Source organism: Aythya fuligula, chromosome 6 (genome assembly GCF_009819795.1).
Source record: "Aythya fuligula isolate bAytFul2 chromosome 6, bAytFul2.pri, whole genome shotgun sequence".
NCBI lineage: Eukaryota > Metazoa > Chordata > Aves > Anseriformes > Anatidae > Aythya > Aythya fuligula.
The window spans coordinates 17,368,075-17,422,043 of record NC_045564.1 but is presented as its reverse complement, the minus strand read 5'-3'; the positions used below and the strand labels follow the sequence as shown (position 1 = coordinate 17,422,043).

Below are 53,969 nucleotides of genomic sequence, written 5' to 3'. Positions count from 1 at the left end.
TATTTAAGAAGTAGTTCACTTACAGAAATACATGCTTCCTGAATCACAAGTTGAGTTTCCTTTAACAAACTCTGAACATGAATCACTGTGACCTCTTCTCCCAGCGGCTGGTGCAGGAAGTCATAACAGACATAACATGTGCTTTTCTTACAAAAATATTGAGCAGAAATTACTGTCACATGGTACAAAATTTATTCCCTTTTTATTTACTTCATTGAATCAAACAAAAATGAACATCTGTGGCCATTGTCATTCAATGCAAGTCTTAATGATGACACAAAAAGATAGTTTTCAGGTGTGAATGTTCACAAGACAATGCCATTAAAACAAAACCAGTAAATCTCATATGTAAGCAGTGAATCAAATTCAGTCCTTTAATAACCTCTGCAACCACGCTGAAGGCAGCTGGGCTGTACAGACAGCGGTGTGAGACACTGGTTTTGGGAGAGGGGTAGGTTTCCAGAGCAATACCAACAATGGATTGTGTATTGTGTAACCAGTACCCACTTACATCTCACCTAAGGACTGATCTAATAGTCTCTCCCCACATTTAGCTCAATCAGGAGTTAGCAGACTGAGCGCATTACAACAGCAGGACTTGGCTCAAACTCTGTGTAATGCTACTATCAGCACTATTTACATCAGGACGTGGAAGAACAACAACGCCTATTAATTTTTCTAGTGAGACAGAAAAGTTGACTAAAAGTCATAAGGCACCACTGGATCAACCTGTTTTGTATTCTTCTCTTTTTAAGACTTCATAGTGAAATAAATACTTTAATACTGATCATATGGTAAGTAGCTACTGATATGTGAAGCAATACATTGCAGGTAAAATGCTGCATTGTTCTGGAATATATCTAGGGAATTTTACAGCAAAATATATAAATAGTCATGTTGTTGTTCAGTGAAAAAATACCTCTTTCTGCATTTTTAAGGCATTTTACCTACAAGACAAACAGCCATTCTGAAGAGGTTTCTATAGAGCAATGAAGTGCTAAAAAAAATCAGCTCAGGTTTCTTGACTTGTTGACTGAGGGCTTTTACGTAACATATTTTAAAGTGAGATTGAAGCTGATTTGCCAGGTCTTTGGTAATGGTCCAGAACTTCTGGTCAGCAAATCTTGCCAAGAAGATCAAATACAGGATATTCTGAATGATGCAGAGGGCTGGCAGAACAATTGCAGCATTTTCTTTGACTTGAAGTAAAATAGTCATGCTGGAAGCAGGTAAGTTACAAAAAATGGTAGAGCTTTTGGATTTATTTTTTTTTTTGACTGCGTAGCTGTTTGGATATTAATAAGGATTTGGCAGGTCAATGTATTGAAAATATTGTATTCTTAAACTCAGAATGTCGCTCCTCATAGTTATAAGTGCTTCAGTTTAATAACATGAATACAATAATTTATTCTTTAAGTTATTATTCTAAAAATTTTACTTGGACTTCTATTCACACAATAATATGCCAAAGAGACGGGCACTTTGCATAGTGCATATGTTTAAGTGACATCTATAAAATACATACAAATTCAGTACTGAGCTAGCCTTGATCCCAAGGTGCACCTGTCACATGGAGGTCCCATTAAGATCTGTTTAAGAAACTCTTACAGCCACGACCCTGCAATTAGATGTAGATACATCCCTGCGCCTGCGCATTGAATTGCAGGTTCAAGACCATAAATAGTAACTTAAAATATGTCACTAGATACAAAAATGTAAAAAACTGGTATGTAATCAAATGCTATCACAGCTAACAAGATTTTGTAAACAAATACCAAAAAGGCCAAATTAATGTTGATCTGGCCAAATCCAGCTCTGCCTCATGCTCTTCATGGTGACTGTCCAGGTGGTGGTGCAGGGAGGGTCTCCCCGCCCTGTGCCCACTGACAGGGCAAAAAGCCCCATGTGCAAACACTTCAGTGGGGTTCAAACTCTCTTCAGCTACATTCCCTGGATTTTCTAGGACTGACCTCATTCTAGCATCAGTGTATACTTCAGATCATATCTCCCACACTAGAGAAACACTTTCTTAACCCACATGACTAGTTTTTCTTTTTTTTTTTTTTTTTTTTTTTTTTTTAGCTATACCCTGTGAAACATGGCTGCTGATCCAGGCTTGGTAGGGGTCCCAAGGAGTATGCTGGAAAAAAAACCGTGGAGGAGACAGAGGAGTTTTTCAGGGCTAACCTTCAGAAGTCCAATTAAAAAAGAGATATTATTTGACAATAGTTCAAATTCAGAATTATAATCTTCCTCTAATTTCCAAAGGCATTTTACATGCATTTAGATCCATTTATAAAACACGCTCACTCAATGAACTCTTTTCCCAAACACAGAATTCAAAAGCCATTAAACATCTTAACCAATTGTCACAACGTTAGAATACTTTACACTTTTTTCTATTAGCGTAAGCCTTGTAGCTCTCTGCTGAGACTTGTTTCAGCAAAGGTTGAAAGGACAGGCTTCATGGTAAACTCAGAAGGCCAAATCTTCGCATTCCTCTTGAACCAGTGCAGACAGCAAATTTTGGAGCTGATGCTCCCACTTGCGTGCACAAACCCCAGACCTCCTTCACTACATCACAGGGCTTTCACTTATGCACATTTTTGACCTCAGCTGCTCTGCTGTAATGCAAGTCAAATACAATTTCTCTGAGACTTGTGACCTAAGCCCCAGGAAGCTTTTAAAGTCAAAAACCCATCATTTAATTGTACCAAAGAAACAACTGGAAAGCAGTCTGTGCAGCGCTGGTGTTAGCGATGCTGTACAGAGAGAAGAAACAACTACAATAACTGTTGCATTTGCACTAAGGCTACTTCCTGAGGACTCTTTGCGGGTAGTCTCAGGTAGAGGGTATTACAATAATCCAGGACACGGATGACTGTGGGTTGGTCCACATCAAAGCAGGAAAGAATTAAGTGACTAAAAACGTAACGCTATTACAAAAGGAGGAAAAAGTTGTAAAGAAGATATTTTCATGCTGATGAATTCTTCATTTGTGCTTTTCTTTGGAAGATTCTCTGCAGGTAAAAAATATGGCCAAACACAGTCCATCCCTGGGGCAGGATGTGCCATCTATTGTATAAAACATGATTTGCTCGGCTAAGCTGAGGCGAAAAAGACTTAGGATGAGCTCTCGGTCCTCACGTAGTAGGAATATGGCTTGCAGAAGCAGTTGGACCAGGTCAGGCACACAAAGCAGGATCCAGGGGACTCTCAGCTACATGGTATTCCCTGGCAATTGGTTTTTAAACAGCAAACAGATTGTACTTGATGATTCAAATAATACAGCCACTGTCCCCCAAATGAATGAAACAGCTTTGTTCCAGCTCTTGTTAAATTCAAAGCCAGACCTTCTATGAAACTCTCAAGGGGACAGGGCTGGACGCGGTAAGCACGATGCACGAATGTTGCGCGTGGTCCACAAAATGCCTTTCCTGACAGCCTGCAGCATAAGCAAACAAAATTCATAGCTCTGAGCAACTATAGTTCATAAGCTGTGTCTATTACAACTGTAATAGACAGTGAAGTTTATTCCAGCTGACAAGCCAAAAGTGGAAATAAAGCAAAACAGACAACTTTCCAATGATGTGGACAGGAAAGCTGACTTGAAGGAAACCTTGTAAAACAGATGTTGCCCGAAGATGAGCCAGAACCCACTTCACCTTGGTATAGGTGGAAGTGGGGGAGCACCTCTTTCTTTTCGGCCAGAGCCACCTAAAAGAGAAAGAAAGATTTTTGCGTTACTCCTGGCTTCTTTTAATATTGGGAGTTCACATCCAAGCCATTAATTCAGGTGAAGATCTACTCATTTCTTTGTCTAACCATTTTAGAAAATACCTTTGTAGAGTTCTCAGTTAGTTTACTAAACAACGTAAGAACCTTGAACAGTGCAAAATAAAGTATCTCCTTCAATGTCTGAAAAGGACACATATTTCAGTTCTTAGGCCCCTTCTCAAAATAGATCAATCACTCTTACTAGCCTTATTGTTTTATGTGAACACATACAGTATCAGTGCTACTTGAAACACATGCAAATTTCAATGAAAGTGGCAAGCGCTAAACTCAGTAGCATTTCAAAGCTCTTCATATGTTTCCCGATATGAAGATTTTCATTCCAAACTTCTGAAAGTAAATATAAAAGTGTGCTTACATTTCTTTGCCTCTCCTTGTGGAGTAATAGGAATGGGCAGAAAGCTAAGTGCACAAAGCGAAGGGTCAGAGACCAACAGGAATTTCTGCTCCAAACCAAAACCTCAACATTTGGAAACAGGAGACAGAAAGATCTGAGTGTACAGATGATTACAGGATGACTATGAGCCACTGATGTGACCAGTTGTGAAAGAAGTAAATTGATCCTTGGGTGTACCTGGCGAAATACCACTAATGGTGATAACTAATGGAAACTTTTATGCTGCTATAGAAGACCCAGCCGAGACCTCAACTGGAACAGCATGTAACACTGAAATGTATACTGAAACAACACCGACGATCAGAGAAATGGAGAACTTCGCTTGGAAGAAGAGTGTAGTACATCCTGATTTAATCAACTCGGCAAGCCAGAAGCTAAGAGGAAAGTAAGACTGTTGTCTTAAAAAATAGTAGGGGTTTAACATATCAAGTAGGGAGGATAACTGAACTCAAGGATGATGTTTGCACACACACAAAAAAACACGTCATAGGTGGATTTAGATGGGGAATGAGAAAAGTCCTAGAACAGCATTCCAAGAGGAATAACAGGGACAAAAACAGTCAAAAGTCACTGGTGAGGCACTGAGATTTTGCAGTTCTGTCTGCCTGTAGCAAAAGGGAGCTCAATATAATAGCAGAAGTGGTCTCTTATAATACACATTACAACTTAGAAACCTAACAATCCCTCACCCAACCTATCCCAAAATACAAGCCTAAGAGGGCTTACACCTGTGAACCTCTAAGCTTTTTCTGTGCAGTGAGGAAGGGTGAAAAGGCCGTTGGAGAAGTTTTCATTCAGGAGAATACACTGAAATTCTAATACCAGAGGTGGCACAAACTTACCTCTGCTTTCGTTTCTTGCTAATTTACTGGGATAACTTCTGTTCACGGGTACATATGGCTCTGGAGGTGGTAAATCGGATATAGGATGAAAAGAAAATCTGCTTTCCCACTCATCTGAAAAACAAACAAACATGCATTTTACTGGTTAGTGTTTTGATACAGCTTCAGAAAATTCAACTGATATTAATATAATGTTTAATAGATGTTTTATACTGCAAAATGCTTAGATAGCTGAGTATTGAACCAGCATCCTACTGGAAAGTCAGGGAAGATGATGCTTTAGATTAGTTTAAGAATTAAAATTCTTAATTAACTTTAACAGATCACTTAGACAATTTAATGCAAAATCACAGATCAGGAAAATGGCCATAGTTCTACTGGCTTTTGTTTTTGTTTTTTTAAACACATATGTGTGTATATATATGTGTGTGTATGTTATAGGAAATGCACAACACCTCCTACTCCAGAACAATATTTTGTTTCTGGGTGTAGAATTTTCCGATATTCAGACTTTGTTGATAAACATAGGTCAAAAGCATAAATAAAAGCATTCTAACTTGCAAGGAGTGTTTTTTTGTTTCTTATTTTTTGTTGTTTTTTTTTGTTTCTTATTTTTTGTACATGAAAAATAAAATTTTGGGGCCGCTATAATAGAACGTATAATGACAGAAAAGTAGTGTCAAAAATGGCAAAATACATCAGTATCTCTTGAAACTACTAGGATGCTATTGACATATTTATTGACTGTATAGGACTGTAAAGAATATATAAAGCTGCTAAGTTTCTTCATTGAAATGAAAGGAAAAGTATTTTTATGTAGCTCTATTCTGCACTTGAATTTGGATGCCCAAGTGTGGGCCATCTTAAACTTTGTCATTTCTTCACTTGGTTGCTTCAGGACTTCGCAACTACAACTTTCTTGCGATATTATTTAATTTTATTGCATAATGTAATGAAGAGCTGAGTAAGTTTTTTCCCAGCGGTCGAACATGTGGTTATTTGCTGGGATCCAGTTTTTCCTATGTTTACTCCCAATGGTTGCAATTAGAAACCAGTGTGTAAAGGAGCTGCAGGTTCTGAATCCTGCAAATGACTTAGGCAGGAAAAAATGTGTTTGAGACCCACCTGCCTTATCTGATGTGCAAAGATGGTTCAATAGTGTGGGTTACAGTTTTATTTTCTGCTTGCTTTTTCTAACTTCATAAATGTCAGAAATACAAATTCTGGCCTTCCATAATTAGCTGAAGGATGTATCTGTCCTTTGCGAACAGAAAACAATTAAAAAGAAAAACAGGATGAATCTTTAAAACCCATCTGTCTTGGACCTCACCTTTTCAACAAACACCAGCAAGAAGAGAGAAACTTGACATTTTCAGCAGTGTTCTGACAATCTCTTCCATTCTGTTTTTCAGCTTTCAGTTTTTGAGTCATCATCTAACTTGTTCTGCCTTACAAAGAGTCTCAGTGTAGCTATAGCGTGAATTCATGTTACAGTCAGAACAATCCCCTTTGGCCTTCTTTATGTATTGTAGGAAAGTCGAGCATGGTGAATGCTTTTTTTTTTTCAGGCTATTTTTCAAAGGGTTACTTCTGAGCATATATTGACAAGTTTGCAGTTCTGTCTTATACATAGAATATTTATTCCATTCATACTTAGCAGGATTAATCCAGACTCACATGATACCTCTGTGGACCAGAAATTCAAAGCTTGCTGTAGAAACAAAGCCTCTCCCACAAATATTTTTTTTCTGTTAAGGCCAAAAGCTGCTATACATAATTCTACCAAAAGCAAGTAACATGGCTTACCATCGCCCGGATCCTGGAAGCCATTTCGGAGTGCTGATGAAGGCGGTGGTGGTGGCGGCGGCGCTCCCGATCCCGGCCGGTCAGGGGGAAGTGGTGGTCGGGTTCCACCTCTCTGGTTCTCCAGCCCAGCCCGGGAAGGCAGCTGGGGAGCAGCGGGCAAAGCCCTTGAGGTGCTCCCATTCCTGCTGATGGGAGGAGGTGGAGGGAGGGGGCCTGGGGAGAGCAGAGAGGCAAGCACACAAACAATGTTTACATGGAGAATTGTTCTGTCAGTGGTAAGCTGCTGCCCATGACCCAGGGCCTCTTGCTAACAGACAGGAGAGGGCAGGCTGGTAGGGCCCCCAGAGTGAGTGTCCCCCAGACCCACCTCCCAGCTCTGCAGGTCTCTCTGGGGAGCTGACACTGGCTTGTAGAGGAGCACGGTATATCTAACAAACACACCTCAGTGCCCATACTCCCCTTTCTCTCAGGTACAGTAACCTCCATAGCGGGGCTGCTCCTTTCGAACCCCTCTGAATGACAGTGGCCACGATGGCCAGCAGTTACAGCTGGAGCCCAGGGTAATGCAGGAGCCCAGGCCACACTGCATTGCCTCTCCACGTGCCCTCACGAGGCAAGGCAGCATGGAACAGAGGCTCCTTCCCCATGGGGGTGGTCCCCTGGGGGTGTCACAAGCAGTGCTCTCGGTGGCATACAGGGGATTCAGCCTGGGGGCGGCAGTGTTAGGCAGTGTGGTGGCATCAGCGCTCTCCTTTATAGATGCTTGTGCTGTGTGCCAGCTTATTCCTGTAGCTGGAGCACATCCACCTCCCGCTAGGCTGGAAACAGACCTCACACGTAGACTTGCATTTCCAGCGTCTGTGCACTGGGGCGGCTGGCATGGCGACATCAAGGCAGAGCCCACATAGGCAGGGGAAAGGTGCTTCTCCCAGAGGCACCAGTAAATGAGTGCAGGAGAGGTGCTGCTGCCAGCCAGAGAGGAATCCCTGCCTAGGGCAGGAGGAGACTAAGTGGAGGGTGTGGAGGGCTGTGAACGTCCAAAGGTCTCGCTGCCTCTCTGATCGGTGCAGTTGGGCAATTGGCGATTATGTTCATTTAATGAAACGCTTCCTTGTTCTGATGAAATCTAGTTACAGATGTGCATTTTGAAAAACTTCCAGAACAGTTTTGCTTGCTCTCTCTCTAAATGTACCTAAACCCCATGATATACCTCAAACTGTTGCAAAATAGTATTTACATTTCGAGTTACAGCTACAGCTTCCTTCTAATTATGAAATCAGCAGAAAAGTAGCGCAGATTTACCAAAATATTCTGCATTAGGAAAGAGCCAAACAGGAGCCTCCTGTGGAAGCAGAGACCATCCCAAGAAAAGTTCCTGAACCATCTGAATAATCACAGCTGCCCCCTGCAGCTTTGATCCGCCCTCCCCAGCCATAGGTGACAAAGTTCCTCCTATTTGTCTGGGGCCCGGCAGGCTGTGCTGGCATGGTGCCCCCCTTTGGCTCAATGGGCTGACGTGCTGCTCCTCTTAATCCAGAGGATGGAATGGAAGGTAACTCCATGGAGCTTCCCTGGGCTGCCTTCCATGCAAAGCTTCTCCCTTCCTGATGCTACAGGGCCTGGCTCTCTGTGCCTCAATTCACTCATCTCCAAAGAGAAAGCCATCGAGTACTAAGGGTCATGATGCACAGTTCTTGAAAGTTACGAATGATAATTATCAGAGGACAAAATAAGTGATGAAATAACTCGACGGAGACAACTCTTATTTTCAGTCTCGTTTGAAATCTGCGTACAACAAGTAATGACAGTTAGTCATGCTGTAGCAACTCCCACTTAACACCTGTCAGATCGGTCTTTTAATAAAATAATTTGTATTTTCCTGTAAGCGTGCGTGTCTCCCAACACGTAGAAGGTCAGGCTCTGCAAACCTCATCTCGTGACAGCACCACCATTGCCTTACACAGGTTGACTCAGTAGGGTGAATGCTGTCACTGAACAGAGGCTGGGCTATACAGGTGCCCTGCGTTACAGCATGTAATGGGCAGCCCCCTGCTTGCAACCCCTTCCTTATCGCAGAAATTGTAACAGAAACTGCCAGGATCTGCCCAAGTGCACGTGAGTTGGCAGGTGTGGCACAACGGCTTCCCTTGAGCCACCATGACGCCCACAAACCCTCATTTTCCATTAGAGAGTCTCCTGTGAGCATCGTTTCTGACACCTGCGAGTCAGAGCTGGCTGGAACGGCGCTGCCTCACCTCACATGGCCTGAAACCCACATGGGCTGGGGCTCTGGATGCTGGCTCACAGTGTATTTGATGCGAGCACTGACGCCGCCAGCTGCGAGGCCAAGCCAGGCCACGACGGCCAAAGTTTGGGGTCACCTCCCGCTGCGCAGGGCCAACACCCGGTGCCACCGCTCGCACCTGCCACTCGGCAGGGCGCTGCCACCCACGGGTGCCAGGCAGAGCACCCCGCCACCTACCTGTCCGGCTCGGGGGGTCCCTGACGGGCGGCGGGGGCCTCTCGCTGGGCGGCGGCGGCAGGGGTCCAGAGCGGCCGCCCACGGTGCCGGGGGCGGCGGGGGGCACCAGGGACAGGTTCCGCTGGGGCAGCCGGGGCATTTCGTCGCCGCCGGCGGGGCCGGGCGGCACGGGGGGCGGCCCCGGCCTGCTGGGGGGCGGCGGGGGCGCGGGGGCGCCGAGGGGCGGCCGCGGCGAGGCGGGCACGGGCGGCTTGCTGTTCTGCGGCGGCGGCGGCGGCAGGGCGGGCTCCCGGGCGGCGGGCGGCCGGTGGCCGGCGGGGGGCGGCGGGGGCGGCGGCGGCTTGTCCTCCGCCGGCCGGCCGGGCGTGGGCGGCAGCGGCGGCCGGCCCGAGAAGGGGGGCGCCGGGCCGGGCTGCCGCAGGGAGCCGGCGGGCCCCGCGCCGCGGCTGCCCGGGAAGGGCGGCGGGCAGGGCCCGAGGCTGGGCTGGCGGCTGACGGCCGGCACCGGCGGCGAGCCGCGGCTGTGCGGGCCGGAGGAGCCGGGACGCGGCGTGCTGGGCACCGGCGGCGGCGCGGTCTCGGGCTTGGAGCCGGCGTCGGGCCGGGGCGGCGGCAGGCGGCTCCTCGGAGGGTCGGCGGCCGGGCTCCGCTGCCCCGACGGCGGCCCCGGGAAGCGCGGCGGGCCGGCCGGCCCCGGGAAGGGCTTGGCGGCGGCAGAGCGGGCGCCGGGCGGCAGCGCGGGCGGGCGGGCGGCCCCGGGGTCTGCACGGAGAGACAGAGAGAGACAGGACCTCAGCATCCGCGGAGCGGGTGGTTTAAGGGGTGTTTGACAAGTACCGTCCAGCCACAGGCACCTCTCGGCCCTTCCCGGGGGGTGTTAGCTAAGGACGCGGTTGTGTATGGTGGGGAGAAGGTGGCTGGGCTTGCGCTTGAAGAAACGCTCTTTGGTTGTGCCAGGAACTTTTACATTAATACAAGCTCCCAAAATAGACTGTGACACAATAGAGAATACCAGCTCCGAGAGCCTCTTTTGTACAAATGTGCTGAAAAATTATGTTGGTCTATAAAACATGCAAGACTCATAACACTCTATGGCCCCTGTTGCCCAGTGCTCCTTCAACAGCTGTGAAGTGCTGCATCCTTAGCTCTAGGAAACTCACTGCTCCCAGGTCTCTGTCGCCTCAAAGGGCACGGGGCTTTGGGCAGCTGTTTTGCCAGCTCGAAGAATACAGCACATGCCCTAGCCAAGCCTCCAACTGCAGCGTGCGCACCAGCCAGCCAGGGTGCCTTGTGCACTCCCAGAGTGGTAAATCATGCTGGTGCGGAGCTGGCACAGATGTACTTTCCAAATGGAAATCAGACCCTTTTTGCTGGTGCACAAGGCAGAATTAATCAGGAATGCTCTTGTGCTCCCCTCTAGTCCTGCACACCCCCAGCCAAGGCAGAACCTAGTCTGACTGACTGCTTTGCAGGCAGCCACTTGACATTGTCAAGACCTTTAGTTTTTATCAATAAGTAGGAGGAAGGGTGGAAGAGGAATCTCACTTCTTCATACAATCTACTATATAAGAATAAAACAAGATTCAAGGTCAAAATTTCATTTCCTAAGAGCCTCACATATCTGAAGACATACTTAATCCCAGCAGGTAATTTACTGCTATCGTATGAAGGTTTTAATAAGTAATCTGCCATTTACTTATTTGTGCTGAAACCGCAAGGTCTTTCTTACCAGCATCTCGACTCGCAGCAGATCTGAGCTTTGGCATTCCCGCTTGGAAAAGGCCTCCAAGGCCAGGTGGTCCACCACCACCGAAACTGCCACCACCACCGCCGCCACCACCAAAACCCCCGCCGCCGCCAGCACCGCCTCCACCAAAGCCACCACCACCTCCACCAGGTCCTTTGGGTTCTGTTGGGAAAAAAAAGTCCCCATGTTATGCAGGGAAGCAAGGCTGATCCTGCAAAGTACTCTGAATAGAGCAACTCTTGTAACTGGGGAAAAAAGAACAAGCTTTCAAAATACACAAGCAAGCCTTTGTACAGGTTGGATCATCACAGCTGCCACTACCACCACTATTGCACCATGGAAGAGGTGGCGCAATAAACATAGCTACTGAATTTTATTAAGCCACCACTTTCCTTTAGTCTATTCTGGACTGGAAAGCAGAGAAACAGTCACTCTGGAGAATTTGGAACTGAAAATGGATAGGGCCTCTGAGAATATCACGTTCTCTTTCTTAACATCAATGTAGCTGCTTTCCATTTTTTCATACCTTTGCTCTCATCCTTCACCTCCATTTCTCCATAAGCAAACTGAAAGACATGGCAAATGAGGAAAATGAGAAATGAGAAAGGAGGGAGAAGGCAAAGGCATTCTTCCTCTTGGAGGTATCTCTGGTGATCACTTCTGGGAATACATAGACTTCTGTCACTATTGATTTCATTGCAACATATCTACTTATTTAAATAAAGCCTAGTGGGGAAAGAGATTTCCTTTTTGATTACTTTCCTGCAGGTCCAGAAATGCAGTGGTATGATCATAAGCTGCCAATTTTCCCAATAGGATGGAACTACTTTAATCAGTTCCCTCCTTCGTCTTCTGTTTTTCCTCTAATATCAATATTTCTGCTGTGGCAACACTGGAGCACTACAGGTAAAGTTAAAGCATTTCCACAATTACAAATACAGGGAAGAGCCCTACTTGGAACATCAGTGCAAAATGATCAGGCCCACAGGTTGGGATATCTGTGGAGATCAGGTCCCCGATGACAAGGCTGCATGGCTGAGGATCAATTGCTTAATTTCTCGGCATCTCGATTTCCACAACTTTGGGTGGGTAAAAATTTCACTGACTTTAAAGTAATTAAAACCTGTAGATGAAAAGCACTCCTAATAATCCCACCCAGAAAAAAAGGAGGAAGAATGCGTTCATGGGGGAATGTTTCACATGATCCTTCTCTTTTCTTAAGCATGTTAATTCAATTCGGTTCTGACTCATATAGGGTGTGAACCTCTGAAGAAATGCTGCTACTATGTTTTAGTCTTTCATCATGATTTGTTAATTCATGTAAACAAGATAATAGGCCACATAATTTTAATCTTACTGTTTAGCCCTCCTTTAAACCCCTTAACCGCTTTTCTCCAGCTCATTAGAGTAGCTAGAACATGTAAATTTGATTGCAAAAATGATATTCAGAAGTTTAAAGCTAGGTACATGGCTGGCTGCTGAACTGTGCCTATTTTTTTTTTAATTCTTATTTGGTCATATTCCTGTTGGTGTTTCCTTCTTTCCTCATCATCTTCCCATCACAGTCTAGCCTATAATTGCATGGCTGGACCTGGACTGAGTTGTATCACATTTGCTAATCAGTCTGTGGAAACGTCTCCTCTCCCTGGGCAATAAATGCTGTGCTACCACCACAGCAGGCCTCTGTCCCTTGCCCGTCTCCCGTTTTCATTCCATCTTCCCAATGCTTTTGCTACGTGGCGTTTTCCAGGCTCCTCTCGGCATGCACCAAGGTGCGCAGTGAGGCCCAGCAGCAGTTCAGCTGGACGGAGGCCTCTCCTGCACCGGGGCCCGCTGAGGTGCCGCGCCGTGCCAAGCTGAGCAACCAGGCCCAGCCACAACGATACCAGCCCTGAGTCACCCCAGCCCAGCGGCACCCAGGTGGGACTTTGCTTGACCAGTACCGGGCCCTTAAACAGGCCAATGGTGCCATACCAAGGCTGCCTTTACTTTTGTGCACTTTCTCTGTGCTGTCCTCAGTCCTGAGGAGGGTTTGCCTGCCTGAGCCACTGCAGCTTCTTGGCAGGTCTCCTAGCAGGGTTGGCATGGTGTTCTGGTTTAAGTGACTGTGAGAAAAATTGCTGTATGAGAGTAAGCAAACAAACTGACACTCACACTTCATTAGCACAACTTGATTTCTCAGGTGGCTTAACCCATGAAGAACAGAATTTATGCCAATCCTGGGCATTCTGTTTTATTTGCTTCTCCCACATCAGTTAATCTGATGACAGCTAAAAAAATTTTCTGCATTCAGATACGTAGAACCATTAAAGAATACATAAACTCAGACATGTAGGATCATACTCACTGTCTAGAATTGGAGCACTTCTGTCATTAGTAACAGTCTTCTTTAGCTTTTTTCCTTTGGTAATATCAGATAGCAGAGCATTTCGCCCTGCTTGTTCTGACCTGCTTAGGGTTGGCTTTTCAGTATTTGCCTGCAAAATAAAATGAAAAATGAGGAGGTAAAATAAACCTCAAGTTCCAGCTACAAAGTTCTGCTCAAATACAGTAGTTACCTGAGACCTCAGTTTCTGCTTTAACAGCACAAGACTGGGTAACCTGCCTTATCTGGTTTTGTGAATGACGTTATAAGTAGCTGGCCTCTCACTGACTAGAGGCTCCAAACAGTGCTGCTACTCTAACTCACGCAATTCAGTGGAAACACTTTTTTTTTTTTTTATATATATATTTTTGAATTCAAGAATCTAATTTTTGAAAGCCGAAGTACATCTACAGAAAATTGCCATTTTGTAAACTGAGTAGTCTGTCCCTGTTCAATCCGATTGCACCAAAAGATTGACATTCTTGAAAGTTGTAGTGAAACTCAAACTATACAAATTCTGGATAACTCAGAAGAAAGATGGAGTTTTAGCTATACACACATGCATGTATATGTGATTTCTTTTACAAAACGGTGATTCCTGAAAAGTTTTCTAACTTAGCAGATCAGCGTCATGGAAAAGTCCTGACATGTGGTGAGAGCTGCCATGGAGGGACCAAGCACAGAGTCGGTATCTGCTGATGGTGGGCAGTGAGGGAAACACTCTTCCGCAGCAGGGCACAGCCCAGCTTATCTGTGTAACCATCTAGGGCTTTGGTATCAAAACACTTGAGTACTTTACAATAGCATTTCCAGAAGCCTTTCTTTCTTGTCTGCCTGTCAGAACAAACAGCCCAGGGCAGGCTCCATTCCAGTTTAGGCTGGTTTAAGCCAGGCCCAATGTAGTCTCATCCACCATGTTGTGCCAGCAGCGGGTCTTGTACCTTCATACCACAGGCTGGCTGAGGGAGCTATGCCGGTTAAGAGCTATCCTGAAAAAAAAATTAGGATTTTAGGGATTGTAATTTGCCAGCTCAGGATCTCTGAACCAGTTCACCACTAGGTCATGTAAGTATTAAAGTGTAACAAGGGAGAAGGTGAGAGCACATGGCTGGAAAAAAGCAAGGGGAGAGCAAGACTTCAGTTCCTCTGACTCAGACGAGCTGTGCCTCTCCACCCAGGATCCCTGCACCAGATCAAACCACCAATGTGGGAGGAAGAGGAAGATGGAGAGTGAATGTGGCTAGTGACATGCGCAGGGGCACTGACAGGGAACGGAAGTAACAGTCCCTCTTGCAGGATCAATCAGCTGTAAACAAGATGTAGGAAAGGTTTCCCCAGATATCATACCCACCCTTGTCATCTTGCTGCATGTCTCTTCCAACATGACAAGCAGCAAGAGAGGACAGTGCATGCTGTACATCCACCCCCCGTAAAACTTACCAAGGCCAGTGTTGGGGGTGGAGGGGGAGCGGGAGGAGGAGGCACAGGCATGGTGGAAGGCTGAACTCCAGCTGATCTTGCTAAGAAACCTGCACAACAAAATACAGAAATGCAAAGACCCAGAGATTATTAAATCTGTCACCTTTGGAGGTGCTTTCTACTAAACCAACCCTGCATCAAACAGGATTATCTACTCAATTTTCTAGGACTAAGTAGTCTGTAAAAAGCACTTCATGTTTCATTGTATGGAAAACAGCTACATCCTTCAACAGGCACTCCCTGCATGATCTCTATAGCCATGCAGACTCACAGACACGTCTAGTTTTGCATTTTTGTGCTCTGCTAAAGCAAAGAGTATGCAAGGATTGTGTGCGTGTGTGCAATATGGTTGCATGCAACAATAAACAACAAAACTGAACTCTGTTTAACCCAACAATCCTGTTCCCATGGTAGTATAGCAGGTAATCCCACTGCTATACCACCAAACCTTACTTCAAAAAGGCATCATCTCTTTAAGATCATACTCAAAAAGAGATGCTGACCTTTCAAAGCTCTTAAATAGCTGGAAGATAACACCCCCCACTATTATGGGTGGGGTTGAACTGCAGACCTCTAGGAAAGACCCATGCTTCTTCCCCTCTCCCTGTTTGCTCTGAAGGAGCCAGGCTCTGTCACCACCTCTGAATGCACCTTCCTCCTTCTCAGGAGCAGCAAAGCCAGCCATGCTCAGTGCACTTTCCCTGGGGAGGAGGAGCAAGCAGGCAGCCAGTCTGCAGCCGCCAGCTGCTGCAGAGGGGAAAAGCCTGGTGGCCGGAGACCAGCCTTCCCCAACTTCCCTGTCCGACACCAGGCTCCTGCTCTTCCCCACCCCAAACAGAACTACCTTGGGTAATCTGAGGACAAGCATACGTGAGAGAAACTCAGTGGAACAAAATATAGGAGGAAAAAAAAAAAAAAAGCACTAAAGCACTGAGGATTTTTTTTTTCCAGTCAAAAGGGCTTTTTTGTGGCATTCTGGCACACTGCTAGTTGGAACCATGCCTAGTGGAGGGTCCAAGGTTCTCCTAATGGTGCTGTGACATTTCAGCAATTTGGTGTGCTGTCTGCCCCTAAAAATGCTTTTGCTTCAAGAGACCTGCTGACAGGCTCGGCCATGTGCTTGTGCAGGAGGTGTGCAGAGCATCCTGCCACCAGAGGCGAGGGCTCAGCGGTAATTACCACTGTGTGTACTGTTTACACAGGGCAGGTCAGCGTGACAGCAATGGGGGCTACTCTCCAGATAACCCCGCACTGATGTCCCCATTCAGTTACTTACAGTAATGCACATCTCTCACTTTCTGAAGTCACTTAATGGGTTTCGATAAAACTAAGGAGACCTGCAGTAATGCATTCTCTGCCAAATCAGCTTTGTGGTAGGTACAGCATACTTCAGAGGTTGAATGAACACCAGGGAAATGTTCAGAATGAAACAAAATGGCACTTGCAGTTACCATTTGAGGTGGGCCCCCACCTACAAAGTCTGCGATACCTCTGAGATGATCTGTGATAGGTGTGTAGAAAAAAAAATGGTTAGCAGCACAGCTGTATCCTGTCAGATGCTCAGGCTTTGGCAGAATTAGAATATAGATAATAAAGCCACAAGAAAAACTGCTGAGCTGCCTTCCTGAGATGAGAACACTTTCTAAAAGGAGACTTTAATGGATTTTGTCTAAAATCTTTAGGGAGAAAGGGGCTTGGAAAGGAAACGAGCACATCACCCCTAAGTCGAGATGACTAGTGAGAAAAAAACAGGAGTTCAGAGTGGCGTGAGGCACTACTGCTATCTCTCGCGTGGGGAGGTTTTATTTTCCTCTGCTGCAGAAGCTGTTGCTCTTTCCTGTTACTGAGAAAGCACAAGCAGAGCAGAGGGGAAGCTGACAGACGGCCGGACTGACAAAGAGGAAACTGTGCGAAGCCAAGTCTGCGCAGCACTGTGCAAACACACGCACTCACAAAATCCTGCAAACCCACACACGTTTTCTCATCCACCCTGTGGACAGTTACCTCTCCTACGAACGCATGGCCAGAGTAGCACAAGGTTCAGATTTGCAGGACCCTCCTGAATCCGCTTGTCCTTCGCACCTCCACATTCCTGGCTTTCAGTCCTTACATAAAACTCTGTGCAAAGCCCCAGCCTTTCCTGATCTTAGTATCCTAAATTCAGTATTTAAAATCTGAACTCTATTAAAAGAACTAAGACTAATGCTGCTTTGTTCTTCAACTTCCTGTTTAAAAAAATAGTCAACAGGAAAATTATTTCTTGCAGCAGACCACAACCATCCTGTTTCTTAACGCAGCCTTTTCGCAGCTGCAGTTGTCTCTAACTGTGCCAGTAAGCTACTTCACCAAGCTTTTAACTCCTTCAACTGCTTAAAATGAGAAAGAGAAACTGCTCCCTGCACTGCTTTGGTAAGAGACTGAAACAGTCCTGACAATGGACCCTGAATCTACTTGGGGCTCCACGTGCCAAGGGAAAAGCTCCTTGAGCAGGGAGGATAAAGTTTGGTTTGTAATCAGATTTTTAATGAATTCCTCAAGGCAACTCAAACCTGCACACAGCAGGCAAGCTAGCTGGCCTAGGAAGAACCTTCTCCAAACAGCAGCATTTTTAACCTCTTGCCATCTACATGCTGTTCTTTTATCCTTTCTTTCCTTTTCACTGGCTTGTTTTAGGTCAGTTTTGTAAGGAATTGATGACAATGGAGGGGAAGCAAGGTAGCACCTGAAGCCTGAGCTCTCTAATGGGAAGCTGCTATCCACGGACTCACCTTGCCCCTCCAAAACCCTCCCTGCACACATTGCTTGCAGGGGGGCAAGAAGGGAACAGCACCAGGGGCCTCCTGCTTGCCTATGCCTTCTTCCAGAGACCTACACTAGATAGATACATAGATATCCATGTATACACAGAGAGAGAGAGAGATGTGTATAAATAGACATATTTCCATACAGATGTATAGTTGTCTCTCTCTAGATGCATATACACCCAAATACAGAGATATACACCCAAATACAGAGATGTGCTTATATAGAAATATGTATAGACGTATATATAGATCTATACTAGCTATGTATCTAGTTTCCACTCTTGTCCTGTCAAGAAAGGATGCTTCTCCAATGTGCCCACAGTGATCAGCTGCACACTACCTAACACCTCTTCTGGTATCGAAGGGTTTTCTTGGCAGGGCAGGGGTGGAAGCCAGATCTGCACCTGCATGCTGGTCAGCTTCGAGTCTATCTGCTACTCAACAAGCCCTGTGGCCCCAATACAGCTGCTAGAGGGTCTGGAAAATGGCATTTTGCAGGGCAAGCTTCTGCAACAGGCCAAACTTGGGAAGCACTGGCCTCAAGTTTAGTGCAAGTATTCTGCAGAATTGTTTGCATGTGGTGTTCTTGCTTTGACAATTTTCAATTAAATTTTCCTAAAAAAAGATCTGCTGAAATGGATGTGATGATTTTGAGTAATTTTGGGTGGACAAATCAAGCTAACAGTGGTAAGCAAACACAAGTTATTAAATAGGCCTGGGAGCTGCAATATGCCTTTTAGATGACTACATTTGGTCACCCAGTAAAGGCACTGACATTCCTCCCTGGTTGTTTAGAAACGCAGTGTGTATCGCTAAATACTTGGCTGAGTCAGAAGTATTCCGGAGCCTACTGAAAGGACAGCTTTCCCCTGCGCAAGTCTGAAATGTGACTCCTAGGCCTCCGATATGTCCTGGAGCATCTACTTCCCTCAGGAGCCATCAGGAAAAAGATAATACAGCATTAGTCAGAAACCTGCATGCCCCCACACAGAAGTATAACGCATGTGCTTACAGAGTGAGTAAAACACATCAGTTTGTAAAATTTTAGCTAAAAACATAAGTCATGCCACGACCTCACCCATACTTCTGCCCCTCCCTGACTTTGCTTCTGCCGCTGAGCAAAAGAGCATCAGAAACTCAAACCGAAACTGCAGTAAGAAACGGCACCACTGCCTTTGAAACTCCAACTCACCCAGGCTGTAGGGCTGCTAGTTTTTTTTTAATGATCTATTTCTTTGATTGACATTGTAAGCAAAAAAAAAAAAAAAAAAATCTCTCTCTGGATTCACCACTCTGAGCAGGGTAAGCCTGCAGGAAGACCAATAAAGCACTGTACAGGGACAGTGACCTGGGGCTTGTGGACACAGTGCAGTGCTGAGGCTGGCCCTAAGGACTCGCAGCACCTCCTGGGCTCGAGCCTGCATGGTGCTGGACTTGAATCCTGACGCTGCTTCACTCACTGCTGCTTTGCGGGGTCTGCGTTTTGCACAGAGATGTCCCGGGATGCTAAGTGCAGCTCTGCAGCTAGAGGGAAGTTTTGGCTATCGTCCTGTAGGTCAGCAATGGACTTGTGGTTCATTATTTGCTCTTGGTCAGTGGGAAACAGCCTATTTTAAGGAACGGATGTTACGTCCAATTGCTAACAGCTGACACCGTAAAATATCTGCAACAGCAACCAATCCGCCCAGTAATAAATTTTACCTTACTGCTAACAACCAAGCTGCTTGTAACATTCAGCGCTGCAGGGTATTGAAAAAGAACTGATTTCCTAAGAAAAGTCAAGAGGACCAGTACTTTGGAACCCAGTGCGCCTGTCCTTGGCACAATTGCCAAGAAAACGTGCAATTACCACCGTTTTTGAAAAGCTATTTGGGAAGTACTAGGTTTAAAGGAAACCTGATGCTACAGCAGCAAGGATTAAAAAATGCCAGCCTCTGGGCTCCAAACAGAGGCCTATAGGACCAGAAGCAGAATTTCCCCAGCTGGCAAACTCAGCATGGCTCCTGCCCCACTGCGCGGAGGTCCAGCAGTGGTAGGGACCCCACTGTGGCTGGAGACCCCACCATGGCCATCAGACAGGCTGCCAGCCTCCTTGCATGCGCTCTACACTACCTCAACAGAGCCTCTGCTGTGAGGGCAGGCTCCCTGCAGGCTACCACCAGCCCAGGGAGTACCTTCATCCAGCTCAGAAAGCCACCCCGGCCAGTAGCCAGCGAGATGCCCACCTCGCCCCAGGTGAGCCAGACCAGTAGAGCTGCACCAGCAAGCTCTGCTTTCTGCAAGCTACCAGGTGCAGAAGTGGTATGAAGATGCTGTGATATGCTACACGTCATGACAAGGGCTAATTTCATGGAAAAAACAAAGAACAGGAGAGACACCGTGTACATTGCACTCTGCAAGCAGCCCCTTGCTCTGCCAAGCCATCCATAAGCAGCACTAAACTGAAACAAGTTTGGGGCATTTGGAATTTAATTTGGTACCTCAGGAGTGTTACAAGTGCTGAACAGAGTGACATTTGACGTGGGATGGACAGCGTGAACTGCAGTGCAAGTGCAGTTTGCATGCAGCCATTTCAAGCCGCTTCGAGGCTCCCCTCTTACACGCGTTGAGTCAGAGGCAGACAGACAGCTCTCTGTGGTTAATCATTTCCTGCATGATTAATTTCCAAGCAGAAAAAAGAGGAAGGAACAAACAACTGCAGAAATAAAATAGAATTGATAGAACTCAAGGGGAAAGAATATGAAGTCACCAATTAAAATGCTGAATGTCCCTCTATGCAAAAGTGCCCAGCTTCCAAAAAGGTATTGATTTGGTTCATTCAGAATGCAGTGCTTCCTGCTAATGAAAGAAAGGAAAAATTAAAAAATCTGAATTTGAGAAGATTAGGCTAGATTACCACGTACATTGGTATGGTAGCTCTCAAAACAAAACAGACAACTAACTAAACATGTTACAAAATAGTTGGGAAATGGTTAAAAACTTTCTTCCCCACATTAAAAAAAAAAAAAAAAAAGTTCCATACAGACTACAATATTTTTTCATGTTCAACAGAGTAGAGAACTGGAACCATTCTGAAAAAATAAAAGTTACCACGATGCCTTGTGAAACCTGCTCACACCCCTGCAGGCCCCCCTTCCCCTCAGTGTGCCCGTGCCACCAGTACACGCCTCTGTCCTCTCCAGGCTGTCAGGGATGCGTGCACCAAGGGGATCAGTGCAGGGTGCGGACAGGTGTGAAGGAGAGCTTTAGGGGATGCTGAAGACACCCCATCTGCACAACCCATCTGCACAACACCGTGTCAGTTAATCCCACCTGGAAAACATCAGATATTTTTCTTCTCTTTTTACTAAAGCAAGGGGTTAGTTTCTAAACAAATAGAAACTTATAAATACCTATAAATAGACAGATGGTTTTAACACCCCTAAAGGGTTCATCAAGGACACCAAGGCCAACCCATTGCAGCATGAAGCTACCTGAACACACTCAAGAGGAATTCCCCTAGATGGTGAAGAAAGAGCGCTTAGGAGCCTCTCTGGGCTCAGCCACACACCCGCACAGGAAGGCAAAGCCTCTGACAGGCGCTGCAGTGGCCCCACAGACGCAGCTGAGGCACGGGAGGGATGCTGTCTATCTGCCCCTTGCTCAGCTCTAGCAGGAGAGCCTGGGTTTCCCTCCTCTTAACTGGGATAAAGAAGGAAAGTGATGCCCAAAAAGCCACTCCCAGTATTTCTGTGCCCTTTAACATCAATGACTGGTCTTTTCAGAATGGTTTCAGGCTGAAACTACATTCCTTTTGGTGCGGGGATCACAAGACTGCATTGCCCAGGAGAGGACATCCCAGTGGTGTGAGATGGCAGGTTTTCTCACTCTGCCCAGAGGAAGCTGTGGTAGTTAGAGGAGGCACCACTGTTTCACCCTTAAGGTCACTCGCAGAGAACTGGAGGCCCAAAAGTGAGACAGACAGAGGAGAAGTTACCATGGATGCATGAGGCCCAGGGAAATTCTGGGGAGATGCCGCTGCCAGAGAGAGGAAGCCCATTTTATCCGGGACTTTTTCGCATTTCAGAGAAACTCAGCAGTACCTGAAATACGCAGTATGAGCACAACTTTCCACCCGGACTGAGAAGTGCCACCCCCTGTGCAAAAATAAAAAGCTGGGGCAGAGAATACCAGCCTGCAAGGACCGACTTGGGCATGAGAGCCCAGAGGTGTCCAGCGGGTGGGCATGGGGCTGCAGCTCACACTGGGCAATTCCCCTGGGTCTTAAAATCCCCTCGGTGTTTTTGATCTACTTCTTACCATCACAGGAAAACATCAAAGATGTATATTACTGGCGTCAGTGGCAAGTGAAATGCCAGCACACAACCGCAGGATGCCAAGGGCAGGAGCAGCCCCGTGCGCTCGTGGCCCACAGCAAGCTGGGTCCAGCAAGCCTCCTCTGTCAGAGGCAACCAGAGTTATACTGCAGAAATCCAGCGGTGCTGTATCCATGGAAAATTACAGCTAAGAACTAGGCCACTGTGGTGTCAGAATGCTGTTTTAATCCAAGTATTTTAAGAAGTTTTTTCCTTCTCAGTGACATATTTTTCAAGATATGTGGAAGATCACTGGCAGTGGCTAACTGTGGAGGATGGCCCCAGTCACCGCTGTAGCCGGTGCTTGGAAGAAAAAACAGAGCTTTTGGTCATTTTGAGCATTTGGATGTTGGCTTGAGTAAAGCTGACAATTTCGGTGAATACACTATAGCAGACAGCACATCTCTGAAAACAGAAATTGCTTCCACCCCATCCATGCCGCTCTAACTTCCTTCAGGCAGTGCTTACAGAAATACTTCTGCCTGCTGGGATTCTGAGGGTCGGTTTCCACCCCAATGAGGGGACCCTGCCTGCGAAGCAGGACCTCAGCAAAGCCGCCTGTGCTTGGAGGAACCCTCAGGGCTAACCTCCAGCAAGCACACGTGCCCATGTGCCATCCCCAGCAGGAGATCAAGCCAAATAAAGTGAGCACATCCCCAACTATGGGATGTGTCCCAGTGGGACACCACCTGCAACCCTACAGCCTCCTGCTGCTCACTCCCTGCCAAAAGGGAAGCCTTTCCCTTCAGACCCCCAAAAAGAAAAGCTAACAGCAGAAAGCTTCTGTTCTGGGCAAAAGTGATGGCTAAGGACTGAGCTGCTGGTGCCTGAGCTCTTACTTCAGCTGTCCAGAGCACAGTTGTCTGCAGTGTTCAACCACCTACCATCCAAAGCAGCTTTTGGTCATCCCAAATGTTTGAAACAATGCAGAAGACTGTATTATCCTCGGGACGCTGCCCAACACAGCAAATGCAGGATTCACCCAGGCTCAAGGCAAGCCTCAGCACAGCCTTGAACAAAGGGCCCCTTGTTTTGGTGCTGCTGAGGGGCTATAGGGACAGCTTCTCCACTTTGGCACAACATACCCAGGGGACCAAGGATCTGACATCTCTCTCCAACATATTCCCTCACCTGTCCTTCCTCATGGGGATTTTCTGGTCACAAAACACGGTTCCTGTAAGAAAGTTTAAGAGCTTCTCTCCGATGGGACTGCTTTTTCCAATGCCTCATTCCTATGGAGGTGACCGCTCCGTCCCACAGAGCAGTTCAGCAGCACACACTGTGCTCCACAGCTTTCTCTCAAAAGCTTTAGCAGCCTCAGACTTGAAGAGCTGTTGGTGGGGTGGACAACCTGATTCAGAAATTAAGATTTTCCCAGAATTGCCTCCAGCTTCACTCAGCCCTGAATCAGAAGAAAGCATGGCAATCCACCTGAGGAACAGGACTTCTGCCAGCACCAGATTTGGGCATGTCCTCACCAGGCAGTGCTGCTCAGCTTTCCGACGTGGGAAAGTACCTTCCTCTCACATTGGCTTCTCTGCTTTTCCATCTGAGCGTATATAGCATATCGAGCTCTCTCTCTCTATTTTTTAGGACGCTGCAGGTCTGACCAGTTGTTTACTTTGTGGAGCATGAAAGAAATTCTTCCATTTGAATCAAATTGACAGAAGCCTGGAGAACTTGTTTTCCCTTTTCCACTGTTTTGTGGTAAAACAGGCCAAAAAGTGTCAGGAATTAGGAATTAGTCTGAATGTTTTCTTGGACAGCTGAGCTGTTGCAACTCTGAGCCAGCATGGAAAGAAGTCACAGGAACCCAGCTTGGTGAGAGAGCCCTGGGATGTTGCTGGGGGACTTCTGCTGGCCACGATTACCCACCAGTGTGCCACAGATCCCCTCAGCAGTGGTGACTACAAGCAGAGGGGCTTCTCTCCCTGCTGATCCTGAGGCTGGGCTGGAAGGCGGCTGGCTGGATGTGCAGGTGTAGTGGCAGCCCTCGGACACCTCAAAACACCCCATCCCATGCCCAGGGCATGGCAGTTGCAGCACGGTGACCTGCGTAGCTCCACTCCCAAGGCTGCCATTGCTCTGAGCAGGAGGAGGACAGGCAGCCGCAGGGGAAAGGAAGGATCTTACTGCAGTTAAGGCACATGGAAAAGGAACAAGGATCTCACGCTGTCAGATTACCTTACTTCTCCATAGGTCTAAGTCTAGAATTCAATTGGCTTTAGTTTTCCAATAGGCTTTTTAAAGTGTTTTCTTCATCGCAACCAGCTGAGCCTTACTAAACCTGCAGTGAACTGTGACTGCTCTGCTACAGCCAGCATCTATAAAACGATATTAAAATGGTGACTACCTCTAAAGGGGAAATATCTGAGGCACATCAGGGCCAGACATATGGAATCAATTTAAAACTCTGTTTTCCAATCCCTCTCTCTTGTAAATATTGCAGTGCTCCTATAAGGACATTGAAAAACGACAGTGTTCAGAGATTAGTTCAGATTTCACATCAAAAGCCCAAACAAAAATCTGAGCGGCCGGGGCAGTCAGCAGGGAAGGACAAGCACACAAGCAAGAGTGCATTAGAGTTTTTACAGCCCAGGTGTCGACATGAATTAGAAGGTAATTCAAATACCTGTCATTAGAGGAGCAATCAAAGACTGATCTGTCCGGAGTGTGGGAAAAACAAAACAAAGCAGAGCCCCAGATCTGCATAGCATAAGGCAGCCCGCTCAGCCACAGACAGTGCAGAAAAACGAACACCGCCTCAGCGCCAGATTACCGTCAATAAAAGCCTCTGCTCAGTGCAGCAACCCCCATAAATCAGTTTTGCGAGAAACAGGTGACCGGGTCTGGTAGAGATTTTAATTAAAAAGAAAAAAAATATTTTCCATCCAGAGAGTTAATTTTGGATGAATGTGAAGCTGCGAAGTGCTGAGACTCCAAACCTCATTTAAGATGGGTGGAGCTGGAGAGTCTGATTTTACTCTCGTTACAGTAAGTGGAACGGCTCGGGCCAACTTTCAGAGGGGGCTGGATGAGACCCACGGCACCTTATGACTGCTGAGAGTGCTTGAGCTGATTGGGATGAACACACCTAAAGATTAAGAAGAGCACATCCCAAGAAGTGTCTTGACTTTCTCTGTTGTGCACAGCCGTGCAGTGTAGCTTGGGGTTAGTCATGAAAGAGATCATTTGTGAGGCTGTGAATCACATGTGCACATAAGTAATGCATTTGAGGAATGTTGCAGTCAGCAATCCAGGTTCGTGCTGGCTCCCACAACACCGTCTTGTGGACACATAAGGCTGGTGGGGCAAGGACCACAGCCACAACTTGCACAGAAATGCCATCGCTTGAGTTCAGCACTGCTGGCATCCTGCTTCATCAGCCTGGGGAGAGCGAGCTTCGAGATGTACTGTCATCTGCCTCAACAGACCAAGACCTACCAAAAACCCCCCGTAACTTTCCCTCCGGGCTCCACTCACAGACCACAAACTGAAAGGAAAGTCGCACCAGACTTTACAGACTGACTAAATACTAAATGCAGACTCATTCTGCGTATGAGTTATATCCCATGTTTGCACATCTTTCCTGATGTCTGATGCAAAAAGCATTTGATCTGCCATTTAAATGCTTATTTCAATACTACAACTATGGAAAGCCGAGCTCTTCGTAGACTCTGCTGGGCTGTTACTAACAGTTACTATTTTCTAATTCCCAAGGGGATTAATGAAAGTTTGCAAACAAAGCAAGGCAATAATGGATACATTTTTTTCAGGTTATTAAGGTATAAATGAATATATATTAAATATATACCATTACTTTGAATACGTAAGGGTTTTAAGTATTTACTACAATTGGTAGTAGCAAGCCCCCAAACCCTGAAGCATTGTGAAGCTGGGCTGGGTACACCAGGTATCTGCACGTGCAGGGAGCTGGATGACCAAGTGTCCATTTGCACAAGCCATCAAAGCAGCTCTCAGCATCCGTTCTTGCTGGTTTGGAAAAGGGCCTCTGCCCTCTGAGGTTTGGCCTGCTGTGTACTTTGTATTAAGTCAGATGGGCTGCTATGGTTTCAATAATTACTTTAAAAGGTTTTCAGCAACACAAAAAAACATCTGTGGATAGGACCTTAAAATCAGGATGGAAATAATAAAAGGGAGAGTAAAGCGAAGGCAAAAAATAATCTGAAATAAACAGGGTCCGTTTTAGCAAGCAGTTCCCCTGTCACCTCTTCTGCATGCTGGAGCCAGCCTTAGCTCACCCCAAAGTAGGTGGATACTGGGGCCAAAAGGTGACCATCTTTCCAGAAGGGTCTACAGAACTTTAAAAACTGTGTCCAAAGCAATAAAAACAATAACAACCACCAAAATAAAACCAAGTCCAAGGTGCACTAAGGAAAAGAGAGACATTTGAACTTTCACTGTCCTACCCTACAAGTTTTGGGTTGAAATTGACGCATTTAAAAACACCAAAGAAAAGCAAAGGAGCGACAGAGAACACACCATTTCAGGTGTGAATTTACATGCTCACCTAATATTCTGTCAGTACTGGCAAATGATGTCTCATTCTAATCCATTTAAAAATAAGTCCAAAATGTTACATTCCTGCACCATCAGATTATTTGCTTGGCTGGAATCCAACAAGAACTCATTCCAGAGAAGTGGATAGAAGCAGCAATACATTGTTGCTACTAAAATATTATACAATAAGAAAAGTCAAAAAAAAAATTCACATGGCTTGTACAAAACTAACAGACCAGATAACTACTAAGTAAAGTACATGTAAGGTTGCCATTATCTCTGCATCGTTTGGTTCTTTATATCAGATAAAAATTCTTCCAAATCAGGCCATCTTTTTCTCTACTAAAAAAAAGCAAAAGCCAACAACATAGATTTTATAGTATACCCATGTTCACTGTGTAAATCAATTGCCTTCATTATTACAGTGAGAAAAGCTTGATTTTAAAGTTTTTTTTTTTGTTTGTGGTTTTTTTTTTTTATGTGAGTAAAAGATGTATCAGCTTTACTTAACTGATATGAACTGCAATGGTTTCACTCCAAACCTACAGAGACTTACACCTGAGGAAGATACAGTCCACGAGTAGTAATGTGAATAAGCATGGTAAATTATGAGAGCTGCTCTAGGAATAGAGCAGCAGGGCAGCTGGAGAACTCTTTTCCCCTTTTGATACTGAACCCATGACATGCCTTGCTCTGAGCTAGCCAGCACTTCTCTGCCTCCAAGACTGGTTACTGGACAAAATGAAGGGGTACCCAGTAGAGATACATACAGAAAGCAAGCAGAGGATCTCCTGCTCCATACTGGCTTATTGGGACGAGCAGCTCCAGAGAGAATTAGTGGTTTGGTGACCGCCCTGTAGAAGGTCACCCCCGACCAGGGGCCAACCTGAGGGCTGGGTGGAGGAGCAAAGGCCTGGAGACACCCTCACTGCCTGGCCAGCTGGGAGATGAGCTCCAGATCAGCCTTGTGAATTGAAACCACATGAGGTAGGTGGAACGGGAGATTGGTGTTTATGGAGATCGCCTGGCAAGCATCCTGAAGCCCTGGGCTGCTATTTCAGACTCCCATTCAGGAAAGAACTGGTGGAAGGGCAGACCTGAAATTCTGCCTCCTCTTTTCGCCTTTAGTTTGGCTCTGTGTGAAGCAGTAAAAATCTAACCCACAGTACACTGAATACCTCTCCATGCATAATAGGATAGACATTAGCCTTCAGCATCTGAGTCTGCATGTGTGCAAGTCACCCGCAGTGCTCATGTACTGCTCCTCTCACCAACAGTTTCCATTTGGTGCGATCTGGAAAACATCCTGAGTAATACAAGGATGAATTTTTCTGTTAAGTATTTCCAATGCTGCCTTCTGGCAAGAAAAAATGTCAAGAGTTACTTGGAAAAGGAAGGTACAGCTAAGAGATGTTTCAATTACTGTATAAATAAGCTGCCAAATGCAAAGAGTATAAATCCAGGCAATACTAGTAATTCTTCTTATTTATACCACCATAGGCTACGTGGAGATCAGACTATTGACCGACTACAACTACATTTTAATTCACTTACTGGAGTACAGCTTTAACAAAACTAACTCAAAATAACTTTGAAAAGCCATTTTTACACACATCTTGGAGCTCGGCCTAGTCTTGTAGCAGGACTTGACTGTATGCAATAAAACCCCGTGAGGTGTGATAACACTGAAACAGCATGTTTGGTGTTTACACCTGGCATTCTAACTGAACACTCAGCCTTGACATTGGGATTACGAAATTTGCACATATGCACCTGGGTACTCACAGGACACATCTGCAGTGGATGATGCCAGTGTAAACACCCACAGCAATGGCGCACAGTTAGGCTGTCTATACTTAACCTGATGTTTTCCTTGTCCAGTTAAAAGCCCCATAATTAAAGATAGTTTCTGAAGATTTTATTTATAACATATGCTTCTCCACTTATTTTAGCAATTATCTAATAGATGACAAGGTACACGTTCTGTTTTGTATCATTCTGTGGTTCTTTTAACTCAGAGTAATTCTAATGTTACATGAAAGACTAACTCAGACTCTGAATTTGGATTTCCTATTTTACTTGGAGAGGCATTAAAACCTCTATTTGTGTTTGTTGGTATAGTACAGTATTCAACAATGTATTTTCAAAAAAAGAGGCAAGTAGGAAGCTAATTTTATATCCTTTCAAACTTTGAGACATGCAGAGATCTCTATCAGGATTTTTATTTTTTAAATAATGATCAAAAATAATTTCTATTTAATGGAACTGAAATTATATATTTTTTTTTCCTTAGGAGTGAAAATTTCAGCAGAGCCTACATTTGCTGTAGGTATTTAAAATGTTTTGTTTTGTTTTTTAAAAAAAAGGAAATTTCAAAGCTTTCTAATTTTGAAATTTAAAACGTGCTGAATTCACCTTTGATCTCAGGAAGAAAAATGGTTTTGATGAACTGATTGTTTTAATTTAAACATCATTTCAATAACAAAAGTCCTGAAAAACTACAATGGCAATCACTAACTTTGATATCCAAAGATACATTTTTAAACTTAAGCATCTAACTCCTATTTGTAGAGGCTCATGCTTTCATTGCTCCACTCCTGCACTGATCTGGCACTGCTGACTGCCCGGATCCATCGCTGCCTGGTACCAGCAGGGACATGGGCTGCGTTGGTGCCCCTGGAGCTAGTGCTGGGAGGACACAAGCAGGGGACCTCAAAGTCCCATAAAGGGGACTAGTTTAAAGCAAGGCACAAATCAAACCAAAAGCAACCAAGGACAACAAAGTAAAACACACCCTTCTGCTCTCCTCCACATCTCCGATTACAGAAGTCTTTGCTTCAATTTATTTCACTTTGGAAACAACTTTTTACAGCTGCAGATGGCAAACACTGAGCTAGTGAGTGAAGAAGAGAAGCTGGAAAGAATGATTATTAATGGGTTCTGCCAAAAAATAAAGGCAGGACAACGTCTTTCATGGATTAACGGCAAGCACTAGCCAATCCTCCCCTAGACTAAGAGGAGGCGTGCTCTACAGCACCCTCCTGGGAAGGAGGGCAGCGCAGCCGCGTAACCTGCTGCAGCATCCCCGTGGGCCAGAGCTCAGCACCACGCTCCATTTGTGACGCTGCCAGAGCCCACATGAGTTAAGGAGAGCCTCTGCCCAAGTCACTGACAGTCAAAAGAACGCAATCTTAACCCACTGTCTGTGTTGTATTTTACATATTTATACTCCAGCCGTTTTCCATCACCTCCGATAGCCAGGCGCTCTGACGCAGCGAGTGCGGTCAGGGTGAATCCTCGTGCTGGGCCTCAGGGCGCTGCGCTCCCTTCACACGTCGGGCTGTATCTGGCTGTTGGTGCAGGTCCCTCCCTGCTCTGGTGGATGTGCCGGGCAGGTGGCTCTGCCAGAGGGCCGAGGTAAGATTTCGCCTGCCCTCCCCGGGACCAGGTACCCCCAGGTACAAGGCCAGCACCTCACCTCCTTCCCAGCAGGCAGCCCTGAACCTGCCTGTTCCACAGCCTGGGCAGGACACACCAGGAGCCCTGGGATTTTGGAGGCAATTTGCCTCCTTGCAAGAGTAGATCTAGCCAAGCACCTGCTGGTATTGAGAATACAACTTTTTGCATAAGTAGTAGTAGTTTGGTGCTGTTTGATCTAAACCATTATGTATGACACACCTCCCCCATGAAAAAAAACATGCCCACATACCCAAGAGCAGCCACATACCATCATTTATCACTTCTGTTTCCTCTTCAGAGCATACTTCATTAACACGTCCTCTTACTCCACATGACTGTTCAAATTCATCCTCACTAATGCCAAACTACCAAAAGCTCAGAGGAGAAAACTTCAGGCTGGTCTGCTCAGTGCAGCTGCCCTGACACAACAGGTATTTGAGGCTGGCAGCCAATTTCCCTTTTAATTTCTTTGTAATAAGAGTGGCTGTCCCAGTTGTTAAACCCTAGCTAAAGTTAGCATCACATCTGCTGAATCCTTTAAAACATGGCTGAAACCTTGTTCAACCTGACTGAACGGTTTGGCTGGCTTACACAGGGCAGAACTAAATTGGGTTTACTTTAAGTAAGTTTGGAGACTACATTTAGCATATGACAGACTGAAACATGACTTTTACCATCTGTTTCCAAAACCAGAATTAGTAATTAAATGTAGAGTTAAGAACCACTTCAAGTTTGAGGCCATAAACTTCCAGATAAAAAGAGTGTTTTTTCAGAACTGAGACATAAGAAACAGAAAAAAAAAAATAATATCTGGATCAAATCCACAGCTGAAAGGAAGCTGTGTGTTAGTTTTATCAGGTCATAAGACATTATTACTCTCATGAAGTCAACACTCTCTCTTCAGCTTCGGTCCTGATTACCTGTAGTCCTCAAACAAGTGATATTGCAGGGATCACTGCTTTCTTCTGTATCTGTCAATGTGCCCATTGCACAAGCCAAACCTGCAGCCAAATGCTGTTTCAGGTGAGCCCTGACCCATCAAAACTTGCTATTAGGAAATTCTGTTCAACACAGATCAAGTTGGATTTGCACAGCTGATGTGAATATAAACTTTGCCATTAGTACCAGAGTCCTGAGATCCATGATAAAAATGAGCTGTCTGCTGTCTTCCCACAACTATTCACCCAAGAGATCAGCACAGCCTAGCTTTTCAGGTCTCCCTTTCACACCATGAGTAGACCTGGTGTTTACCTCACCAGCTGCTCTTGATAGCGCTGTCACAGTACACAGCATAATGAACTTTATCTGGTGATGCTCAAATGAGAAAAGCAAAATTTTCAAGAAACTCAGGAGCAACACGTACCTGCTCTCTCTGTACCATAAATATGAAACTGTTTGTTGCCTTTAAAATTACTAACCAGATTTCATCAATAACCAGAGAAATTTAAAGTTACTGCCAACAATGAGACTGAAATACGAAATGACAGGCTGGAGGAGGGCATCTACCCTTCTCCTTCCTCTGAGGTACCACTGATGATCTTTATAACATTCCTGTCAGGTATTTATGTTTTCTCAAAAATCTCAAGTGAAAGAAATTCTGCATATCCCTCAATAATCTATTCTAGTACTTCTCTAGCCTTACAGCTAGTGAAGTTTTTCCAAGTACCCAATCTAAACCTCCTTTGCTGTAATTTCATTTGCATGGAATAACTAGTATTAGGAGGTTTTGCACCAATTCTCATCCTGCATGCTTGGTTCAAGTTGTGTGTGGAGCCACAAACTAAGTTTGTCAAGTCATGAGGCTAACTCTTCCCTCACTCATCTCCCAAGCCTGGCACCCAGATTTCTCCAGGCTGTGGTTTCTGAAGCAAGTGCAACCTAAGACAGTTACATCTGACATTAGGAAAAGAAAGGTGTTGCCATGTCAGATCACGGCAGTAAACCAGCATTGCTATTAATCCTACATGGAAAAGAATTATTTTTGTGAAAAAAAAAAAAAAAAAAAGTTTTTTTCCACAATCACCATATTGCAAATAAAGACACCTTTAATAGTATTTATGAGATGGTCCTGTGCCTTCCAACTGTTATAGGCCTTTTATAGCTGGGAGATTATACATGCTGTTCACTGGTTTCCCATGCTGCTGCGCACGCAGTAACGCCTCCCCACTCCCATTGTCCCCCTGTGCAGACCCCAAGGACTCTGTACCTCCTCAGCAGCTGGAGAGACGCTCGGGCAGAACACGAGGCCTGGCAAATTCACTCCAGAATGCACTTGCTGAAGTTAATTAGACACAATAACATTTCCGAGGACATACATTCCTGCAAGGAAGAAAAAGACACCACTGTTAATTGCAAAACTGAAATGGTGGGGACCAGGGAGCCTAGGTATGTAACTGCTGGACACTTCCTTGCTTAAGTAGAAATTCTGCGTGAGAAACTGGCCGTGTGTAAAGAGGAAGCTGTCTCCATCTAAAGAAGAAAACAAAAGGCAAATACACTCTTTGTTCTCCTAGTATCATTTGCTGAGGCCAAAACACCCAATTTGTTTTCAAACAAATTTGAGATAATAGCCCTGACTTCAGCAGCACATCGAAAAGACCAGTAGAAATGGTGGAATGAAAGCAGAAAAGCCTAAAAACATATGTGGATGGATACAGTAGGAAGGCTGAATAGTTGTCTACTGTTCCTCTTAAAAGAGCCATGGTTTCCTGACAAGTAGAGATTTTGATAGTTAGGCTAGAGAAAAATGCATACAAAAGCTGAAACAAATCAAGTAAACAAAAGTAAAAACAACCTCCTTCAGCCTCTAGATACTTTTAGCAGCTAATTACAGAAATGATTTGCAGAACTTGCCTTTGAGTGAGAAGGAGGAGGGGGAGAGAATGGGCAGCAGGACATGAGAGAGATGTGCTGCAAATGATGTCTCAGCAAAAGGCACTTTTATCCATTTGAGGTATTTGACAATAAAAAACAACAACATGCCTTTAACAATCCTGTCAACTTAAAGGAAAATGCAAGAACGGTGCCCATTCAGCATTTTATGGGTTTACTTACATTGAGAGATCAAAGTCTGCAGACTCCAATTCCTCACTGGTACAAAACCTGTGCCTGCACTGTGTGGTGAAATGAAACCCACAAGGGGATCCTGTAATAAACTCTCTGAAGCTGCCTGTACAGTTCAGGTTTGCATTAGCTGGCGTTACAGATTTTAACTCACATTTTCCCCTGCAGAGCAGGACAATGCAGTACCGTGGATCCACGTGCACTGGGGACACAAAGCCTAAAGGGCAACACGGTGTGGCAACTTTTGGGGAGCATCACTGGCTGGAGGTTTAAGTGGCACTGTGTGCATTCTGTTTTTCTATTTGCAGAATTAAGGCAAATTTAAAGTGGATTTCATCTAACTTTGAAGCTATCTCAGACTTACAAAGTTTTACACTAATACTTCCCATGGAAAAGAAACCAAAAGAAACCATTAAAAAACAAAAAGCAAGCAAGCAAAAACACCCCCCACCCCCCCAAAAAAAAAAAAAAAAAAAAAAAGAACATTTCTTCCATAGGTGTTACAAACATGTCCACACACATACACCCATTCCCCTTCCTTCCCAACCTCAGTAAAAGAGCAGTTTTTTTCCTGAGCACAGAATTTGTCCCCATCTGGTTCCATTTTTTACTATTTTCTTCTTTTGGTTTCCTTCTCTCTCATTCCAAGCCATATTTATTTCCTTTTGTTTAGTCTGTACTCTTTATTCCCTTTCCTCCTTTTGCAGATTTCCTTTTTAATTTGTTTGAGAAAGAAGCATTCTTGCCCTGGCTTTCCTAACAGAAGCTGGTGCAAGGGGCCTGCTCTGAACCCCCCTCTCCTCTCATGCTCTCCCCCTCTTCTGTCGGTCCTGGCTGGCTGGGCTTGCTCCTGGTACACGAGGAACAGCAGTGGGCTTTATTTATTTGGAAAAGTGTATCAGTTTATTTTTGAATTCACTTTCAAATACCTAGCACTAACCACTGTGCGGAAGGTCGAACATATTATTTACAAGCCATTTTATTTAGCTTAAAACAACTCCTGATCTGTATGAGATGAGCCACTATAAAGCAGGATTAGGCTGAAATCAAAATGTCTGCAGTTGGATTTTACTAAATTGGTTTTAAATCACATTCTTAGTTATACAGCAGACTTGAGTTTCAGAGTTGGAGGTTAGAAACCCTAACAAAGCAGAAAGACTGATTAGAGACAGAACTGTGGCACTCTGCAAAATCTGCTACATTTGCAGAAGCAGAGGAGCCTGGCTAAGGCTAGAGCCTTGCCTTTAAAACTCCAGAGCTCAGAACTTGACAGCCAGCTCTGCAAGGCTTCTATTTCCAAATAAAAGCATCCCTGGGCTACATTTACAGCTCTGGGCAGGGTGCAGGGTCCCTGCGGCAAGACCCATCCCCGACCCCAAACACCAGCCTCCCTGCAGGGCTCGCCCCATACTGCCGTTACCGCTATGCTGCCTGGGAACACCAGGCACCACCTTGAAGGATGAAGGACCATGGTTTTGCTGAAGTTCATATACACAGGAGGAAAGATTTTCTTCTTTCATTCATATTCCCTGGATCTTTCCCATTAGAAAGACAGAGATGGAGAGCTGCTTAGTTACCCTTCCACCACAAGCTGTATTTCAGAGTCTGTAAAGTGCTATTAAAATATTCTGCATTTTGTCCTCTTGAAGTTTCTTCTTTTTAACTTTCCCTACAACTTTGCATTAAAAAATGAATCAGATTTTTCTTGCAACAGTTAAAAATAACAACCGTACTTTTTCTGTAGGAATACAAAACGTACACCCCCCCAAACACGCTTGCTTTGAGAGCTCCAAGCGCTCCAGCACCAAACTGGTGCTGTTTCTTTCCCAATACAGTGGGTTCCCAAGCCAAAAAGCCTCCAGCACAGAAAGGCGGAGATGGAATTCCTCAACAGACGTAGGGAATGAGAGAAAACCTTACAAAGAGACTGCACCAGCAAAATCAAACAGAACAGTTAGAGAGTCAGCACCAGACAAAACAAACAAAACAAATTTCTCACTGTAATCAATAGCTTTAACCTGTGTTTGAGAAAGCACTTTCTGGTATTTATTAACACTGAACCCCTCTATGAAACATCCACACCTTTTGCTGATTATATGAGAAACTTCACCCAGTCAGAGAAAATTTTGTTCATATTTGTACCTGGATTCAGCTCCATGCTGCTGTTGTATAGCAGGGCAGGCTCCAAGCTTCCCACAAACCAGGCTAACTCAGAGAGAAGCTTCCTATTTTTACCTTTGTAAGGTCCTGTGGAAGCCCACCTCGCTCACTCGCTGCTAACACGACACGAGCCATGCTGATAGCTTTAGTCCCCGCTCCACCAAAACTCAGTGAAAATACATACACGAAACCCCTGTAGGATGGTTAAAAAGACGATTATAAAAGACTAACCTGTGCTAGTTGAATACGTTGTAAGTCACCCAGCTCTGAACTTCCCCAGTAGCTTCGCTCTTGTTTCCTGTAGAGCTGCACGTGACACCACACTTCCTTACTGCACCTTGCTAGACTTGCTTCATTTACTTTTTAAAACCAGATGAAGAAACTCGGTCCCCTCCAGCATGTTTAAGAGACTTCTGCTCTTATGTTGAACCACTGACATTTCTGCATAGCCAGAAAGAGTTCTCCTCTGTTTCCTTCTGAGTCATCACATGATTCAATGGCCCTTTTTGTACTATTTCTATGTATTAATACCAAACCCTAAACATGATTCTATTACAGCATGCTCAACTGCCCCCCCCCCCCCCCTTTTTTTTAGAAAAAAAAAAAAAAAGAGGAAACATGCAATAGTGGAGAGTGCAATTACACTGCAGGCGTGGGAAATTTCAGTTCAAGGATATTTGCATATCAGACTTTGAGTGACAATGTGTCAATGTATCTAGTTTGAGTAGATGTAGTAGTTATTGACAATTTTTGAAATATTTTTCATTTGAATGTGGCAAACATGTTTCACAGGAGTTTGAGTCCTATGAAAAATAGAACTTCAGAAGAGTAAAGATTCTCTTCTCAGCAGCATGCATCCACGTAGTGTCATCAAATGATGGGCAAACATAGGTCATGAAAGGAAGGACAAGAAAGTCACAGATTAGATGAGTACGCTTACAGCATTAGTCAGTAGGTTGTATTTTAGCAGATTTTTTTTTTCTTTTAATTTAGAGACAAGTGGATTCTGGAAAAGCAAGCTAATCATAAATGGTACCAACACCAGAAATACAGCAAGAGCCTGCAGAGGAAGCTTGAAGACTATCATGAGCTAACCTCAGAGGAGAGGCAGACTGGAGACAGCAGCGAGACACTGCTCTGCCGGAAGATGTTTCTTGAGGAAAACGCTAAACACCTCAGCCAGCCCAAAGAGAGGAGGGGGCACTTAAAAATCTCCCCTTTAGGGGGAGCTGAAGAAACAAAAGCCAACACCTGGGGCACTGATCGGCCTGGCAAGGGCTGAACACAGGCAGGGCTGCTACACTGCGGCAGGGTTTGTGCGGAGGCTGATGGCCAGCGTATGTGCTTAGGCATGGGCTGGAGTTAGCTGCACCTAAGCATGGGTGTGAAGGATCTGAAGGCAGGAGGCGTGCACACAGGCCGTGGTGCTGCTGCGGTTCAGGATGCCCGCCTTCAGCAGCAACGCTCCCCCTCCACAGCCATCCTACCGGCACCGCTCTTCCCACAGGCCTCAGCCACCTCAGGTGTGCTGGCACTGCTGGTGCTTGGGCTGCACCACGAACCAGGTTGAGGAACAGATCTAGCCTTCACAAGTCAGACTCCTTTTCCCCCTTTTATAATCCCCAGTAGCCCCACTCAGCCAGCAGCAGACAAGCACTAGCACGAAGCCAGCTTTGCCGTCAGCCGGGCTGTACACGAAACCACAGCTTACATTGAGAAGCGAGAGCAAACCAATGCACGATGCTTCCGTGCACGCTGTTTGGTGCAGTGTACGTAATTTCTACGTAAAGCAAGAGCTTTCCACTAAAAATGTCCATCTTTTAAAGCAAACTGTGCCAGATACACAAGTGCTGTGAACAGCCTCCCGGTATGATCAGCCAGGGGTCACCTTCTGGTCTGCTGCCTCCAGGCTTCCTGCAACTGCTTGCTAGTCAACCAACAAGCTCAATGAGCTCCAGTGACTTATTGGTGGGCTAATCTGACTGACCCTGAGGCAAAATGACTGGGAATGATGTTCAGGACCCCTTCTCCCCACAGAGATGTGGCAGAAGTGCGCTGTGGCAAAGAGGCAGTGACAAACAGCAGGAGTTCCCAGGCAGTACCTTCCTGCTGCCGGGGTCACCGGCTGCCAAAAGCTTTGTGCTTGTGCTACACCTGCACAATAAACACCCCACCTTCCCTGCAAGCATGCAGACACTGTATAAGACCGCCCAACAGAGGGACAAGCTCCAAAAAGGCAAGGATCTATTCAGCCTGACAAAGTAAGACCAGTACAAGCCTCTCAAACACAAGGAACTTAAGTGCAAATATGCAGAGGAGACCCATACAAAAGGAGATACACGTGACTGAAAAAAGGACTGGTCCACAAGATGGATGCTTCTGCACAAGACTTTTTGGGCACACACATGCCTACTAGTGCACACACTCCTGAGCTTGCGTGGCAGCAGGATGAGCGCACGTGCAAGCACATGGCCACAGATGCACCTGCTCTGCCCCGATTTACCGTTTGGTGCCAACTGGCCAGAGAGAGGCCGGGGTATTATTTACACTGGAAGACACTTGAGAGCACTGCGAGATGCATGCAGCTTAAGCACTTTCTGGCGCTGAGCACGCAGAGACATTATATGCTGAACTGTAGGCTTCAGAGGCGCTGAGGGGAAGTTGAAGAGTTCAGGAAGTCACCGTGTTTGTGCACAACACACTGCTTCATTGTGCTTGTCTTCAGCTGCTCGCCCAGCCACTCCTAGGCTAGCAGTCATCGCTGACAAGAGCCAGTTTATTTCTCTTCTTTTCAAGGGGTTGTATTTACAAAGTCACTTCTAAAGTGCTAACTGCTGCGTGAGGAGCTAGTGGCACATACTGGACCATGTCAGAGCTGTGCTTGGAGTCCCTGATGGGGCAAATATACCTTTATACTCCCCCAAAATGCCCCTCTCCACATTGGTCAAGATGCAAGGAATTAATTTTCTGAGGGAGCAACTCACAGCCACCTCCTTTTAAGCTACACCCAAGCAAAATGTCCTCTGAGGGTGTCACTCCAGCTGGAGGCACCTTACTGGGGGCTGACGTCCTTTGGTGGGGCCACACAGATGGCACTGCGGGGACACCCACAGCAGCTGTGTGGTACCTGGGGATTTGCAGCACCCGCACAACCCTCACGCATGATCTGCTAAGCTTCTCGGCCCCTTGGGCCACCACAGACACTGAAGGATCTATCAGTTCTGACCACAGACCATTGCTACACAAAAGGAGACATCTGAAACCTGATGAATTGTCCCCTGCACGTCAGCCATTTAGTTCCCCATCCTTGTCACAGATGAGGTATCTGCTGACTGGCACATTCTGGAGGACTGTAGTTTCTCTGGGGTTTTTGGTAGCAATCTTGGGTGATAAGCCAATGCTTGTAACAGATGCTGGATCTCACCTTGTATATATGCCAGACAAAACCATTTCTTTATCTTCCAAATGGAAAGCCCCCCCAAAGCTCTTCCCAGCACATACCTGGGTAACTGAAACGTGCCACTAACATTGTGGATGGCACAAGCTGTTTATAAGACTGTAAATTGATTCCCCCTCACTTGCAATTGGATCAAACGGTGTTTGATTTACGAATAAAGGACCACCCCAGCAGCAATAATAAGTTGCACAGTGACCTGACAGATGAGCTACACCAGGATGTTAATGGCTGTGGCTGTAGAGCCATTTACACAAATAATTTGCTGTCTTGTGCTGGCTGTGGGGGTTAGAAAGCAATCACAGGCCCTGAGGTTTTGGGTTTAGATTAGAAACATGCACTGCTCTACTTAACACATTTGATGATTCTGGACCAGATGATGCCAAATGCCATCATTCATTCAATCCCACGCGTGTCACTTGCCTTACAAAAACATTTACTCTTTTTATGGAAAGTCACTTTGCTCACTGATATGGCTGTGTCTATAGCACACACACAACGTATGTTGTGGACACACATCTCCACACAACAGTGGGTATCGTGAGGAATGTTTTCTCTCTGGTACCTGTCACCAGCAAATACGAGCAATTAACATCTCAGCAATCCAGCAAAACAATCCATGTCGCTCCTGACCTCAAGCAGGCACAACACATGCAAGCACAAGAGTACATCATTGTATGAAGCTACTAAAACACGACCACAAAACTCCCAAATCTGCTTGCCAAATCACAAGAGCCCAGCACTAATACAGAGGTGTTCAAACTTCAAAGCAGGAGCACAGTCAGCAAGAGTTTGTTGAAAGAATTACAACCAGGCATGGAAACTGGGACTTCTCAGTAGCATGTAATCCCTGCTGTTTCCATTTCCTCTTGCTCATTATCAGCACAGACGGGGGCTGAAGATTAGTAAACAGTGGGTGTTTAGGGTGAATTAGAGCATGTGTGATATAGAGCTCACTATCCTGGTGGCATCAGCGTGACTTCGCAGAGACATAAATGTTTAATGTTGCCCACTATGTCTTTTCAGAACTATGAAATATTAACATGCTCCTTGGAGGTAATGATGGTAGGGGAATCACATCAGATAAAAAAGAGAATCTGTCTTAACCTTCCGCCAGGATGTGGACAAAATCTCATTGTCAAAATGTTTCTGGCCAGTGTTCCTCCTCCTCCTCTTCTATGGTCACCTTTGCATGGAAGATGAAGGGTTTTTGCACAGCTCTTGTCCTGCCTGAAGCCAGGAAAAACAAACTGTGGGACAAAAACCTTAACACTGAGAATTTTCTTTCATCTAAATGCAGAAAAGAGTTTCCAATGAAATCTTTAGAGGCTTCCAACCAGATCACTCACAGGATTTTTAAGACCATTATACCTAGATGATAAATGCAAAAGAAGCAAGCAAACTAGTAACACTATCTGAAATGATTCAACTGTCCTTCAGACATTCACTCTTCAAGTGGATTCTCCTCTTTTTTTTTTTTTTTTTTTTTTCTTCTTTGCTCACTGCTGTAAGGAACAGTCTTCGGACAGATTTTCTCTGATCTTAGCCAAAATCAGACTGTTTTGGTGTCATTTTAGGTATTAAAAATACCATTACCACATGACCAATTCTAACATAAGAGCAATTACTTGCTTATATATTTTAGTAATTATGAAGACAAATCTGAAAGGTCAAAATAATTAAGAAAAGAGCAGAAAACAAAATTAAGTCTACACAAAATTAACAGCTACGTGCCTATGAGACATTACACTTTTAGCGATCACAATTGGTTTAAGCCACAGGCTGCCCTTTCAGACGACAGCCACGTAAATAAAAGTCATTACTAAGGAAACGTAATATACCTAGAAATGCCTACATATTTACTGAGTGAAAACTGCTGAATTGACAAACCTTGCTCTGAGAAAGTTTTTTGTCTGGTTGTTCCCCCCAGTAGTACAGATATCAGACTCCAAAAGAAGAGTCCTGCACTGCTCCCTTAATTTTGATAAAGGAATTGTAAGATACATTTCTAAAAAGAGAACTACCATGGTGGAATTCTCTTCATATCACTATAGATAATTCAAATAACCTTAATTTGTTCACAGAAGCAAAAAAAAAAGAACTTCTATTAAAACAAATATTACCAGGGGTTGCTTATAATACTTAATTTCACATAATACCTAGTTTCTTAATTTGCAACCTTCTTACCCAATAAGCTTGAGACACGGTTTCTCTTCAACTTGTTCAAAGGATATGGGATTACTCAGACAGACGCACAAACAAAAACCATTTGCTGTCTTTTCAAAGAATATTTCCAACAATTTTTGCTCAGTAAAAATTGCCTCTCTATTTTTCCAGAACAGTGTATTTGTTATATCTTGCCAATGGCATGCCTAGTCTCTAATTATCTTTTTCAATATATGAACGCAGCAATGATGGCGATACTAAAAGATATTTATTATCGTGCAATTTGTCTTTCGCTATTAACATGAGTCTCAAAGTTTATGAAGCTTCAGGTACAAACAATATGATGAAGAGTTTTTATATACTTGGTTATTTCAGCAGAAAACACTGTTTTTAAAACCACAGTTAAATTGAGTAATACTTTATATTCAAACTTCCCATCAATATTTGTGCACACGCACACACGAGAACAAAGCTAAATAAATCTGCACCCTAGCAATCATGACCTACCACAACAGCCACACATTTTAAAGCCACAGAAACAGCATTTATTGACAAGACCAGTTTTCTATCTGATAAGACACACAATTTTAGGCTGTTACTTCTGTATGAGATCTATATTTTCTTTTAAACTAGAGAACCTTTTATGAAAAGCATCTGATCTAATAATGTCTGTAGCTAAAGGAACCTGAATGAACTGGAGCTTAAACTATAAATTACAGATTATTAAAAGGCATGACAACTAAACTAATATTGAGTAACATATTGCTATTATTTTGAATTCAGGATTCTTACCATTTATAGAATTGTTTACTTTGGGCGATTGTCTAATATTTTAATTGCAAACCAAGCCCCTCTTTCCTCCGTTATCTGTTCAACATGTGCAGCTATGACATTTGAGCAACTAGATTCTTTTTCAAAAAAGTCTGCTACTTTTGTCTAATCTATTTTCCCTTTTACACCCTGAGCATTCATATTGGAAGTACTGAAAATTTGTGATTCACTAGAAAACAGAAAGGGAGCTAACTAGAAGCACACTAATTAATACAGGAGTACACATTGGCATGATTTCCACAGATTAAGAGCAGCTGTGTACTATTTTACAGTAGGAACATCCTATCCAAAGTTCATGTCTTTCTTTCCTTTCCTTTTTTTTTTTTTTTTTTTTAAATGGAAAGTCCCAATCAATGAGAACTTTAGTCCATTTTTTGCATTTTCCCATGGGTGGTATATTCCACATCAGGAATATCTGGATGTTAAATATAGACACAGATCAGCATCCGTACATACTTGCTGGGTGATTATAAAATAGTACCAGCTCCTCTGCTGTGTAACGGATGAGAACTCTTACTCCTTGTGTAGGTTCAAGTGCCAGCACCTCCACACTGAGAGGAGCTGTGCCTGAGTAAGGTAAGATTATATCAGGTGAGATCAGATCATGGGTTTTTCTTTATTAATAGTTATGAAAAGGAGTGTTCTCCCAAGGATAAACAGGAGAAAGGGAGGCTCAGTTTATGAATATGTATACCCACAGCATGCTATATTTTCATTTAATTATCTGTGTTACTCCTAAGAATTAGGAGAGTTTATTGCTATGAATTCAGAGAGCAGTAGTCAAACTAACAGGGAATGGAGAGGCATCCAGAGAACAGCCCTGAGACACAAGTTCCCTGCGTGCTCGGGGAGACCAGGTGTTGATCCTATACCTCACTCACACAACGGGCAGCCACAGGTACTGCATCCAGGCTCATGCCACTGTGCCCAGTGATCCCTGGGAATCAGGGAGTAGCTTCAGCCCTCATTCATCATCTGGCTGCTCCATGGCAGCTTCCAGCCTGGAAGTTGCTCAACAGCATTTTGACCTTTGAATACCTCAGATTACCAACTTGTTGCAATTACACTACACTAACACAACTCCCCAAGAGGGGCTGGGTTTCTGAAGCCTTGGCTGTGAAGGTCCCCACTGCACACTTGGGAACCAGCAGGCAGAATAAGCCCCCACATTAGCAGGCTGAGACTGAAAGCAAGGACAGCAGTTTAGTGCTCTGGCTAGGAACAGCAGAAACTCCATGGAAGAACATAACTGAACTTTCAACCACATTTCAGTTGTTTATGGTCGAGCCTTTCGGTAGAGCTGTTTGCCTGGGGGCCAGGTCCCAGCACAGCCAGCCCGTTACAGAGCAGGACTCGCAGGGGAGGTGATGTGGCAAGCACCACCGCACGCTGCGCTGCAGGAGCCCGAAGGTGCCTCCGCATCCACCTCCCTGCCGCGACATGCTGCCAGCAGGGGCTCGGCTACAGCAGCTGTTATACAGGCTGTTTATTCCTGCTTGAGGTTTCACAGCATTAACGGTTCAGATTTAAGTAAACTTTGTGACATATATAACTTTAGGTCTTTTGCTGCTAAGTGGGACAGTTGTTGTTCTCTCAACTTCTAACGAGAAAGCTAGTGCACTGCACTGCTCCTGGGAGTTCTGGTTTTGAAGACCTTTGACAGTCCACGAGACTAACTGCTTCCATAATTAATATTCTGAAAAAGTAATAAAAAAAAAAATCCCCAATTTTACACCAGACAGAATTCCCTAGTGACAGGGTCTGAGATCCTACACTGATGTAGGTTATAGAAAACTACAGTGCTACTGGGATCACGTGCTCTGTTGAGAAATGAAGAAGCTGGGACCTGAACAAGCCAGAATTCAATACAGAGAAGTGAGACTACGATTTGTGAGAATTTTACTGGACAGAACCAACATTGCATTAAACGTTCCTGCAGATGCATTGTTTTTGCTTCCCCCCGAACAGTCACATTACAGTGACACCCCAAACCCCTTGAAAAAAGATGTCAAGGGTGGTAGAATGAAGGAGTTATCCTACCTTTTCCAAAAATAAGCAGCTGACTCTGCCCAAGGACAGAGGAAGCACCTATGCACACACACCCAAGGGACAACAGCCCACAGGACCCCCAGGAAACACAACCCCTGACCGTCTTGCCCCAGCACTGCTGCAACCTTGGTCCCATCAAGGGTGGGATGGGACCGAGGAGCACACCCACATGCCACTTTGTGAGCTTGCTGGTTTTATTTTTGTGTCTGTTCTCACTTCTTAGCTAGACATAACTTCGTGCACTAGGAAGTGGCAGTGGGATACTTCCTTATCTCTAGATAAAGGGAAGAAGGTGAAAACACACTATGTTCTTTTTACTTTTCCTTCTGCAGTGTTTTCCATTGTATTTTTGTTTGCTTCTGTCCATAACTGAAAGTGGAAGGCTTTGAGAGCTGTTAAATGCTGTGGTATACAGCATCACGACCACGGTTTCTTTAATGCCTAATCATTCTCACTGATGAGTGAACAAACAGTGAGCAAATGTATTTGTGAGAAGAATAAAAGCTTTCAGTCTAAGCAAAGAAGAGCAGTGTTATAGCACTCTCACTGTAAACAACTGTGAACTCCATTATTGCTCCTAAGAGGAAACTTTCTTGGGGAACTCTCAAGTAACAAAAACCAGAAGACAACACTGACAGTTCTTTCTCTGGGAAGCACAAAGTCCCTCAGTGTTCTTGCTTAAGTACTGTGTGTGATGACATCCAACTGGGTTTTACCCTGCGATTCACTTGCATTATCAGGGATGTTCTGCTGAACAACTGGCACCCTGTAGACAAATAAAGGAGGAACTTGTCCAGTCACCTCATGCAGTTTGTCAGTTATGGAGTACTCCATTTTCTAGTTCCCTATAGCAGCTAAAGTTAATGTCTTCCTCTCTACTCCAGTCAGCATACACACACTTTTAAGGATGTCCAAATAAAATAAAGTTATGAGTTTTGAAGACGCTGATCCTGTAAAAACCTGCTAGGAAGGGGAAAAACAGGCGATGAGGAATTAAATAATGCTCTGATTCCACTTCAGAGGCCAAGTAAGCATGCAGCAACCTCTCAGGATAAGACTTATGAAGAAGACTTCACTTTGAAAAGCACGATCTTATTAGAGAATTTGAAATTAGAACTAATCCAAAAGAAAAAAAAACTACAACATATAACCGGTTTGAATCTGAGTATCTTTTTGGAGTACTTAAAGCACCCTTAGAACTTCAGAATGCCTCTGAGTTTCTTGCAGTCACTGCCACATCGGTACTGCTTCATCTCAGAAGGTCATCCATACTGCTGCTGGACTCGGAAGACAAGAAACATCATTTACATCCAAGGGACACAGGCCATTTTGATTAAGAACAATCTATTTAAAATAAGTTGTGCTATAACATAAGGTTTCTGCCCTTCCCTAAACTACCTAGTTAGAACAAATGCAGAAGTTGAATCTAAAAATACAGTAGGAAAGTCCACAGGATAATTATTTCCTTGTAGTTTGCTGTTGCCTAGTATTAAACAAAGTTCTGGGACTGTCTGTTGCCATTGCAGAATTTCATAACTGTTGACTGGGAAACTTGTACATTTTAGGAAAACTGTACTCTACTAATTTCAAAGTAGTATTAGTCTGGGGTGGTTTGAAAGTACAACCTGCAGACAGAGTTTGTGATATTCTGGTAGGTGCTGCCTCTGTGGCCTCAGATGAATTCTGTTCTCTATAAAAATGAAGTATTTATCCTTTAATATCTTCCTTCCCAGGGTATTGCTATTATTTGAATTTGTCCAATTGGAAAAGAAAGTTATTTTTAGTGGGCATTAAGCAAATGTACCCTGTCTTAGAGGTCCTAAATTTAAGGCAACTGACTATATAAAAAACAAGGAGCATCTGACTGAATAGATACACATAAAAAGGTCAATATGCGGAGTTGTACGAGCCCATTGTGTGCATGAACAAGTGGTTTGTTTACTTACAATATACACAACACACACAGAATGCCCTCTATGGTTTACATTTAATACTTCCTTTAAAAACTGTTTTAGTAGCTTCAAATGTGAAAGTAAGGATGACAATTCTCTACTTCGTCTTTTCATGCTGGGGAGGCAGGGAGCTTTTGGAAATATGTTAGGCCTCCTGTATTGTCCACAGGAGGCTCTCAGACACCAGCAAAGGGACTTGTAAATGATGTACTCCAATCTGTAAAGTTTATGATGAGCACATGCTTGGTAGGATCTGACAGATGAAGTTCAGCTAGCACCAAGCATGTTTAAGCTCAGTTCTGCAGGGACTATGTAGGAATTATGATTCATTCTCTTCCACTACAATTAAGATTCCTCCTGTGTTGAGTAGACTAGGGCCTGAGGAGAGCAGTGACTGAAGTGATTGCCGTGGGAGGACTGATGAGTTGGTGGAAATTGAGGAGAGAACTGCAGAGATCAGTACTGCATGATACTGTCCATTGTCACCAAGCTGTGGTCTAAATTGATTCCAAAAGGGTGTCAAAACAGTACCCTTGAATTACTAGCTGTTTTCTGAGGAACATTTCCTCAGTCAGGAGGGGAGGGAGAGTTACCAGTTACCCATTGTCTCCAAGAAAACAAAAACAAAAAACCTCACGTTATCATCATAACAAAGCTACCCTACTGATGCTAGTTACAAACCAGTCACCTTTCTGTGCCAGTCCCCGAATGACCCCAGCCTCTTTGGGCCTGCCATGCTGCCCCAGACACCTGCCCTTCCTCGGGGAGCACAGCCATTTGGGGGCTGCTCTGCGGGCCCACCACCCCGCAGAGACTGCTGGGGTGAGGTGAGCTGACGAGGCCCCGTCCCCAATCTCACAGCAAAGGTGGGAGAGAGGTCACTGATCTAGGGGAGACATCTTAATATGAGATCTTTAAAATCTCTAAAATGAGATCTCAGACATCACTGTTCACATAGCTGCTTTTAAAAGGGGAAATAGAAGAAAGGAGAGAAGGGAAGCTCAGGTAAACTCCTCTTGAACCTTCTTGAAAGGGTTTGAAGCATAGCTCCAAGTCACCGGGTGCAGAGGCTGCTGTCTGGAGGGTCACCGTATTTCCTGGAACTTGTTTTACCTTCTTAATTCCCGAGAACAAGTATGTTAGGGATCATGTATTTTGCACATTTCATAACATTGCACTTACCACTTCACAGCCTCTCTTGCCTAGGGAGATCTTTCAACCAGCAAAGGAGAGGGCAAGACAAGAAGTGCTTGAAAACAAACCCAGAGTCTGGATCAGAGAGCTCATTACATAGTCCATGACTTAATACCCAGAACTACAGGGGATTAAGTTTGCTGTATTCCCTCCAGGTTCAGCGGGAAGAAACTCGTGCTGCTAACCAAATCCCGTGGTGTGCCGAGACAGCATTACATGGCCGGAGGCAGCACCTGGCTCTGCCAGCCTCGGGCCTCCCGTGCCAGCATGCTCTTCTTCACAGATCAGTCCCTGGCTGAGACACCTCATGTTCTCAGTTGCCAACACTCCCATTTTAAAGAAGCTTTTTCTAAAGTTAAGACAGTTTGTTGTATTCAGCCATATCACTGAGCACAGCTGATTTGTGATACATCTCACAGCACTCTCACTTGCCCTGCTCGCATGCAGGCGGCACAGCACCCACAGCTATCTCTGGAGCAAAGCTGCCTGGACAATCGGGCTCTGTGGCTGGCAGGCTCAGCTGTTGGAGGGTATCAGCCTGACACCGCTCTCCTGCAGACAGGCAACACACACGGATAACTGGGCAACAGATTGTTGTGACAATGAAACAACACATTATCTTATCTAAAGTCTATGACTTAAAGGATTTCCCGACTTCCCGTGCCTGCTGATGCCCTCTCAGTATTTAGACAGCCGTGTCAAGTACGTTACAAAACCAATCTGTTGTGGCAGTGAATAAGCAATGGGCAGATCTGCCGAATGATGCAAGGCTCCACTGACTTTTAGTTATGCTTATGTAACTCAATAGTTTCACAGCTGCTAATAATTAGCAGATGCCCTGCATAAGTGCTGGACAAATAGAGAGAGATGGAAAAGGAGAGCCCTGCTTCATCACTTCAAAAGTGAGCTAGCAAAACAAGAGTAATGATTTTGCTTTTTGAATCTGCTATTTTCTTTTTCTTCCTCTCAACAGAATTCAAACAAACACAGCATAACGAATGCAGCATAACTTATAAGCGAAGGTCTGAATGGTGCCTTGTTCGTAGCATTTGGATTTGGAACACAGATGCGGTTAACTCACTGCTAAACTCATGCTGCTCTTTAAAATGCTGATCTGTCTTCTCAGTCTCCATATTTTTAAAAAAGCTTTAAGTGATTTTTATTTTTATTATTATTTTCAAACAAAGAGAGATTCAGGCTTGGATTCAGTGTACAACTTCTTCTGCTCTTTTCCTCTCTAAAAAATAAGAGATTAATTGTTATGTGGCAAACTGGGAATAACATCACTTTCTAAAAATTTCCTCTGCAGCTCGTCTTTATTTCACCAAATTCTTTTCCAGATCTGATGTTCCTAGTGTTTCCTGAGAGTCAATGCATTAAGCTGTTTAGTACTAAAGATCCTTACGAATATGACTGATAAAGAAAAAAGTAAAAATGATGTTTTGGAGGATAAAAGCAGTCCCTGCTGCTGATTGATCTGAAAGTGGCTGAGTAGGGAAAGGACATGCTTTCAAGTTTAAAGACGACATCTTTTAGCTACTACAGCACTAGTCAGGAGATTTATGATCCTTTCCCAGCACTATTACTGACCTGCTGCTATGGGACTTCAGGCAAAGCTATTTCCCCACGCTATGCTTCTCTATTTACTCTACTTTTTGAAGTCTTTATTCAGACTTCAAGGCCATTTTTGGACGTTTTGAGACCACTTATTCCCAGATGTTCTGGGGACAGACTAAAGTAGCCATGCTTAAGCAGCAGTACAGAAACAGAGCATGCCATCAGCTGGACCTCACCTAGTTCATCGCTGGGCTAAGCAGAGTGAAAGCAGGCTGCCTGCACCTTGTCCAGGTGAGTTTAAAAAGCATTTCCAGGGAAGGAGAATCTGCAGCCTCTGGACAACCAGTGCAAGTGGCTAGCAACCCCCACTGTGGGACACCTTGCTGGCAATTTGTATAGGAAGAACAAGCAGAGGAATGCAATTACTTCCTAGGGCTCACTTCTGGTGGGTCAGGGCTCAGGGAAGTCTGTTCCACTCAGCCTGTTCCTCACAGCAGAAGGATTTCAGCATTCAAGCAGAGCACTCACCAAAAATACTAAAAAGGAGGAAGAGAGAATCACCCCACTTCCTGAAGTTATCACAAGAGAAACATGCGCAAATGATTTTGGGTTTGCTGAAGCTGCTAAGAGCATTTATTTAAACCTCAGTGTTATTTCCCATTGAAGAATATCATGTAGTTTCTTTAGCAGGAGGGAGATGCTAGCTTAGCTCAAATGAAGAGGAGGAGAGCTTGCTCACGAACACACGTGCTGGAGGCCAGGAGGGCTCCTCACATGGACTCAGCCCCAGGAGGGAAATGGCCAGAGCTACACATGCTGTGAAGCAATTGAGGACGATGGGTGCCACAAGAGCAGCTTAAGTATTACGAAAGTTTGCTTCTGCAACTTTAAAGGAGGTACAAGATGAAACATTTTAACTCCATGGTGTACTTACGTGTGATTAGAACCAAATGCAGAAGGCTCCTGAAGAGGTTACAGCAGTTTGTTACAAAACAGGCTTTAAAACCACTCCTCGGGCTTCCTGCTTTGCTCCTTCCAGGAATAAGGATACTTTCTATTCTGAATGCCTTTGATCTCTCAGATTTAGATGAAACTGCTCCCTCGCTGCTTGTGTCCCCAGCTTTACAGATGCTGCACTGATCTTTGTGCACTGAGCTGGATGAGGCCCAAGCATAGCGGCTCTTTCAGGCCTGCAGGGCTGAACAGCAGCAACAGCGCCTGTCAGAGCCCTGATATTCAGGGTTAATTCCACTGAAAACATGTCATCTTCTCACTATTCAGACTTCACTTACAAGTCAGCAGTGGTCACATACTGTTTGGAAAGAGTCACAATAGAGTAGTAACAGTTCATTGATTCCCTTCCCTTCCGGTATAAATATATAATATATCTAGATATATTTATACCTGGGGCTACACGAGAGCATTAAAACACCATCATACTAATCACTGCAGGCATCCAAAATATTTTGAACAAAACCTACTAAAATATGATTCTTTATTAAATTTAGTTTTTATTAATCCCTTTTCTAGGCTATTTGCCAATTAACAGTTCAGTAGTCATTATTCAAGAACAAACAGATTTTCATGTACATTTTTGAAGCAGGCAGCTAAGTAGCAAGCAGTTATTAATTGCACACTCAGTGGCACACAAAGCAAACAGCTGCCTTGACAATTTGTGGCCACTTCCAGCATCTTCATCTTTGGTACTACCCAGATCTGTTCTACCAGAATAAAATTTACTTTCTCACCATATAAAGAATGTTCCCTCCACCATCCCCAACTCACACACAGCTAGAGCCATGGGTTTTCAGCTAAGATACTTGACAGTGCTTTATTATAATGGATCCAGTTGACTGAGTATTATAGTGCACCACATGAAAAAAGAAAGAGCATCTGCATTAGAGCCAAGATTAAGGAGCCAGCAGAAAGAACACAAAGGCATTTAATGAGATTTGAACTTTTACAAGACTTCATATTGTTGTGAAGTAGCCACAAGTAAAGCATGTTTATGTTGGCAAGAGCATAAACTTTAAAGAAATCCCCTCCTTGCCATTGCATCACTATTTCTCATAGTTTCTAAGCATAAGTCCACTATCCAGATGGGGATTCAATGCAGTTAAGAGCACAGAATGTTTCTAATGTCTTTGCATAAAGACATTTTGCCAATACATGTATTTATACACCCCCCTCCCCCCATACAACATATGGGCCTTGAAAGGAAACCTATGAAATTCTGTCCTCATGTCACTTTTATCAGACAACACCAACATGCCCTCTTTTCTTCCTCCAAGAAAAGCTTGATGTTTATATAAGCAAGGCAGAAAATTAATAGCTGTTAGAACTTTATGCACTGTAGGTAATGAAGAGTAATATTGCAAGGCATTTTCCTCACAAAGGGATCAGTATTGCTCCTGCTCCCCAGCAGCCTCTCCACTGAGAAAGGTCTGGAGGGCACCTGATGTAAAGGTCATATGCACTATTACAGGTAGGAAATTGTTCCTTTAATAGCTAATAATATTCCAGTGGCAACTCTTGATTCTGACTACTGTATCAGTAAAAACATGAATATCCTGATGCAACTTTGTGGTAAATCTGTGTATCTCAACAACAACAAAAAAAAAAAAAAAAAAAAAAAAGGAACAGCTACAGTACCCAAGTACCAGTGCTAGGCCTAAAGATGGCCCCTTGCTACCTGATGCTACCCAGAGCACAATGCCATACTATAACAAGTTAGAAGTGTAATTGCAGTAGAAATACCAAGGCAGCAGCAGAAGTTGGAGAGCTTTGAGCACTCTCGAGGCAGGGGGGAGGTGGCACAGGCTGGAAGAACTGCTCCTCCTCCCCTCCCGCCTTTCTGAGGGATTTTAACCTGGATGGCTGGACCTGTCAGTGGCACACCCCACAGATAACCAGAGAGGGTTGCTCGGGCTGCAGCACAGGGCAGGAACAGGTAAGCAGCAGTAAGAGATGAAGAGGGACAGGGTTAGAGGTAGAAGTCCCTCAGCTCTATCAAGAGCAGCACAACTGCACCTCCAGGGCACAGTCCCTGCCCCAGAGACCCACCACAGGGGCTGGTGTGCCTCTTACTGCTCCTGGGGAACTGGTCTCAGCCAGCTAAGGGAATGACTATTTCATGTACAGCACGAAAAACCACATGTTTGACAGGCATATGGCTAAGGGCAACATCCTGCTTGAGGTCAGAGGACACTGGGGAGCCCAGAAGAGCAGGGAGGGGAGAAGGATGCACACAGTACCAGAGGAGTTAAAAGCAGTGCTTTCTGGAGGAACAGTAACTCAGAATAGACACAACCTCATTTTTAGACTCTTTACCCCAGCTAAACAGACTCCACAGGCATAGGAAAAGTGTCCTCTCTATTTGTCGCCTTCTCCTGCTCTCTTCCTGGATCACCCCGTGCCTGCCCTCCCCTCACGTGCTCCCACTGCGTGGAGGGCAGAAGCACTCCGCAGAAGCTGCATTTCCTCCTCACATGCTCCTTCCCTGCTGCTGCTCCAGCAGAGGGGAAAACCACGCACCAGCAGGGTCCTCCTCATGCTGAGCACCACCAGGGCCAGAGCAGTCACCCAGCGCTTCACCTAGGCCACAGGGCCAGGGACACCTTTCCCTCAGGGAGCCATACTGCCAGAGCAGGCTCCTCTGCGCTGTCACAGCCATCCCTCGTGCCCTTCTGTAAAGCATGGCTCCCCAGCAGGGTACGCCACAGGTCCAGTGTGGAGGCACTAAGTAACAGGACAGGACTTCTCCATGGGGCCTCCTAGGCACCCTGTGGCTGGAAGAGCTGGCAGGTATGGAGAAAGGGAGGGGAAAAGTCGAAGCAGGCAGTGACAAAGGGCATGAGCGAGGAGCAGAACACACTGCCCACCCTCTGGAGGCCAGGAAGACTGAGGAAAGCTGCTTGCTAAGGCCCTTTCTTTGAGGAAGTGCCACAGGAATAAAAAAGCAATTTAAAGTTGCCTCACAGTGGATTCCTGAATAAGCACATCTACTGAGCAGCAGAGACAAGCTCTTGTTTTAGTTAGGAGGCCTGAGCAGGGCACGCGGCGGGAGCTGAAGAACGCACACTCAGAGAAGGGACACGGTCCTGCCCCACAGGAGATGTTTTTATTGAGAGGCGAGGAGCAGCCATTAGAGCACAGCAGCACACAAGGAGGGAAGGCTGAGACCTTACGGCTGTTTACTCGAGGTCTGCAAACGCATCTCCTTCAGAAAGCCCCCGAGAGCCAGCTCAGAGGGCAGAGACCTGCTGGTGGTGCCTGCACCACAACACATAGCCGCAGGGCTCACCCAGTGCCCACAGGGGACGGCAGCACGGGCTGGGCACCGCACGTGCTCGGCGTGGCTGTCCCCACCCGTGTCACCGCCAGGAGGGATGCGGTGCCACCAGCCACCCCCGTGGAGGCCGAGGCAGAGGCACAGCCCGGGGTGCACCCGGAGGCCAGGCCTCACCCGACGCCATCCCCTGCCCCGGGGGAAGCAGGAACGCCAGGGGGAAGCGGGGAAGGAGGGAGGAAGGATGCCAGCCCGGCCAGCACAGAGGAGGAGCGGGAGCGGCTGCAGGAGGCAGGAGCGCGTCCAAGCCCGAGACAGAGAAGTCTGGAAGAAAACAGAGAGAGAGAGAAGGGACAGGCACGACGCGAGGCTCAGCTCCCGGCTCCCCGAGGGGCACCGCGCCGCCCCTTGCCTACAGCGGGGCGCCGGGGTCCCTGCCGCCTCCGAGGGTCCCGGCGGGGGTCCCTGCCCGGCCCCCCGGCCCCCTCCTTACCGCGCTCCGTCGCGCTGCAGCCGGCGGCGCTCCAGCCGCAGCGGCGGCCGGGGCATGTTGGGCCGGGCGCTATTTATAGCGGCAGGAAGCGCCGCCGCGCGGCTCTGGGGCGCCGCTCCCCGCCGCCCGAGATGCTGCACCGGACCCGGGCCCGGCCCCGGGCCCCGCAGCGCTGCCCGAGACCCCCCGGTGCCCCCCGTGCCCGGTCTGCCCGCGGGGCTCAGTCCGGGGAGGAGCGGGGCAGCCCCGCCGCGGCGGGCAGGGGGAGGAGGGCAAAGGGAATTAAGCAGCGAGGAAGACGAAGTTGTTTTTTTTTTTCCCTTTAAGGTCTGCAGTACGCAGAGGTGTGGGAAGGTCGATTACCCCTCTCCGCATGGCGGCCCTAAAGGGATTTGTGCTTCTTGCCTCAATTAACTCACGCAGAGATGGCTTTCCCAGACAAGAGATGCTCTGCTTCCTACTCCCTCTAACCGTGATTAAAATTCCTAGAAATAAAACTTCTGTTAACGTCTTTGGGACCAGTACCGAGGTCTGGAGTGGAAAATTGTGCCCAAAGTGTGTGCTTGGGCAGACAGGAGTGAGGCTGGAAGGGCAGGAGAGCTGCCTGCTGGGTGTCTGACCAGGCCGGTAAATTTCACCCTAGGTGCTTTTTGTCCCTGCAGGATTTCACTTTTTGGAGGTATTTGGATGCTTTTTGTGCAGTCCATGCA

General features: G+C 45.4%; 1 protein-coding gene across 3 annotated transcripts; it reads right to left on the bottom strand.

Annotated features, from left to right (window-relative positions):
- Window positions 1–2,052: 2,052 nt before the first annotated feature.
- Window positions 2,053–53,316, bottom strand: WIPF1 (WAS/WASL interacting protein family member 1). 3 transcript variants are annotated; one of them, XM_032190217.1, is made up of 9 exons: window positions 53,260–53,316; window positions 32,259–32,371; window positions 14,875–14,963; window positions 13,417–13,546; window positions 11,052–11,231; window positions 9,323–10,084; window positions 6,841–7,053; window positions 5,035–5,148; window positions 2,053–3,717 (listed from the first exon to the last, which is right to left on the bottom strand). In XM_032190217.1, exons 3-9 carry the CDS (start codon window positions 14,923–14,925, stop codon window positions 3,662–3,664), a joined length of 1,506 nt encoding a protein of 501 aa, XP_032046108.1. In that variant the 5' UTR covers window positions 14,926–14,963; window positions 32,259–32,371; window positions 53,260–53,316; the 3' UTR covers window positions 2,053–3,661. The 3 variants fall into 3 exon arrangements, with proteins under 3 accessions (XP_032046108.1, XP_032046110.1, XP_032046111.1); XM_032190219.1 differs by lacking the exon at window positions 53,260–53,316 and adding an exon at window positions 35,507–35,734; XM_032190220.1 differs by lacking the exon at window positions 53,260–53,316 and adding an exon at window positions 35,351–35,371.
- Window positions 53,317–53,969: the final 653 nt, after the last annotated feature.

Excerpts from the sequence above, each read along its gene's own strand:
- WIPF1 (XM_032190217.1), bottom strand. The coding sequence starts at position 14,925 with ATGCCTGTGCCTCCTCCTCCCGCTCCCCCTCCACCCCCAACACTGGCC. Across the intron at positions 11,232-13,416 it reads AAGTGCTCCAATTCTAGACA|AACCCAAAGGACCTGGTGGA; the intron begins GTGAGTATGATC and ends TTTTCCCAACAG. Across the intron at positions 3,718-5,034 it reads AGCAAGAAACGAAAGCAGAG|GTGGCTCTGGCCGAAAAGAA; the intron begins GTAAGTTTGTGC and ends TTTCTCTTTTAG.